Source organism: Aethalodelphis obliquidens, unplaced genomic scaffold (genome assembly GCF_003676395.1).
Source record: "Aethalodelphis obliquidens isolate GAN/ISIS:26980383/991018 unplaced genomic scaffold, ASM367639v1 scaffold39, whole genome shotgun sequence".
Taxonomy (NCBI): Eukaryota; Metazoa; Chordata; class Mammalia; order Artiodactyla; family Delphinidae; genus Aethalodelphis; species Aethalodelphis obliquidens.
The window spans coordinates 15,416,567-15,488,655 of NW_020837983.1; positions in this window are offsets into that span (position 1 = coordinate 15,416,567).

A 72,089-nucleotide genomic window follows, 5' to 3' on the forward strand; every position below is an offset into this window, starting at 1 on the left:
TCTTCCCGGACCGGGGCACGAACCCATGTCCCCTGCATCGGCAGGCGGACTCTCAACCACTGCGCCACCAGGGAAGCCCCTAAATTAAGGATTTTGAGATAAGGAGATCATTCTGGGCCCTAAATGCCATCACAGTGGTTTTTATGAGAGAGAGGCGCGCGCACACACACACACACACACACACACACACACACACACACACACACGCGCACACACACACACACAGGAAAAAGTGGAGAAATAGGAAGAGACTAAAGTGATATGGCCACAAGCCCAGGAGTATAAGAAAGGCCTTCAGCCACCAGAAGCTGTAAGAGGCAAGGAACCGATTCTCCTCATAGAGTGTGGACACTTCGATTTCAGACTCTGCCGTTAAGAAACTGTGAGAGAATAAATTTCTGTTGTTTTACGCCACCAAGTTTGTGGTAATTTGTTACAGCAGCCCTAGAAAACTACTTAAGTTGCTTTATTTAAATTCAAACTCTTTTTAATATGTTCAGGAGAAACCTTTGGAACCTATCATAGTCATATTTTATTACTTAGGGTAAGAACTGAAATTCTTATTCAATTTACAGAGATTTGTTTTAAACCGTCAGTTTCAGCAAGACAAAGGAAGACTGAAGGCAAATCATTAAAAATTATATGACTCAAATCCTAAACCCTAGGGCACTTCATACTCAACTGCATATTGATTATCAACAACAAAGTCAGTTTTCTCTGAAATCCATTAATGGATGAGCAGACATTTATGAGTCTCACTGATTTTAGTTGCATGGAATTCTTTCTAACTTCTTTCATACATCCACAAGTTCAAGTAATGGTTGATTAGAGGGAAGCCACATTAGACCAAAATCCCACTGAAGTAAAATTTTATTAACCTATACCTTTAAATTTTTTATCCACACTGGAAGTTAAAAGTATATATAGGGCTTCCCTGGTGGCGCAGTGGTTGAGAGTCCGCCTGCTGATGCAGGGGACGTGGGTTCGTGCCCTGGTCCGGGAGGATCCCGCATGCTGTGGAGCGCCTGGGCCCGTGAGCCATGGCCGCTGAGGCTGCAAGTCCAGAGCCTGCAAGTCTGGAGCCTGTGCTCCGCAACGGGAGAGTCCACAGTGCTGAGAGGCCCGCTCACCGCAAAAAAAAAAAAAAAAAGTATATATATAATGTAATTAGACAAATGAAATTCTATCACAATAAATACCAAAGAATTATCTTGCTTTAATAATAATAGCTAGTTTGAACAATTATCATTAGATTCTTTATAGACAGTATCTCCAATCTTTACAGTGGTTTTGAAAAGTAGATTTTAGTATGGTTGACCCTTGAACAACACAGGAGTTAGGAGTGCTGATTCTCCATGGAGTCAAAAATCTGCATAGAACTTATAGCTGGCCCTCCACAGCGTATCTGTGGTTGCTCTGTATCTGCACTTCTCAGTCTGAGGATTCGACCGATTGTGGATTGCGTAGTACTGTAGTATTAGCTACTGAAAAAATCTGCCTGTAGGTGGAGCAGTGTAGTTCAAACCCTTGATGTTCAAGAGATGAGAATGAGAATCAGAGAGTTTAATTTCCTTGGTGAAGATTGTGAACAACAACAAAAGAACAAAGAATGTCATTCATCATCCAGTTATACAAAAGGTTAACTGCCCACTGCAGTCTCCCACCTACAGTGCATCCTGAGGGGAATTCAGGATGGAGAAACCAGGATAAGGCATTCTGTGCTTCGGATAAAATGAGGCCTCTAGACAGTTACGATGCATATCTCAAGAAGAATTTCAGTGACCCCAGATTATTGCACTTTCCCATACATAGAAAAGCACTAAAATCATTCATTTGAGATATCTATTCTTTGTGATTAGCAGTAATCTTTTACCAAGATACATGTTTGTCTACATGAATTTCCTGGCACCCGAAATTCATACGTAGAGTGGCTCCTCCCCTACCTCTTGGGAGCAGTTCCTCAGAGCTATCTGAGAGACTGTTTCCTGGGATATAGTTCTCAGTAAGATCCATGAATAAAATTGAAAATCACAACTCTTAGGTAGTGGGTTTTTCTTCTGGTCAACGAGGCTCTAAAGTTGATATAAACTAAAGGTCCTCTGATTTCCTAGCCTGTGTTCCTTTCACTACACTGCACTTCCTCTTAATTCTGATACCTGCTGCCACATATTGCTTGAAGAATAGAACTTAACAGGGCTTCAGCTTCTTCTTCGTCCTTTTATTCCTTTTTCTTCTCCTTCTCCTCCTCCTACGTTCCTTCTTCCTCTCCCTCTTCCTCATCAAAAAGGTCTTTGAGTTGACCTGGAAATATAATCAAAATTATCATTGTGTTTCTATCACAAAACATATTCTGAGTTCCTATATCTGGATTCACATAATTAGTAAGAAAATTGTTATTAGCATTTAATTTTCTCATGCTTCATGTATTGTGCTCTGCCGCATTGCATGTTATTTTGTTCTAAAACTCTCCTAAATATAGTGTTTACTCCCAGAAATAGATGCACATAAATATAGTCAACTGATCTTTGACAAAAAACAAAGAGAATACAATGGAGCAAAGATAGTCTTTTCAACGAGTGGTGCTGGAACAATTGAACATCCACATGCAAGAAAAAAATGAATCTAAAAATAGATCTTACATGAAACAGATCACATACATAAATGTAAAATACAAAACTATAAAACTCCTAGAAGATACCATAGGGGAAAAGCTAGAAGACCTTGGATATGGTGATGGCTTTATAGATTCAACACCAAAGACACAATCCGTGAAAGAAGTAATTGATAAGCTAGACAACATTAAAATTAAAAACTTCTTCTCTGCAAAAAACAATGCCAAGAGAATGAGAAGACAAGCCACAGACTGGGAGAAAATATTGTAAAGATACATCTGATAAAAGACCATTATCCAAAATATCCCAAGAACTCTTAAAACTGAACAAGAAGAAACAACCTGATTTTAAAATGGTCCAAAGACCTTAACAGACGATTCATCAAGGAAGATATACAGATGGTAAATAAGCATGTGAAAAGACATTCCACACCATACGTTATCAGAGAAAATTAAAACAACGAGACACCACTTCACACCTATTAGAATGACTAAAATCTCAAACATTGATGATACCAAATACTGACAAGGTTGTAGAACAACAAGAACTCTCATCCATTGCTGGTGGGAATGCAAAACGTTATAGCCACTTTGGAAACAGTGTGGTGGTTTCTTCCAAAACTAAACATACTGTTACCATAAGATCCAGCAATTGTACTCCTTGGTATTTAGCCAAAGGAACTGAAAACTTATGTCCACACACAAACCTGCTCACAGATGTTTATAGCAGTTTTATCCATATCTGCCAAAACTTGGAAGCAATCAAGATGTTCTTCAGTCAGTGAATGGGTAAATAAACTATAGTGCACTGAGAAAGCAGAATATTCAGCACTAAAAAAAAAAAGAGCTATCAAGACCTGAGACATGGAGGAACACCAAATGCATATCACTAAGCGAAAGAAGCCAATCTGAAAGGCTACATACGGTGTGATTCTAACTATATGACATTCTGGAAAAGGCAAAACGATGGAGATAGTAAAAATATCAGTGGTTGTCAAAGGGAGGGATGAATAGACAGAACATAGAGGATTTTTAGGGCAGTGAAAATATATGATACTATTAATGATGGATACTTGCTATTATACATTTTTCTAAACCCATAGAATGTACAACACCTAGAGTGAACCCTACTGTAAACCATGGATTTTGGATGATTATGATATATCGGTGTAGTTTCACCAATTGTAACAAATGTACCGCTCTGGTGGGGCATGTTGGTAATGGGGGAGGTTATGCATGTGTTGGGGCAGGGGTATATGGGAAATCTCTGCACCTAATTCTTCTTTTGCTGTAAACCTAAAATTGCTCTAAACAATCTTTTTCAAAAAATCACTTTTTCTTAGTAAGGGCGTCTAATCTTCTGAGTTTGCCCGTGTTTGTTTTTCTTTCTCTGTCTCAGAAAATGCTATAAAAATTTTCTAACTGCCCAAGTTATAATTCTCCAAATTATATGCAATCTACTCTCTTTCTTTCATCACCTGATCTTCTTTCGCACACACAACTGCTTGCCAAATTCTGTCTATCCTGTCTAAAAATGACAGTTCTTAAATTTTAAGGGTGGGGCTCATTGACCAATTGAAAATCTAATAAAACTCATGTCCAAACGGCACTTAAACAAAAAAGTGCATACAGTTTCAGGGTGTTCACAGAATTCACCCTTAGACCCCCCCAGTCTCAAAACCTCTACCCTACTAAGTATTTTCTCCTTAATCTGTCTCAGCTCTCCATTCCCACTCCACGTTTCAATTTTCTTCATTTTTCACTTGACTTACAGTTTAGTCTTCCAACCCATTCTCTGACCCCTGTCTCCAATCTGTTCACAAGGCAGATGCCAAGATAACCTTTCAGAAGTAGCTATTTGAGCATGGTGCCGGGAGCCAGCTCACACTGGCTGGCAAGGGCTGATGTGCGTCTCTTCCCAGCTTTGAGTTTAGTGATATCAGGTTGGTAGGTTGAAATCAGTCATATTGGGAGAATTTACACTATGAAAATTGGCAGATTCTACAAATCAGGCTTTTCTTTTGTTTAGAGAATAGGTTTAACGACACAATACTGCCTGTATTTTCAAATGTTATTGTTTTCCATTGCCTAAGATTAAAGCATCTTAGCATTGTTGACCTAAATAGATAAACCAAGACAAGCTCAAAAAGATGACTTTATTTGGGAATAGCAGAGGGATTTCAATATGAGACTAGCAATCTGTAGCCCACCACAGGCATGTCTTTTGAAGGTTTGGGGTAGGTTGAATTTATGGGTAGGGAATGTAATGGGCAATAGTTCAGTTAGAGTCAATTAAAATAAAAAGCAAATGGAGATCAGCCATGAAAACTTCCCAAGCAGTCAGTCCAGGAATAGAAACAAAGCTCAATTCAGCCCACTTTGTGAGACTTATCTTACCTGGGTCATCTTCCATTCATGCCTCTGGCAAAACTTGCCAAGGTCGATATAAGACAACCTCTGATCAGCCTTCCATTATCCAAGAAAATTCTGACACTAGGAGTTTTCTGTGAATCAGGCATTTATGGAAAATCAGTCTCAATGCTTAAGTTTTGTCTTCCTGAGTGCAGATGTAAGATTCTCATTTTACATCCTCCAGCTCTTTTTAGATTGAAATTCTTCCACAGCGTGTTAGGCCTCTATAACCTGGCCTTGACTTCCTTTCTGGCTCCATACCCCACTACTCTGCATGGCCTATATACTACACTCTCCAGCCACACCAACCTGCTCATAGCTCCCTGATTATAAACGGTCTCCTATACCTGTAACCCAGTATGTGCCAATCCCGATACCAAGAGGCTCTCTTCTCAAGAGCTAAATCTACTTTGTTCAAAGTCAATCATAAATATTGTCCTTTCTGTCCAGCCTTCCCTAACAGCCCCACTCAAAATCAATCCTTACTCTGTGATCCATACCCGTCCTTTGCCCCTCCCAGGACATTTACCATTTGTTTAATAAACATTTATTGAGTGCCCTCTAAGTGATGGCAATATATTTCTGTCCGCTCTAAATTTATTGTAAGTTCCTTCTAGGCAAAGATTGTATTATTCATTTATCTTTTTGATTCCGAGATTGATCCTCCATGCCAAGTATCGAAATTTATCCATTAAAGAAGTGATGTGCAATAAAAGTTTGTTAGACTTAATCAAAACCTGTACGGTTCCAGCACAATTCAACATCTCATTTAACTTTTAATAGAAATCCAGGTCATGAGGCTAGAATGAATGCTATTTCTGTGTCTCTCTAACATTCAACAAAAGTTGAAAATGGATATCAACTGTTGACAAAGTGGAAGATAATATCTACAGGATGACACATTTGTCTTCACGGAGCACACAGGAGTATATCTGGGTAATGAATTTCTTGTTCTAAAGGTTAATTTACAACCTGCCTTTATAACATCATTTGACTATGTGCAGTGGACCCCTTTTGAGGACAGTTATTAGTAAAACTACTTCTAGGAGCAGGTTTGAGAGTCTATGCTTCTCCCTAGCTTTGGTGGACATTAACTGAGCTAGTTGTCACATCTTTCCTCTGACTCATTCCTCACAGCAGCCAGGAAGAATGAATATTTCTATTCCTAAATTCCCAAAGAGGAAAGTAAGGCAAAAGAAGGCTGTGTGGTTTGTTCACATTTAGCATGAAATGTGAATAGCATATGCACTGACACACAGCAACCAGACAGCATTTTAATTGCTCATCTAACCTCCAGAAAGTGTCACCATCTGTTGAAATTCCAAAGATTAAAAGATATAAAACCTGACAGAAAACTGAAAGTACATAATAAACCATAGAGCCTGGCCACAAATCTTGGAAAATGTCCACAATAAAATGTAATTTATCTGCAAATATGAAAAGAATAACATCACCAATTAAAAGAGAATGGCAAGAAGGATTCATATGAGGATAGAACACGAAATGAAATATGTGTTAACCTCTCAAAGACAGTCCACAATGGGAGTCTTGTTATCTGTGATCAAGGCCAGGCCCCTCCAGTTCCCCTAAATCAAACTTTGTCCCTGAAAAACCTGTATTTTTATCACTGAGATTAGTTTCCATTCAATTATCAAAGGCTAGATGACATTTGACCATGGCTCCAGAGCCAAGCTATTCACCTCTGAAAATGTTAAGGTTTTACCACAAATCAGTTATTAATTTAATACATGTTTTTAGAATCTCATTTTGCAGGTAAAAATGTATATGCTGAAACTGAACATCAGTCCCCCATGTACTTGTAGGTGCATGACATAGCTCTCAGACGGCTTCAAGTCTGCTAGTAAAATATAGGAGTGTATTGACCTTAGCTCAAATCATCTTTCCTCTCCGTGAAATCTTGATTAGTTGTACAGAAGTCAGAGTTTGGTGAAATTTCAACTGAAACCCTGCCTGAACTATAATCACAACTCATTAAATATTTTTTAATGATAATAGCAGCTAATACTCATTGCAGCAGCCTATAAGTTTTATATTATTAATCCCTTTAATCCTCACCACAGACCTCTGAGATCCGTGCCATCACCAGCCCCATTTTACATTTGAGGAAACTAAAGCATCGAAAGTTTGTTTTTTGGGTTTTTTTTCCCCAAATATGCTCAATAACACAGCTAGTGAGTATTAAAGTTGGAATTCCAACTAGGCAGTCTGATGCCTGCACCCACACACTTAACCACTATCTTATACCTAAGGGAAAAAAAATTCTGATGAATTTTTAAGATATATGATACTTATTAAAAACCTACATGTGGTGAAACTTTGTAGCTGAAGTTTATCGTTTTTTTGTCAGCAATTGACAGTATTCACGATGCTTTCAAATGAACCAGACATTAATTTTTAACTAATAATTATGAAATGTCTACTATGTGCAGATACTGTGTGCTGCTGGGAATCAGAAAATACACTAGGCATGACCCTCCAGGATATTAGAGTCACAGGAAGCAGATTCATACACAGAACACTGCCATGTGGTATAGGGCTATGATAGGACTGCACAGAACCCTAAGGGAAGAGGACACAGAGTACCGGGTCACCCGGGCAGGGGAGACAAGCGAAGGAAGCTGAGAGGAGGTGATGCATGCTTAGAGACTGTGACAGGCAGAATAGTGCCCACCCAAAGGAGCCCATTCCCAACCCCTGGAACCTGTGAATGTGTTACCTTTCATGGCATGTGGACTTTGCAGGAGTTGATTAAAGATCTTGATGTGGAGAGATTATCCTGAATTATCCAGGTGGGCCCAAGGTAATCACAAAGGCATTTGTGGGAAAGAGGAAGCAGGAGAAAGAGAAGGAGATGTGAAGATAGAAGCAGAGGTCAGAGTGATGTGCTTGTTGGCTTTGAAGATGAACGAAGGCCACAAATCAAAGAAAGAAGGCAGCCTGCAGACACTGGAAAAGACAAAGAACAGATTCTGCCCTAGATCTTTCAGAAGGAACACAGGCCTGCCAAATTTTGGCTTTAGCCCTGCAAATCCCCAGGCTTCTGACTTCCAGAACTCTAGTGTAATAAATTTGTGTTGTTTTAAGCTCTAAGTTTGTGGTCATTTGTTACAGCAGCAGTAGGAGACTAATACAGATATGCTTCAGGTTTCAAGTCTCACATTCAATGTCAACTTCAGGTTGTCACTGGTCACTTATACAAATGTTTCCACTCCCACTCTCTTATATCACCTGAGGTTGTTTTTTTTTTTCCTTCATAGACTTTAATACCACTTTAACTGTTTAATTACTCTTTTACTTATTTAATGTCTTTTCTTCATTAAGCTGTAAATTCCGTAAGGGCAGGAAATATGCATTGCCTTGCACAATATACAAGGAGCACGCATGAGTATTTGTTCATGAGAGAAATAATTCATGAATGAGCTGAGTCTTGATATACAACAGCCTTCAGGTCAAGATATAGAGATGGGCCCTTTCAGGAAACAGGAAGTTCTTCGATGTGTCTGGAGTCTAAGAGAAGAAAGGATAGAAGGAAGATGAGAAGGCAAAGGGTGAGAAATTGGGAGAGGGGTTGTGCTAAGTAGCTTGGACTTATGACTTTATTCTACAAGCAAAAGAATACCATTCTGAGATTTTTTTTTTAAGTTGGAGATTAAAGTTATCAAATATGTTTTTTTAAAATCATATAAGTATTGTGGAGAATAACTGGACCAAGACTGGAAGAAGGAAAACAGAAGATGTTTGCATTAGTCCCATAAGGAAATGATGAGAGTCTGGAAAGTGATGAAGAGGTGGAAAGAAGGCAACTAATTTACACAATAAAAAGGAAATCACTTTTTTCTTTTAAAAGACATACTCTTGGCAAAAAAAATAAAGAACACATGTTAATTTAATTAATTTTGTTAATCTTTCACTTATTATTATTTTTTTGGCTCAGTAATTTAGACGTCTAGAGAACTTAGAGCCTTCAGAGTTCTAAGGACATTTTTAGCATAAAACAGTATTTCACAAACTTTACTCAAAACCAGGCTTGTAGTTTTTTGCCATAGATTTGTCATCTGCACTATTTATAGTATTTTTATTTAAAGCAACATTAAATCAACAATTTCACAAAATGAGCCTCATCCTAGGCAACATCAATGAAACCACAATCCAGAGTATCAGTTGTATGTTTCTAAAACATATTAAAATATTTAGCTACTAAAATAAGTCTTAACCTGTTTACCATCTCAAATCATTTTACCATGTCACCACTAATGTGCCACACTGTGGTTGACATGGAGAATAGCTAATCTGTATGACTAGGCCTTTAAAAATGGAACACCATGAGTTTGCCAAAGAGCAGTGAAACCAAGAATAAGAAAATTTTGGTTCAACTGTCACCTCAGTCGTTGATTTGGGGTTCAAACTGAAGTCAGCCAACTCTCTGAGTCGAATGTATTCATGTGGGAAATGATAGCAATAGCCAGTGGACCCAACAGGTCTCTTTTTTTCAACTGGAGTATTCTGACTAGACCAGCTCCCAAACTTGGCTCTGAATTGCTCCAATTTGTTTTCTATTACCAGCAAAAATGATAAAAATCAGAAATGTTGGAATTTTTTTTTTTTTAGTTATTAGATTGACCGTTAGCCAATCCAAAAGAGGATGAATAAAATCTAAGTGTTCTACCATCTTCTGGGTTAGTTATATTTTCCAACAACTTTCTAGGAAGGTTTTTTGCTGTTGTTTTAGTTTGTTTTGTTTCAGTGTTCTATGTGTTTGGCTACAGCATGTCATCCAATTCACTAAGGTATCTTAGGCTGTAAAGGGTAACATATAATATTGCAAAATGAATGTGAACCTTCTTAAATCTGGATAAGCTGAAATTTAAAACATTTCATAGACTGTATTTCTCAAAATATTCCATCAAGTCAACACAGTATAAATTTAATTTCAAATATTTTAACCACTAGTTTTAGATGTGAAATTATAAATTTGAAGTAAAGCAACTGAAAAGCTTGGCTTTCACAATTTCTCCTCTCAGTCGTGCTTTATCCCACTGGCATTTACTGAATATCCACATGATGAATTAATTTAATCAAATATACCTTTACCAAACCATTATAGTGAAACCAAGTAATATATAATTTAGCAAAATCTCATTATTTTCTGACTATTATTTTAGGATATGTCATAGTTTGAACAGTTTGAGCTTCAATATACCTTCATAGATAACATTTTTTAAACTGCTAAGATTGAATAGTATAGATAAGAGAACCATTTAATCTGCTTAAAGGTTAAGGACAGTCAATTGCTTCAGGAATTTGGGGAAAAAATCCTTTAAGTGCAGTATTTGCAGAGAAACAGGGAGTTAGCTAATTAAACTTTTTTCAGCATCTTTGCCTAGTTACTAATTTACTTAATTCTACACATAGATATTTAAATGTATAAGAATTATAAATATGTAAATTCTTATAACAGATTTAAAATACTTATAAAATTTAAATATAGTACATAAAATACTCATAGATATGTGTGTGTGTGTGTGTGTGTGTGTGTGTGTGTGTGTGTGTACCAACTAAAAATCTTTTCCTAGGTAGTAAAAAATATATATTTTGTGTGTTTCTTATAGCTCAGCTTTCACATGAGGATTACTTTCTTCCTTCAAGTAATATAAAATCACATAAAATATGGACACACGTATGAATGTTATTTTGCTGTGTAATACCATAAATATATAGTTCTAAACTAGAAAGAGATGTCTACAGAAACATAATTTAAAATTAGATGCAAAACCCTAATAATATGGAGTACCTACTCTGTCAAAATGAAAGTAAAATGTTGAAATGTTGATTTATACCTTTAAATAAATCTTTATTTTACCTTTATAGGTAAAACAGTACTCTTCTTCTCATTAACTTTAATGGATATATTCCCATAGTCAAAGATATCTTAAAAGTTTTGAACGATGAAGAGTTTGGAAAATTTTTTTAAATATGTAATACTTTAATATGTAGGTATTATATGTGTTATAAACACCTATCTCATAATATATAAATTTTTCTCTTGTTTCACATAATGAAAATATATATACTTCCCAGTTTATTATTCCTTTGATCAAGCCCCAGCTCTATCTAGACTTTGGGAAAGCTTATCTAATAAAACTGACCTTTTCTGGTATTTAAGATAGAAATTCTATCTTATCTGCACACATATCAGCTTAATCTTTTCACATCTACATTAAGAATACAAGTTTATTATTTACATAGACAGATTTCAGAATTATGATTTATTAAACTCCCACTCTCACCAATGTTTCTCTCACTGTTTCTGAACATTTTACAACTGAATTTTTCATGGAAATCTAAACTTAAACATTAATAATATGTTGAATTTACTACTTCCCAGAATTTCAGCCAAGCAAACTAGAAATAAGAACAGCTTTAACTCTGAGGTTAATTAAAATCTGTATATACTTTTGGTAATTTAACTTTTTTACATATTTAAATGTTTAAAGAAAATAGCAATTAAAATAACTCAATCAAATGAAGACATTTTTTAAATAAAGAAAATAAAATTAAGTTAATTTAGCATTTAAATAAACATCAGAAAATATTCTATGACAAAACTTTTATTATCCTATTTTTTTAAATCTCTGATTAACATAGTAATTTGTAGTCAATGGACAAACTTGGAAACTATAAAAAATTATAATGAGGGGAAAAATTAACATGGTCACACCCAACATAAAATAGCTATTCTCATTTTGGTTTATTTTCACCTAAAGATTCACATACATGTTTTGGGTCATACATAAAAATGCTTTTTTTCCCTTTATGTAGCTAAGATCACAATATATACTGTACAAACTTTGCCTTTAAAATGTTATCATCGGGCTTCCCTGGTGGTGCAGTGGTTGAGATTCCGCCTGCCGATGCAGGGCACATGGGTTCGTTCCCCTGTCCGGGAGGATCCCACATGCCGCGGAGCGGCTGGGCCCGTGAGCCATGGCCGCTGAGCCTGCGCGTCTGGAGCCTGTGCTCCGCAACGGGAGAGGCCACAACAGTGAGAGGCCCGGGTACCGTTATCATCATTATTTTTCTTACCACTATATTTTCTTTGCTCACATGATTTTAATGTTTGAAAAATACCAATAGTATGTCAAAGTGATATACCAAAATTTACCTTACCATTTTCCGAATTTAAATTGTTTCCAATGTTACCCATTTTAATAACACTATAACATATCATGCTTGTAAATTATTTTCCCTTAATTATTGACTATGTACAAATCTTTTCTCTTTCCAATTTCTCTGCCACCATCCCAGGCCAATTCACCTTTGAATGGCCTCTTCTTTCAGGCCTCTAAATCAATGATTCTGCATTCATTTTTGCCCTCTACAATCCAAACTCCATATAGTGGCCGGAGTGGTCTTCTTAAATACCAGTATGCAGTGTTTTCTGCCTTACCTAAACTTCAGTGGCTGCTCATTGCTCTTGGGACAAAACCGAGGCTCTTATGCTGAAGTCCTGCCTGCCCGCCTTGCCCTGCAATCTCATCTTGAGCTAGGTTGCTCTTCTCTTATCAAGTTCCCATTGTTCTGAAATCTTTACAGTTCCTCCTAGATGCCAGTTTAAACTCTTTCCCCACATGCAACCTTCTCATGTGCCATTCTGTCCATCTAGAACAGTTTTCTCCTCCTTTTTCACATAGCCAACTGGGACATATCCTTCATATCTTATTCTAAATGCTACTTCTTCTGGGAAAACACATCTTATATGTCTTCTCAGCCCCCTGAAATTCCGTATAGCACTTATCACAATAGTACATTTTTCATATATATATAAAATCATTTTTTACAATATTTAATTTGTTTTATACACCTTTCTGCACCTTGCTGTTCTCGCTCAATAATGCCCTAGGAAAGTCTTCTAAGTCAACTGGTAGCCATTTTTATAATGGCCAGGTAGTATGTCATGGTGCAGATGAATCCTAATCTACCCAATCATCCATCTATTGTTGAACATTAAATTTGTTGCCAGTTTTTAGTTTCTATACCCAAAGCTACAATAAAAGTCCTTATAGATGTTATATATTTTATGTGCTAATGCTTTTATTTCCAGGAATTATTTTCTAAGGGTCTGCATGCTATTTTTAAGAATACATGTATTTTACATTGTAATAGGTGTAGTCTGATTTAAGTTCTTAAAAAGCTGCAAAATCTTATATTTCTATAAACAACCTATAGAATTCCATTTTCCTCATGTACCCACTAGCAACAGATATTACAGACTTTTTCCAGTCTAATGAGAATAAAATGATATATCATGGTTATTTTAATTTGCGTTTTCCTCATTGTTAGTGGAACTGGGACTCTTTCTATGAATTTGTGGGTTATTTGGATTTATTCTCCTGTGTAATTGCCTAATCACATATATTGCCTATTTTCCTTTCATTGTTTTTCTTTTTCTGTCAATGATTTTGGTATGTTATACATTTGAGTTCTTTGTGCATTAAATGCATTATAATTGGTTTTTTCCAAATCATACATTTACATATCAACATTGTTGTATTTTGTCCCTACTACCAAATGTAAAATAGATAGTTAGTGGGAAGCAGCTGCATAGCACAGGGAGATCAGCTCTGTGCTCTGTGACCACCTAGAGGGGTGGGATAGGGAGGGTGGGAGGGAGACGCAAGAGGGAGGGGATATGGGGATATATGTATACATATAGCTGATTCACTTTGTTATACAGCAGAAACTAACACAATATTGTAAAACAATGATACTCCAATAAAGATGTAAAAAAAAAAGTTACAACTTTTAAGTTGTCAAAATGTTTACCTCCTCATATACGTCTTCTTTCTCGTTCTTGGTTAAGAAAGCATCCCCTACATTTGGTTTTACATGTAGTCTTTAGTGCTTCTCCTAAGATGTTTAATGTTTTTACATTTATCTTTTGTATTTAATGTTAATCCACCTGTAATATGTTTGTAATTGGCATAAGATGTGGGTTCACTTTTATTTCTTCCAAGATGAATAGTCAGTTGATTCAACATAACTTATTAAATAACCTATCTTTTTCCCATTGAATTAAACTACTATTTGGCATGTAATAAATTCTTATATTTAATAAATCTATTTCTGAATTTCTATATTCCACTCTATTTCTATGTTAATATCATATTGATATGATTACAAAGGCTTTATTTTCTAGTATTATGATCTCTGATAAGGCGAGAGTCATACTCACATTATTCTTCTAATTAATATGTTCTGGCTATATTTTGACATTTAATCTATATATATTTAAGGTTAGATTATTCAGTCTTCTCTACTTACAAAAAAGAACTTGTTGGGTTTCTAATTCGAACTGCATAATGTTTGTAAATTAATTTCTGGAGAACTTATATTTTATGATATTAAGTCCTACCATTCAAGATTTGTCCTGATGAATAAATAGTAGCTTAGCTGGGCTTGGATTTTGTGTTGTAGTTTTTTTCCCTTAGTAACTTATAGAAGCTATTTCACTGCCTTTCAACTTAGTTGTGAGTGAGAGGTCTAGTAACCATCTGATTTTCTATTCTTCTGTAGACTACTTATTTTTTCTGCATGGATGCTTGTAAGCTTGAGAGTTTTGCCAGAGTTTGCTTAGGTGAGTGCATTTTCTCATTCAGCCTGTTTTGAACTTATTAAGTCCTTTCAATTGGCAATGCAGATCTTTCTTCAGCTCAGAAAAAAAATCTTCTATTCTCTTGATTATCCCCTCTCTTACATCTGTTCCATTCTCCTACAATTCCTGTTTTTCATTTGTTAATCTTCTTGGACCCATCCACTAATTCTCTTATACTTTCCATTTTATACCTTCAATCTATTTAATACTTCCCTCCGTGCTTTGGAATAGTACTTAAACTTGATCTTTAGGCTAATAATTCAGGCTTCAGCAGAACTTATCCTCTCCTTCATTTATATACTGAATTGTACAGTTGTTAAAATCATGTTTCAGCTCCAAAAAAGTGCTCTTATTTTCTCTTCAATTCATTTTTTGTCTCTTCCAGGAACTCTATTTCACTTAGGGTGGATCCTGTTTATTCTGATTGAACTTCCTATTTCTGGCTTTTGGCCCCCTTAGATAGGTGGGTTTTTTTCACTCTGTCTGCTTATGAGGATGCTGCCAACATTAAAGTTTCCGAAGTGACAGCATTCTTACTGGCAGTAGAAGGTAAAATGTCCTGCCCCCATGAGCTGATGGTATACATGCAGGCAGCCTGCCAGTTTGTTGATTGAGGCACTTGCAGGAAGATTCTGGGGAGAATGAGAGCCTTCTGCCCAGGCATCTATACTTCTCTAAGGACCAAGCTCTTACCAGGATTTACTCTAAGATTTTACATTGAGATGCATTCTCTTCTCCAACTGTTCTCCAGACTAGTAGGGAAGAGATCTCAGTACCAGTTTTCTCCACCAGGATGTCAGCAAAGCCTAGAGCATCATTCATGCACATCTGCCTACAGAACCCTGTAGCTATTTGTATCGGTAGAGATAAATAGCTTGGGTTTAGGTTATAGGAACAAGGGATAGAAAGAGAGTTGTGGTTGAGTCACCATGTTCCCAGAGTACTTCTCCCAAATATTTTTCAAAGTTTGTCTCTCCCTTCTAAATGTTATTTGTGCTCCAAGAAGGCACACATCATGTCTATTTTACTCACCACTGTATATCCAGGTCTAGCACGATGCCTACACCAAATAAAATAAGTCACTAATTAAATGTTTATAGAATGATGCATGTTTGTGATCTTCATCCTCAAAGAGTATTTTTCAATTAAATATTCAGGGCTCTAGCCATCTTCTGCATTATTTTTTTACACTGCATTATACTTTAAAAATCTGTCCAAATCAGATACTTGCTGAATTTCACACATAGATTCCTCAGGATTTTCCCCTATTAGCAGACAGTCTAGAGCTTTGCTCATCTTAATGACTCATTGACTTCCCTTGGGCCTATCAGAGATGAGCCAGAGCTTCCTTGCTCAGACAGCATATGTGCCCCTTACAGAAGAATATGTTTGCATTTATCTCAGGAGCAATCTCAGTTCAGTTTCCCCATAAAACTAAAAAACCCTCAGGAAGCCATGTCATTCAGAGTTAGATGAGCAGCATACGACTATGTTTTTTAAAAGATCATGAAAAAGTACACTAGAGAATTTGTTTTCTGTTTCTTTAAACTCAGGGAGCTTCAGAATATTAACTGCTTTGCCAGCCAAGAACAGGTGCAAATCCAGGGATCAGGTGACCCTGTTGCCTTGGCAGAGGATAACTATTCTTGCACATAACAGATATATCCAAAGGTGAAATGACAATATGTTCTAGACTATTTTTACCAGTAAATTTCCACATACATTAAAGAAGAGAATTCGTATGATAAAATTCTCTTCCAACTCTGCTGTGCTCCCCTCAGACTCGTCTTTATCCTTTGCATCAGTGGTTTTCATATCGTGAGTAACTTTAACAACCCCCAATGACCCGACCACACCCCATACTAATTAAATCAAACCTCTGGAAGTGGGACTCAAGCGCGTGTATTTCTTAGAGCTCCCTAAGTTAAAGCGATTCCAAAGTGTGGCCATTTTTGAGGACCAGGGCAGTGGTCCTTGCCCCTCAAAATGTTCTCTGAGGGCCAGCATTATTGTCAATATCAGGGAACTTGTGAGAAATATCAAATCTCAGGCACCGTTCCAAAACTACTGAGTCAGAATCCACAATTTAAAAAGTGATTAATATACCCATTCAAATTTAAGAGGTATTTACACCACCTGGTTTCTCTCACTGGTCCTAACCTCTGCAGACAGGATAGTTCCAACAAATTCATTCAAAAGTTGCTAACTGTTTATTCTGGGCCAAGCACATCATTAATAGTACAAGATACACTGTTCAGGTAGATATAGATTTTTTAGAGTCACTGGAACATTACAGAGTAAAAAACATTCTAAGTTGTCTAAGTTAACTTTAGTTCCCGTTGGTCCAATAAAATTAGTGAGTAGCGTTGACTGCTCTACTCAGAAAAGCAACCTCTAGATGGCCACAAAGACATTATAGACCTTTATGCCTTCTCCTGGGTTTCAAGTTTAAGACATCCTGCTCCTGCAGCAGTTACCCGTAATATGCCACAAAATATTGGCATAACCAAACTACCAACCTATCCTTTAATATTCTGAGTGGTACAGTGGCTGTGGCCTAGTAAAGCAGTCTGGATGTGAGACTTTTGCACATCATCTGGAAGTCTGGTATTGTGTCTGGTATACAGGTCTTTTGGATGATTTGGGGGGGAACTTTTTTTTTTTTTTTCCCTCACTGCCGCGGCCTCTCCCGCCTCAGAACACAGGCTCCGGATGCGCAGGCCCAGCGGCCACGGCTCATGGGCCCAGACGCCTGGCTGCACGTGGGATCCTCCCGGACCGGGGCACGAACCCACGCCCCCTGCATCGGCAGGCGGACCCCCAACCACTGCGCCACCAGGGAAGCCCTGGGGGGCAACTTTTTACTAGTTCTTTCTTTGGCATTTTTATCTTTTTTTTAATTTATTTGTTTAAAAAATGGGTATCTTTTTCTAAATTGCATGATATCCTTATCTCCTTTGTGTATAAAAGATCAACTGCAGGGCTTCCCTGGTGGCGCAGTGGTTGGGAGTCCGCCTGCCGATGCAGGGGACACGGGTTCGTGCCTCGGTCCGGGAAGATCCCACGTGCCGCGGAGCGGCTGGGTCCGTGAGCCATGGCCGCTGAGCCTGCGCGTCCGGAGCCTGTGCTCCGCAACGGGAGAGGCCACAACAGTGAGAGGCCCGCGTATTGCAAAAAAAAAAAAAAAAAAAAGATCAACTGCGTAAGCAAATCATCCTTACCTGCATAGCTAAATGAACATAAGGCCCCGACCCCCAGAACTCTCCACACTATATATTCTTTTCTTCCTGTACTGGCAAGTATCAGGGGATGCCGCCATGGATTGAGCTTAATACCATAGGAAAAAGAAAAGAAAGCGGTGCTGCGGTATACCTGATAGTCAATTGTTTCTTTGATGGAGATAATGCTAGAGTACTCACATAAAAAATGAACTCTTAGTAAAGTCTGCCTCTTCAGTTAATAAACAGATCTATCGATTACTAATTGCAAGGTACCAAAAAGGTATAGAAGAAATGGTCCTGAAATCGAGGGATTTGCAGTGTAAATGAGGAGATAATTTCTACTTTTTATATTAATTCACAATTGCTATATATTGTATCTATGTATCTGCTGTACCATGTGTATATATACATATATATATATATGTGTGGTATATATATACATATATATATATGTGTGGTATATATACATACATATATATATGTGTGTGGTATATATATTCCAAATAATATCTATGTTGTTTATCAAGCATTTATAGCACTCAGCACATAAATGAATCTATGCTCTTCCATCTATTACAAGACTATGTATCCCTAAATCACATGATGCAGGAGAAACAATTCCTATATTTAATACTGAAAAGTTGCTGTTTGAAAAATAAACAATAAAATTCCTTCCTGAATCTTTTCATAAACATTTATTGAATGCTTACAATGTACAAAGCACTACCCTAGTGCTAGAATACAGTTACGAATAAACTATTCAAGGTCTTTGCCATCATGCATATCATATTCTAATTTAAAGAGATTGGATGGTTGGATAGATGTTGAGAGGAGGAGGCAATCAGCAACGAAAATCAAAGAAAAATTTTAAAAGTAGCAAGAAAGATGGTGACTGGGTACAAGAAGAAACTTGTCTTAGGAAACAATTCTAGAGCTGAGACCTGAATAAAGAGAAGGAGTTTCAGCCATGAAAGCAGAACAAGTAGCAGGGCTCTGAAATAGGGATGAACTTACCATGTTCCGGAAGCAGGTCAGCATGCTGGGGGAGTAAGAAGGGTTCTGCCACTTTAACTCCATATCATAATCATCCGTAACTTCAAGGGAAACAGAAAAAACATAGTCTGTGAGTTCAGTAAGACAAGGAAACAGGTTTAGTGATTAGCTAGGTGTTATTAGCTACAAAAATCAAACTCCAGTTCATGACTTCTGCTAAGAGAAGTCCTATGTGCAAGACCTGGGCTCCTTCAGTACTAGCTCTTCAAAACTCCAGTTCCCTCAGGAATTTTCATATAATTTCTACAGATGGAGGGTCTTGGTACTTCAACATTTAGTACTATAACTACTAAAGTAGTTCTACTGGTGTTACCGGTTACTGAATACAAAGGGTGCCGGAAACTCTACTTGTCTCCCGATAACCATTCTCCCCTTCTTCTACAGTAACGTAACACCCGATATGCATCTTGGGGCATGCTTATATAGACTAAAGACATTTCCCAGCCTCCCTTGTGACCAGTTTAGCCACACAACTCACTGGGGACAAATAAAACATAAAAGAAGGTATAGGCAATTTCTGAGAAGTTCCTTTACCCTCCTTCCCGCTGGCTATAATTCAGAGATGACGGCTGGAGCTGGAGTATACATCTTAAAGTGTAAGCTGGAAGATAGCTAGGCATAGCAGAGCAGTGAGTGAAAGGAGCTTGGGTACTTGATGATTTTGGAGTTGCCATACCAACTCTGAGCTTGCCTACATTTAAAGAGAAAAATTAACTTCTACCAGAAAAGTTAAGTAATACTAGCTTACAGCCAGTAAGTGGTATAAATGGCATTCCAAAACAGGTCTGCCATATTGAAGCAAGTATTCTCAACCAACATGCCATATTGTGACTCACAGAATATAACTTATTCTAAGCTTCAGGATAGTCCAAAGGCTCTACTTAACGGCATAACAGCCATCCTTCTCTGCCACAGCTCACCATTGGTGTTTCTCTAAGCTTGTATCCTCTCCCATGACTTGGGCTTGTGACTCATTCTTGCACTGAGCTCCAGTTTCAGTAAATGGGCTTCTGGTTCCTTTGGCAAAACCTATATCCTCACCCTAGATTCGTACCCACATTTCCATCTTTCCTCAATCGATAAAGAATCTAAAGTCCTGGGCTTCCCTGGTGGCACAGTGGTTGAGAGTCCGCCTGCCGATGCAGGGGACCCGGGTTCGTGCCCCAGTCCAGGAAGATCCCACATGCCGCGGAGCGGCTGGGCCCGTGAGCCATGGCCACTGAGCCTGCGCATCTGGAGCCTGTGCTCCGCTGCGGGAGAGGCCCCAGCAGTGAGAGGCCCGCGTACGGCAAAAAAAAAAATAAAAAAAAGAATCTAAAGTCCTGTCCCTCAACCCTAGTTCTTGTGGTTGGGTCTCCACTAACTGCAAATTTCTCTGTTGTGGAGCACTTGTCTGCTATACTATCTTCCTGCTCTCAGCAAATTACAGTCCTGGCTAGTGTCCATAATCAAAGCTATGGAACATGATGAAATAGGTTACAAAGTATAATGATTAAGCTCTCAGAGTCTAATATTGCATTGCCTGCACTCAAATATCAACTTTGGCACTACCTTTCTGTGACATGGGCATATCACCTAACCTATCTGTCTATGCTTCAGTTTTCTCTTTCATAAAGTGGAATAATAATAAACAATAATAATAAACCCATAGACTTTTTGTGGGAATTAAGTGAGATAATTTGAATAATGCACATAGAGCTGGCACATATATTTATTCAAGAAATGTTGTTGTAATCGTCATCACTTATTCTAAGATAAATCTGACCTAACCACATATGTCTTCTTCCTGTTGCTAGGCAATCCTTTCCTTGTTGACTCTCTAGGCTATCAGATTTTTCATGAGGACTGCTTTAAGTCTGGTTATTTGTCTACTTGTCTTTTTCCTCTAATAGATTGAAAGCCCCTTAAGGGAAAGTATCATGTTTTATTCATTGTTATTTCCTCTAAAATGCAGTGGGTACACGAATACATTTTTTGAATTAAGACCAGAAAGCCAAATAACTTATTTCAAAGATTAAAGAATGAAGGGCCAGACAAGTGAATATTCTTGTCAACCAAGTCAGTATAGCTAGTTGGTGGTGAAATTGGAACCAAAACCATGTCATGTATCTCTGTGTTTTTCCCCATATTATTCTTACAACCTGGAATCTTTCAAAAGGATGATCAGATGTTACCTTCCTTACATTATCTTTCTATGAAGTTAATTATTTTTATCTACTTATTTTCAACACTCACGACTACATCATATTCTCCTGTATTTTATTTTCGTGTCCAGTTCCATTATTGCTTGTGAAGTCGTAGATGTCACAATGATAATTATTTTTTACTCCCGTATTATCCAATGCAGTTCTAAAATATAGAAGGCGACAATAAATGTTAGCGAGAGTAAGTCCCATCAATATTTTACTAAATACTGTATATACTGGCTAGTCCTATTGTGCAGAATGTATAGAGAATGTAATAAACTTTCACGTGGAAGTTTCTCTTAACTGCGCTAGAGTTCAACTCTTCCAGATGAGTTGATCACATCCAGAGATTTATGGAGTCTTAACCCACCATCCTGCATCCCAGGAGACAAATGCCACTGCCCACCCTTCCTGTTGCCTTATAATAATTGAAGAACTGCATTCCTGTTAACCAATACTATCTTAAATTACTCAGTTGAGCTCTGGGAATCTGTGGGCAAATTATCAGGCACTCTTAATTGTATAGTCCCAGTAGATTAAAAAACCCAGCCAGTCGAATGAGAATGACTGCTTAAGGGTTGGTATTTGGGAAGTTTAAGTTTCTTCAGAGCTTGTGTACATGTCAAATACATTATCTTCAGATGTCTGAAATGGAGTGGGCAAAAAGAGAGAGGAGGAGTCTAGCTGAAGAGTAGGAAAATAGTAGGAAAAAATACAATCATATTTATTTTGTATTTAACCCTTGAAAATATCTAATTTTTAATATTTGAATGCCAAAATACATCATTACTAAACTTAAAAAATAAACGTATTGGAGAGCTCAAAAATTTTTACTGATAAAATGCACGATCAAAATTTTTTGAAACTACTACCTGACCCATTGTAGTATAAAGCTGACTTTCTCTTTGAAATAAAAGAAAAACTATTTTTATTGTCTTCTCTGTATGTTTTGGTGTCTCTTTTCTTTCTGTCTCTTTTTAAATACCTGACTCTGTTTTCATTGATTGCCTAATTAATCTAATCTTTTAACAGAACCAGAATTTAGAGACTCAGATCTAAAGTTTAATTCATACTTATCTTTATGCTGCAAAGTCTGACTTGCTGCCACGTGAATGCACTTCTTGCTTTAAGTTTGAGTAGCAGGAAAGGAATGGGAAGGGAAGAGGAGGGGAGGGATGGGAGAGAGAGAGAGAAAGGAGGAGAGGGGAAGGAAAGAAGGAAGGAGGCAATGCTATTGTTTTTCTTTTATTGCTGTTCAGCACTAGAAAAGATGAGACGTGCCTGTCAGCATGGTGAGGCAGGCAGCTAAACAGGATTAGAAAAGTAATCAATGGCAGGACGAGTCCTATAGATTTCCTCCCCTTCTACTCTTGCAAAGATGAAACCCAGCGGGCTTCCCTGGTGGCGCAGTGGTTGAGAGTCCGCCTGCCGATGCAGGGGACACGGGTTCGTGCCCCGGTTTGGGAATATCCCACATGCCGCGGAGCGGCTGGACCCGTGAGCCATGGCCGCTGGGCCTGTGCGTCTGGAGCTTGTGCTCCGCAACGGGAGAGGCTGCAGCGGTGAGAGGCCCGTGTACTGCAAAAAAAAAAAAAAATGAAAACCAGCAACTCATCTGTTTCTTACTTGTCAGTATCAAAGTCAATTGTAAGGACTTAGAGCTATAATAATGAAAGAACAAAGTGCTAAATGAAAGGGTTGCAAGATTGATTTATTTATTTAAAATTTTTTTGTTCAATTTTTAAAGGTTACTTTCCATTTACAGTTATTACAAAATATTGGCTATATGCCCTGTGTTGTACAATACAACCTTGAGCCTATTTTATACCCAATAGTTTATGCCTCCCACTCCCCCATCCCTATATTGCCCCCCCTCCTCCCCACTGGTAACCACTAGTTTGTTCTCTATATCTGTGACTCTGCTTCTTTTTTTGTTATATTCACTAGTTTCTTGTAATTTTTAGATTCTAAATATAAGTGATATCATACAGTATTTGTCTTTCTTTGTCTGACTTATTTCACTTAGCATAATGCCCTCCAAGTTCATCCATGCTAGTGCAAATAGCAAAATTTCATTCTTTTTTAATGGCTGAGTAGTATTCCATTGTGTGTGTGTGTGTGTGTGTGTGTGTGTGTGTGTGTGTGTTTATTACATCTTCTTTATCCCTTCATCTGTTCGTGGACACTTAGGTTGCTTCCATATCTTGGAAATTGTAAATAATGCTGCTATGAACATTGGGGTGCATGTATCTTTTTGAATCAGTGTTGTGTTTTTTTTTTCAGATATATAACCAGGAGTGCAATTTCTGGGTCATATTGTAGTTCTATTTTCAGTTTTTTTAGAAACTGCCATACTGTTTTCCACAGTGGCTATACCAATTTATATTCCCACCATCAGTGGACAAGTGTTCCCTTTTCTCCACAGCCTCATCAGCATTTGTTATTTGTGTTCTTTTTGATGCTAGCCATTCTGACAGGTGTGAGGTGATATCTATCTCATTATGGTTTTGATTTGCATTTCCCTGATGATTAGCAATGTTGAGCATATTTCCATTTGCCTGTTGGCCATCTGCATTTCCTCTTCGGAAAAATATCTATTCAGTTTTTCTGCCCATTTTTTAATGGGGTTTTTTGTTTTTTTGATGTTGAGTTGTATGAGCTGTTTATATATTTTGGATATTAACCACTTAGTGGTCATATCACTTGCAAATATTTTCTCCCATTCAGTAGGTTGTCTTTTTTGTTTATGGTTTCCTTTGAATTGCAAACGCTTTTAGGTTTAATTACACCCCATTTGCTTATTTTTGCTTTTATTTCCTTTACTTTAGGAGATGGAGCCAAAAAATATTGCTGCGATTTATGTCAAAGAGTGTTCTGCCTGTGTTTTCCTCTAGGAGTTTTATACTATCCGGTCTTACTTTAGGTCTTTAATCCATTTTGAGTTTATTTTTGTATATGGGGTTAGAGATTGTTCGACTTTTATTCTTCAACATGTAGCCGTTCAGTTTTCCCAGCACCACTTATTGAAGAGACTGTCTTTTCTCCATTGTATATTCTAGCCTCCTGTGTTGTAGATTAACTGACCATAATTGGGTAATTATAATAATAATTTCTGGGTAATAATAATTGGGTAATTATAACCATAATTTCTGGTCTCTCTATGCTGTTCCATTGATCTATGCCTTTTTTTGTGCCACTACCATATTGTGTTGATTACTGTAGCTTTGTAGTATAGTCTGAAGTTGGGGACCATGATTCCTCCAGCTCTGGGCTTCTTTCACAAGATTGTTTTGGCTTTGGGATCTTTTTGTGTCTCCTTTAATTGTAATGTATTTTACAAAAATGGGTGAATATTGACAGACTCATTAGCTTTAGGATGGTTGGGGACTAAATACTAAGGGGTACTTAAATAATATGTTCATGAAATACAGTAAATGCTACAACCTCTTTCCCTACCACGAATTTTTCATGTATAACAGCTATAATCCAATTACTAAATATTGGTTTAATACTTATCATTTAACTCTGAGTCAAAACTTTAACAAATATTTTTAAAAGTAGAAGATACTAGAATACCCCTCCAAAATATTAATCTCTGGGTACTAATATTTTTTTGTTCCTAACCCCAAGTTAACTATGAAGTTTACTGTATTAACTTCTCCAGGCTGTTATTATACTGAATGAATGTATGTAGAACATATGTTTTCCACTTAACAATTACATACACAAAGTTGTCCCTCCATAGCCAGTATTGAACACCTCCCTCAGCAGCTGACTCACTATCCAGCAGGGTGTAGGCAACTCTGGTTGTCCTTTCAAAGCATTGATGATCATACTTATAATCTTGAGACCACACACATCAGAGTAAAAGTGAAGATGGCACTGAAGAAGATGTTAACCAATTTGTGTTTAGAGAGGGATGGTAAAGAACTCCTAACTGTGCTTTGAACATAGAGCTAGTTTTCATTTAGTTCCTAGTGAAAGAAACTTCCTCACTCTATTTCTATCACCTAGTAGGTTGCCTCCTTGCTAATCATGCTTATGAATATTCCCCTCCACAGCACAGAATAGTAGATACCACTGTGGCCAAGACTCCTAGGTGAGCTCAGTAATACAACCTCCAAATTTTAGTTTAGCACTTGAATATCTAGAAAAAGTCAGTATTTCTCAACCACTTTTATAGGTAGGTGTGTCATGTGACTAAATGCTGGCCACATGACTGAATTCTGGCAAAAGTTCTATGAGGCAAACTTTGGGAGTTCTCTCTAATATCTCTTTCTCACTTTCTTTTTTATGCCTTCTTTCATCATACTATTTGGAATGTGATCTCTTCCATATTGGGTCACAAGCATAGGGCCCAACTGACCTGGACAGAGCCTGGGACCCTGAGGACTTTACAGAGCAGAACTGCCATACTAATCATGGTTTGCAGTACTCCAGACTTTTGACTGGGAGATAAACAGACTTCTATCCACTATAAACCACTGTTTTTGTTGTCATTGTTTATTTGTTTGTTTAGTCAATCATACCTGAAACAAAATCTATCTAATTTACCGTATAAGATACAACATGTATGTTAGACCAGAATTCATTCAAAATTTGACCAGTATATTGACGATGCTCGCAGCTGTAATCCAAATGCCAGGATCACCCAGGAATCCAGTTCCTACATGGAGTAAAAAGCATGGACATTTTTAAGGGTGATGGCACAGCCTTACTTTAAAAGATTTCCTTAGCTGAAGTTATTAATTGTAAAAAATAGATGAATACAGTTCACTTAGATATATAACACTCTTAGGGGTACAACGACAATTGTAATCTAGGCTATTTGTCTGGAATAATATCATCGGACTTTGAGCTGATCTACAGAGAAATGTCCTTTTAAAATGATGTATGATGAGACTTGATTACTGGATGCATTGACATTTTAGGAGGGAATAGTTTGCTGGCAGCCTGGCCTGGAGCTGGTGTTGGTCCTGCCTGCACATTCACTCACCCAGAGCTGCTACAGAAAACTCATTGCAAAATGTCATAGGCAGAAAATAAACTGATGAAGCACTAATTATCACTTGGAGAGAACAATCTGATGGCAATGGTTATTGCAAAATACACAGATTCAAGGTGGACAGCTTCCCAGTTTCCAAGGTGAATAAAGGGCTATAAATCCATTTGAGGGCTAAAATAAGTGTAATATTTTATCTTTATAAAATGCCTACTCTCCAAAGAGTTTGAAAGGATTTCCAAGATATACCACCAGCCTCCAAACTGTTCTAGAAACGTACAAAAGGAGACGATCTGAAATTATTTTTATTCACCATGAAACCCTAAACCACTACCAGAATCCTTCAACTGGCAGATAATCAGAATACCTACTTTCCAGGAATGATTGTGATCATGTGATATGAATTCCCTTCATTCTCTTCTTCACCTTCAAATGTTATTTCTTGAGAAGGATCTATGCCCTCAATAGCTCTGTTCCTATGGGACTTTTCAGTCCTTGCTGGCTTCTCCAGGACCTTGCTGCATCAGTACATGCATTACATATTCCAGCTCTCCCTTTCCACTTCCTCCCTTCCCCCAAACTGCAGGGCTCCAAATCTATCTCTTCAATTCCGCTTCCTCTCCAAACTGGCTAGCTTCTTCCTTTTACTGCGAACCTTCTCAAAAGAGCATCCCTATCTATTGCCTCCACTTTCTCTCCCTTTCTCTATGTTGGTTCATGTAATCTGGACACAGTTCCCACCTCTAACCAATCTTCTTTATTAAGCTTCACTAATATTGTGCTAAATTAAATGGACTTTTCCTAGGCCTCAGTCTGCTTGACCACTAAAGTCTCTAGCTGCCATTAATTTTTTGCCTTTTCTCAACTTTTCCTTCTGCTTATACTGACCTCTGCAGGGTCCCTCATTATTGGCCATATCCTCCTTAAGATTCTTTCCTCCTTTGGCATCCCTTCAACCTGCGGTGACCTAGTTCTCATCCTTCTTCTCTAATTTCTTTTGACGCTGTCTTTCTAGCATGCTTTTATCTGCCCAACATCTAAATGTGTGTTCTCCAGAGTTTACACCTTAGCATATCATGCTTCCCGCTATGATCTGTGTGCTATCCCACTAGAAATACTGTTTCCATAGTTTTCATGATTAAGCCCATGGAAATAATTCTCAAATAAAATGTCTCAAGCCTGAAACCTCTTTCAAGCTCCAAACCAGACACCCTTTGTACATCCCACATGGTTGTAGTATAGAGCAAAAAAATCAAAGTTTTTCCATATAAGACATCGTCTTACATCTTAATCCTATTTCTCCTCCTTCTTTCTGTGTTTCTGGTCCCAATAAATGACTACTTCATCATCTTAATTTCTAAGATTCATAATGCAAGTGTTATCATGTATCCGTCTAACTCATGACCTATCCCCAGCCTTGTTAAGTCTTGACTTAACTCTAAATAAGTACAAGGAACTCTCACATGCTATAGAAGATGTAAAGATCAAGTATAAGCTCCTGAAGATGCCTACAAGTTGATGCTTGTTCTAACAACTCTGCCCACACAATAACTTGTTCATGCACTTCTATTCCTACAGATTCCAGTTCAAGCCCACATAAACTCTATTTATTTGTCCATTGTTATAGTCTCACAAGAGGTCTCACTCCTTCCACTCTCTTCTCATATCCAAATGATCCTCTACATTGTTTCCATAGTTACCAGTACTAAAAGAAATCTAATCCAGATATTTTCTGCTTTTTAAAAAAAAAAGGAAAAAACCCTCAGTGCCTCTCTATAGCACCTAAAATAAAATCCATTCCCTGTCTGGAACTTAAACCTAAGCAAAATGTATTTGTATTCCCTGACAAGATTATTGCGTATATATGTGCCTAGGCACAATCTAGATGCTGGGGGCCTATATGAAATCTAACTTGAGCATCACAGAGCCACAGATGATTTTAAACACAACATAACCAAAAAAACGCACACAAAAAAGGCAGGACTCTTATGGAGTAATTTTTTTAAGTCAAGCAGTTGACAGTAATTCAAAAGTAATTTCAGTCTTTACATGTTCTTAGAAAACAGTAACAGAAATTCAATTTATATCCTATAGCAACATTCCACAAAAAGTATTTTTCTCTTCTGTTCACTAAAATTCTTCCTTTCTCTGCAAATGCTTTACAGCCTATTATGTATTAAATACTCAAAAAATTCTTCCCCAGTCTATACCCAGGTAACAAGGTCAAAGAACATGACATTTGAGACAGATGACGGGATAGATATGGAGATCAAACAGTGGTAGGGCCTTAGCCACAAGACTGAGAATATGGAACAAAGCTCCAGCTTTAGAGCTGCAGACTAGCATGAAGGGAGAGCAGCAGAACTCCTGACCTGGGCATGGATCCAATCCTGAAAGGGAACCGAGAAATTAAGAATAGTGGACAAACAATTTAGTAATAGAGACCAATGAAGTACCCCCCCCACCCCCGTGCATGTGTGTGTATGTGTGTGTACACACATGTGTGGGTCTGTAGGCAGGAGGAGTGTTGTAGGGAGTGGTGACGGTTGGTAGCAGAGAAGACAAAAATGGCGAGAGGCACATGGAGGCTATGTATGTGTACTGGGTGACCTCAGAGAGTTAGAGATTTCTGATGTGTCAGCTAGTTAAGGAGACCTGTCATTCTGACTAATCTCCTGGATCCCAGATATGGGTAGCTCATAAGTGGAAGCCCTTCTAAATAGAGGGTTGGGATGACAAGCTCATTGAGTTACTTCCTCTTTAGAAAGGATGGACCCCAAAATTCAAATGAAGATTGAATCTGTTTCTTATTGCTTACAAATGAAGCCAACAGTGAGTTCCAAGGATAGAAAAAGACAGAGAAAACTATGATTTGATATCTTCTACCTTTCCAGCATTATTTCCCATTGCCTATTTCTTAATTTTTTAAATTTTTGGTGTGTCCCTCAAGGGCACAGAATTGCCCAATATGTAATTATAATTCTTTGCTCACAATATATTATACTATTTTCATTGGTATAATGAACCTCCTTTATCTTGCTTTATTTATTTGTTTATTATTTTGTGGATTTATTTATTTTATTTTATAATTTATAAATATCCATAAACCAGTAGCCAAAACAATAATAAAATAAAACTTGTAAATTAGCATTATCTATTTTCTGCTCCTCCAATTTTCCCCAAGTGGCTAAATGTTTCTCATTCTATCTTAAATACTATCCTAAATGTTTCTCATTCTGTTGCTTTTTACTGCCTATATGTATACTTAAACAGTATATTATCTGATGCTACCTGTTTTTCAGTTTTTAAGAAAGGGTACAATATGGTGAAAAGTCCTCAATGGCTTGCTTTTTTCGTTCCATATTATGCTACAAGAATTTATCCATGTTGTTGTGTTTAGCTATAGATTTTTTATTTTCATGGTTGTATACAAATCCATTGTGTACATGGACTACTCAAATCTCCTGCCAAACCACTCTCTGAGCACAAAAGCACCCAGCCTTTGACTGGAGCTATTTCTCTACATTTTCTCCCAGACCATGAAATGACAAAGTTTTGGAGTTACCAGAAAAGGATATCTAGAAAGCTATTCTAAATATGTTTAAAGATTTAAAGTAAAAGATTAACATAAAGAGTGAACATATGGGGTATCAGAGCAGATAAATGGAAAGGTAAAAACCAGATGAAAATTTTAGAGTTAAAAAATATATCTGAGATGAAAAATTCACTAGATGAACTTAAGAGCAGATTGGACACTGGAAAAGAGGGAAATCAGTGGACTTGAAGACAGTTAAATAAAAGCTATTCAAACTGAAGTATAAAGAGAAGAAAAGACTGACAAAAAAGGAGAGACCAAGCCCTAGTGGCCCATAGAATAATAACAAATTCCATAATATATGTATAATTGGAATCCCGGAGCAGGAGGAAAGAGAGATGTAGGCAAGAAAAAAATAAGGAAATAATGACGCAAATTTGGCAAAAAATATAAACTCAGATCCCAGAAGCTTAACAAACTCCAAGCAGGGTAGTCCCAAAATTGGTAGGGGTAAATGGCATATATCTTTAATGGGAATAAATAGCCCACAAATGTGCAGCATAATGTAGTGACTTAGAATATGGTCTTCAGAGATAGGTTTCTCGGTTTTAATTTCAGCTGTTTCATTTACTATTTGTATAAACTTAAGTTACCTAACTCCCCTATGCCTCGTTTTCTTCATATGTAAGGACAATAATAGTAACTATGTATTCAAATTGTTGTGGGGATTACATTAGTTAATACATAAAAAGCAGTTAGAGCATAGCCTTGTACATACTAAGCACTCAAAATTCTAATTTTAAATAAATGGGAAAACTATGATTAAGAGAAGAGAACCATTACAGAAATAAATAGGATGTTAAGAAGATGATATGCAACAATTTTGAATTATATATAAGTGAAGTCATTTTGCCCCTTATAAATGTCTGTATTCTTTATCCATGGCTACCTACACTTCTGTATCTTATATGGGTAGATGTTACGTTCAAATATAATGACAATTCTAAATTTTTAGCTTTCCAATGTTATCAGTATTAAATATGCTAGTGGTAACAATACATTTTTTGAATAGCATATTTCTCCAAAACGTGCAAAGCATTTGTGACATGAAAATTGGATCTTAATACTATGAGTACTCTTCTTCAATCCAGATGTCATAGTAATCTCTAGAGGAAGATTTTTTTTAACATCTTTATTGTAGTATAATTGCTTTACAGTGTTGTGTTAGTTTCTGCTATATAACAAAGTGAATCAGCTATATGCATATGTATATCCTGATATCCCCTCCCCTTGCATCTCCCTCCCACGCTCCCTATCCCACCCCTCTAGGTGGTCACAAAGCACCGAGCTGATCTCCCTGTGCTACGTGGCTGCTTCCCACTAGCTATCTATTTTACATTTGGTAGTGTATATATGTCAATGCTACTCTCTCACTTCGCCCCAGCTTACCCTTCCCCCTCCCCGTGTCCTCAAGTCCATTCTCTACATCTGTGTTTTTATTCCTGTCTTGCCCCTAGGTTCATTAGAACCTCTTTTTTTTTTAGATTCCATATATATGTGTTAACATACAGTATTTGCTTTTCTCTTTCTGATTTACTTCACTCTGTATGACAGACTCTAGGTCCATCCACCTCACTACAAATAATTCCATTTCATTTCTTTTTATGGCTGAGTAATATGCCATTGTATATATGTGCCACATCTTCTTTATCCATTCATCTGTCAATGGACACTTAAGTTGCTTCAATGTCCTGGCTATTGTAAATAGAGCTACAGTGAACATTGTGGTACATGACTCCTTTTGAATTATGGTTTTCTCAGGGTATGCCCAGCATTCAAGTAATAGATTCTCCATAATTTAACAGGCACAAAATATATCATATATATTTATATATATTTATAGCATGTCAATTCTTTAAAACAATCTTATTATTATTTACCAGTGAATTATTTTCTCACTATTCTGGTTTAATTTTGGAATAGTCCCTAACTCAAATTATTGATACAACTGCAGATAATGTAAGCTGACTTTTGAAATTAGTGAGCTACTTGTTATTTTTAAAAATTTATTAAACTAACTAGAAACTAGTTTAATTCTTTACTGAAGACTCCAGTTACCTTTTCTAAAATCATGATTCACTTGAGAGTTATTTATCAAAAAAACTTAGTAACATATTCAAGTACAGAGGGGTAAGGAAGATTTTTATTCATTCTTTCAACAAATATTTATAGAAGGCCAACTATGTGCTTGGGATGTATAAATGAAGAAAATTGACAAAAACTTTCTTTATCCTTTTAAAACTTACATTCTGAATGTAAACTGAACACTCATTATTGACATGCAGTTGCTTTTCCTGCAGTGGCAGTGGCTTCCATCAGAATCTAAGTCCATATTTTTGCCTTCAGTCTCCATCTGTAAGGTGGTTAAGATGTTGGGTAGGATGAGAGGTATTCTTTCTGTGGCATATCCCTCCTTTTAAAGTTCTCAATCAGGTGGTCCATGACCAATAAAACAAGTGAAACGGTACTCTTACCCAAATGCATACAGCATGATCCAGTAAGTGGTGTAAAAAAGAATAAGAATAGCTAACATGTCTTCTATGATTTCTGTATGGCCAACATTGTATATAAATTAATCACTTACTCAAAAACAGTACATCTTTGAATAGAAGTGATGAGAGTGAGTATCTTTGCGTTGTTCCAAATATTAGAGAAATATTAGAAATAGTATTTCACTATTAAGTACTATGTTGGTTGGTATGCTTTTTGTAGATGCTATCAGGTTGAAGAAGTTCCCTTCTATTCTTAGCTCCTGAGAGTTTTTATAATAAATGGATGTTGGATTTTGTCAAATGCTTTATCTACATTTATTGAGATAATCACATTGTTTTTCTTCTTTACTCTGTTAATAATGTGAATTAAATTGATTTTTCTAAAGTTAAATCAAGTTTACAAACCTGTCTTCATTCAGTTATTCTTGATCAGTCTAGTTGGGAATTAATCAATTTCACTGATCTTTTCAAAATATATTCTTAACTTTCTATTTCATTGATTATCTGCTCTTACCTCTTTATTTCCCTCTAGCTATTTACATTTATTCTGCTCTTCTTTGCTAGCCTCTTAATGTAGAACCTCAAGTCATTGATTTTAGATCTTTCATCTTTTCTCATATAAGCATTTAAGTCTATAACTTTCTCTCTTAGCACTGCTTTAGCTGCATCCCTCAAATGGTGATATGCTGTATTTTCATTATCATTCAGTTCAAACTATATTCTAGTGAATATTATGATTTCCTCTTTTACAGTGGATTAGTTAGAAGTATGTTATTTAATTTCCAAGTATGTTGTGATTTCCTAGATATCTTATTGTTATTGATGTATACTTTTCTTACCCCCACCTCCAAAATAGCCAGAATTATTCAATCTTCTAAACTGTATTATGGTTTGTTTTATGGGCCAGTATATGATCTATCTTGAGAGATCAAGACATGATCTATCTGCACTAAAAAAATTTTTTTGTTGTTTAGGAATTGTTGTATGTGTTGTTGTATAAATATTAATTAGGTCAAGGTGGTTGAGAGGATTGTTTGGATCAATGTTGCCATTGCTGATCTTTTGTTCAGTAGCTCTATCAGTTATGGAGAGAGTAGTTTCAAAATCACAAAATTCGGGCTTCCCTGGTGGCGCGGTGGTTGGAAGTCCGCCTGCCGATGCGGGGGACGTGGGTTCGTGACCCGGTCCGGGAGGATCCCACGTGCTGCGGGGCGGCTGGGCCCGTGAGCCATGGCCTCTGGGCCTGCGCGTCCGGAGCCTGTGCTCCGCAGCGGGAGGGGCCGCAGCAGTTAGAGGCCCGCGTACCACAAAAAAAAAAAAAAATCACAAAATTCAATTGTGGAGTTATTTTCTTCCTTCAATTATATCATAAATATTTAAGTCTTTTAAATACCATTTACCCCTCCTTTCTTCTGTATTATCATATGCATCTTGTTGTACATATATTTTCCTTGTTGTACATTTTTTGTTATACATAAACTCTGTAAAACATCTCAGTCAATGTTTTATATAGTCAATATTCATTTACGTTTACACGTAAATATGCCCTTTCTGAAATTCTGTTTTTCTGTTTGTGATTATTTTCCTTCTGATTGAAATTTTTTCTTTAGAATATTGCTTTTTAAAAAAGTTTTGTTTCTGGTAGCAAATTACCTCTTTTAATTTGTCTAAAAACAATTATTTTCCCTTCATTTTCGAGAAATATTTTCACTGGATATAGAACACTAGGTTGGCAGCTATTTTAATTCATTATTCCTGAGGCTCTGGTATATGCTTCATCCTCCCACCTGGAAGTACAGGTACTATTTTAGATAGGTTGGAAAAACTTCCCAAAGAAATGGAATTTAAGTAGTTTCCTGAATTAATACTAGAATATCTAGGAAAAGGGCACTCCAGAAAGAGGGAAAAGTAAATTCAGAAACTCTAAGGTAGAAACACATTTTCCATGTTCAAGGAGATGTCAGGAAAAAAAAAAAAAGGCCAGCATGGTGGTCATGTAAGACACGTAAGCAAACACTGCAGAAGAAAAATTGGAAAACTGTCTTTGGTCTAAATCATACAAGACCTTACACGCCAAGATAAAGTAACTGAATTTTAATCTAATTATAATTGGAAACCTTTAGAATGTTTTGAGAAGTGATATAACTTGATCTAAATTATTTTTTAATCACTTATCTCATTTGTCTTCATAACCCATGTCATTTAATCCTCACAAGCCCTAGAAAACTTAATGAAGCAAGTGCTATAATTATCTCCGTCCAGTGGATGAGGGAACTGTGGCTGAAGGTAGTTAAATGCCTTCTCCAAAGTTACACAGTCAATGTGACAGAACTTGAATATTAACCTATAACTCCCTACCTCTAAAACTATGTATAATCATATTTAGAATTGAATTTTACTGGAAACCTTTTCACAAACCCATAGTACTCACCATTGTGTACAGTGTGTGAGATTCTTTTTTTTCAAATGGTGATTTTTGGAGAACATTTCTAAGAGTAATGAGCTTGAATGAGGCTTCTTTTCTATTTGAGTTTTGGCACCTTGCTGTTATGCATATTAAAATATTTTTTCAATAGAAATGGAATCCAGCCCTACTTTCTGTAGGAGAAAACCTAAGATAGCTTTTTCTACGTCTTTGTTGTATCTCAATAACTCTGCCACCTGTTCTGTCATTTAAGCAGCTTTTCTACAGATTGATCCAAATAGTCAGGGAGCAACTTGGAGGTACTGAACTCAATTTTAAAATTTCCCCAAGATCCTGATTTCCACACCACCTTATTCCTTTTATGTACCTATTAAATTTGGAAATAGAAAAAAGATACAAAATCTGAAAGTGTTTCATCTAACACCAAAATTATAGTAATGTTCCACTTACCTGGAATATGACATAAATAAAGAACATAAAAAGGAAACACTATCACAGCCATAATTGTCAAGTTGGGTACCTGGTAGTTGCTTTTCAGAGGGACGGGATAAAAAGAGTTAGGACCACACGCTTCCCCTTCCCATTCCATCCCAAGTGAGGGGAAGGCCTCCTTCCTTGACTCCAGGAATGGAGACTGAAATATATATATTTTAAACGATCCAGTTTGTTTGGAAAAAAAGAAAAACAAGAAGTAGTGACAACCCAGATAAAAATATCTCTTATCTTAAATATATGGAGTAAGAAAACATAAATTCAGAGAGGTTTAAATGCCGAAAAAATGAAAAGGGAAACAAAAAGCCTCTCTATTCTCTAGTCTAGACCCAACCTGAGAATTCATTTTTGTAAATTATCCCCTTTGATTCTTTATAACATATCCAGTTTAGTTAACTTTTATCCACTCCCCAACAAACAGATCTAATTAACTGTAAGCAGTATCTTTTAGAAGTATGTGGCTTTCTATGAATGCCTCTGTTTATTCTCTTGATCTCGGAAAATGTACACATTGATGCTATAGCATATCAAGCCATTAACAATAGGAATGACAGGAGGCGTGGAGATAGAGATAGTGTCATTGACTGTATAAGAAGAAAATAACTACCAGTCTGAGATATTTGTAGTGTCCCGGAGAATGTAAGCAAGACCTCCCTTTAGCAATTAATCTGAACTAATTCATAGACATGCACAGCAGCATTAGGAAAAGCACCCTCAGAAGAAATCTCCAGGGCAAGAGGGAACCATCTAGACCTTAGATTTCACATTGAAAACTCATGAGCTATATAATGGGTAGAAACTATAGGGCAAGAACTTTTGGCTCCTTAGAAAAATCTTTCATTCAGTGAAAGAATATTGAAAGGTGGGACAGGTTGCTTCATGAGATCATGAGTCTTCCATCGTTGGAAGTGTTCAAGGACAAGCTGATCAAACACGTCTTGGTGACATTAACCAAGCACCCGATGGGTAGGAGGGATAGAGTTCTACCAAGGCCCCTTCCCATTGTGAATTGCTGTGATTCTATAATATCAATAATACATCCAAAGGGAATTCAGGGAGTATTAAAAACATGTGGGTATAAAATAATTCTTGAGAACTGACCAAGAGAAAAGACAAGTGAATAAAGCGAAAAGAATAGCACTGATGTTTCTTTCGTGGCAATTTAAAACAGTAATTATATACCATTTACCATCTATTAATTTATCACAGATTAATAACAGATTATTCAGGGTAGGCAAGAATGTGAGGAAGCAGGCCCTCTCGTACACTGGGAGGAGAATGCAAGTCAGCATAATCTTTGGGGGGACGATTATTAAAGTTTAAAATACTCAATTCTTTTATCCAGTAATTTCACATCAGGAATCTATCCTTCAGAAATATTTACAGTACGATTTATGGACATATGTACAAAATGTTTATTTCTGGAAAAAAAGAAAAATTAAAAAATTAGAGAATTGTTCATCGATAGAGAAAGGATTAAGTGAGTTACGGCGTATTTATATTGCAGGATATTTGGCACTTATTAAAAAGAATGAGATGTTTCTCCACGTTCTAAAAAGGAACAGTTTCAAAGTTATCATTGTTCAGGGAAGAAACATATACATAATCTGATTCTATTTAACAACAACAGCACAGGTACTGTATGTGGTCGGATTAACAGCAAGAAAACTTCCTTAAGAGTGCGAGAGAGAACAGGAGATTAAGGACAAATTTTCACTGCCTACTGTGGATGCTTCAGAATTGTTTAAATTATTTGTAAGAAGCATTTACAACTTTTGTGACTTTTTTGGAACTCCATCACAATTTTAAAACCTTATAGTTTTGTAGCCAGCACTTCCTGACTAATAATCCCCAAGGATCCTGCAAATTGTCAGAATGAGGAACTTTATGCAGTCTTGAAAAAAACTGACTTTCCCCCGGGGCCAGAAAGCGTTAGTGTGAAGATGAAAAAAACAGACCAAAAAAAAAAAAAAAACTTGTTACAAGAAGACACCTTAAATAGTATGATTCATTACCTTCTATTTCTTTCTTTGTATCTTTCCCACATCATTGCTTTGTACTCAATAAAACGCACTCCCAAACATCAAAATGAAGAAACAGAGAAAAATGAGATTCAAGTCTAATCTTAATTAATAGTAATTTACGTGATCCACATTGTGTAAAGTGAGTCTTGCAAAGGAGACCCAGGAGAGAATCCTCCCAAGGTAGTAAACATTACTGTGGGCCCCCAGACATATTTTCATTACTTTCCTTGCCTCTTTTGTTATATATCAAAAGCAATGAGGTCAATCATGGCAGCTTCCCTTGGTGACTCACAAGAGATTATATAAATTGTTGGTCATGCTGCAGAACTGTGTAAATGCCTGCTTAAAATAAAATGTATTTCAGGGAATAGGATTTTTTTTCCAACTTCTTCATAATTTGAATTCAGCATTAAAATATATCATGAAAGGAAAAGGAAGCCTTACATGGTTTTATTAAAGATTTAATAGCAGATCAGACTTCCCTAATTCTCTGTAGTTACATCTTAAAACGTCAAGTATAATGTAGTTTAAGTGAGGTTTGTTCTCCACAACAGTGTAATGGCACATTGCAATGATGTCAATTGACATTCAGTCTCTTATTGTTTTCTATTCTATCTGAAGGACTCTTTCACAATCAACATTCCCCTGCTAAACAATTTTTGGCCTAGTAGAGCTATAGTAATTTCACATTACAAATGTCAACAATTCAAGCCTGAGATGAGTTGTGTTAGCTCAACAGGACAAATAAAATTAGATGCTTTCATTACCAAATCTCAGAAGAAGGAGGTTTTGCTGAATGATTAGAATATGGGTTATTTGAATTAATTATTTCTGACTCTGCTCCAGCTCTGGAATCTGACCATGCTTCTAGACCAGTTTTCTGCAGACTCTTTACACCCTTTCAACACAATATAGTTAGTAAAACCTCAACATAAAAGCTCCTGACTCCAGGCCGTTTCCTTGTAATGAGACCTCTAACAGCGGGGAACGTGCAGACCAGAAGCTCCCCACAGGTTTTCAGTGGAGACAGTGGAGCCCTTTAGGTCTGTTCTGTTCTTGTACTACTGTGTGTTCTGACATTATTGTCTGAGGATATTGCCTTTTGAATCCCCCCTTTGGGGCCTACTCTGCCTTATTCTCAATTCCATTTCTGTGGCCCAATTTTTATCCATTTCTTTCCCGTGTACAAAAAAGCACCTCTTTTCCTAGACTCTTTGTGAGTTTCATTCATTTTTCTTTTCTCTCTTTCTTATTTGAGAATGTGATTAAATTGCTCAGTGCTTTGGCCTTATTTCCTGGGATGCATTGTTCAGACAATCTTTTCCACATTAAGATAAGTTCTTAGCATGGATATTTTCCCCATGTCCACACTGTGGGACTCTGGACTGGTGAATTAATCTGCTTTGATGCACGTCAGTCTTGTCTTAAAACCAAAATTCCTCTTCCATTAATAACCACTTAACATAAATGAGGCCGATAGTGTTATTTCTCTTCATTGAAGCTTCTTATTGGAAGTTTATAAATACCATTTCACGTTTAGTGGGTACCTACCAATGCCAGGTCCATTCACACAGGCAATCTCACTTAAGCCTCCTATGAACTCTCTAAGTTAATTACACTCTCTGAGCATCCAGATAGTGAAATCTGAACCCAGAGAGGTCACATAATTTAGCAAGTTAACACAGCTCGTGACTGACAGATCTGGTATGCAAGCTCAGACTTAAATCTAAGCCCATTACTCATGTTATTACCGTGCTTTTCATATTCTGTCGAACGTAAAACATCAAAAGCAGAACAAGGATATAGAAGTTCAGTTCCTACCTGTCTATTCAAGCTTTGTGGTTTTATACTAACCTTAACTCCTCATGGCCCAGCTTTTCCATCCATAAAATTATCTGCCACTTAATGGAGATATTTTTTAAATTAATAAAATTATGTTTAGAGATTAGCATGGAAATAAACTGTGGAGCATGTGCCTTTGGTCCTAAAATAAGTGAGAATAAATCTAATGAGAATTAATCAATAAATCTTGGTGAGAATCTAATATATGACATTTTCCCCTGCCGGCCTGTGTGGAGTACTGAGAATGAATTTATAGCAGGCAGCAAATTATATACAGCCTCTATAAAAGATAACGTGATTTGTAGATGTGAGTAGGTCTGGTTGATACGGATCCATTTGAAATATTTCAAAACAAATTGTATATTTATGATCTCATGACTAGTATAGGTATGTTGTCATTGGCAGAAGGAGATCTTTTTTTAGGAAGAAAAGCATCTCCTCATTTATATAAATCTTGGTGACAACAGTGAGGAGAAGAGGAAATGCAAGTGGTAAAATCTTTGGTCAGAATGGAAAGAAATAAGGTCACCATCTGCCTTACCTCTCTCATGGGGAGCCCTGACCAACTCTGAAAGGGATGTGTGGAAAAGAAGGAAACCACACAGGTAGTTGTCTTGGAAATAGACCAAAGTACATCTCTGGCATCTAGCCATGTGACATAGGTCAGCTGTGGTCATCTCAGTATGCTTTTATCAACATATCATTTCTGAATGGTCACAACTAGGTTCTTAGGTGCCTTAACCTGTGCTTGAGAGGTAGGCATGATCCTTTTAAAGGAGGATAGAAACATCTGGAGACCAGATGTGTTAACAAAATGGTTTACTTATCCAGGTGAATGGCACATTTACATACCTGGGAATTTTCTGGCATTTGCTCTAGAGGTATGTGTCAGGTTATCCCCGTGCTTTCTGGAATGCTGGATGACCCAGCATGTAACATTGATATACTGCAAAATTATTCAGCAGACTCTGTGAATAGACTAGATGAATAGCTTCTCTATCATCTCCTATGAAATGTACCCTCTGCCTTTCCTCTAGTGCATTGAAATGGGAAAAAGAGTCAGAAAAGCAAGAGGAATAGGGCGGAAAGAATTTTAAATAATCATAATCTAAAAGATTTACCATCAACTTAATTGAAATGTGACTGCCAATCATATAATTGGATGCTTTGCTCACAAATTTTTAGAGGAAGACTCAAAGTACTAAGTATATAATCATTGTATACATTAAATATATACATTGAATGCTAAAGCTATTTAAACAGTACAGATGGTAGCACTTGGACTTTTGAATTTGGTGTTGTAAGAAGTGAATCCATATCTTAGCTCTAAGATGTACTGATAGTTGGCTACAACTGAGTTATTTACATCTTCTCTTTATCCCTGAAAGGGGATTAATTATTCGTACCTCACAGAGTTTTGGGTTTTGAGACCACTGTACCTTTTACTATATAAAGATCTATTAAATCTTAATTACTATTGTCATGAACAAAAAAATAAAATAAGTAGATTTTCAAAACAATCAAATCAAGATTAGAAGGTAACATAATAATTATTAATGTGAAGAGTTTTATTATGAATTCTATAAAAATTTCCCATAATTTTCACACACTTCTGCATTACACTAGTTTATAAAGGCACGTCCTTCCTGGCCATGAAGACTGGTTAACATTAATTTATAGCTCATATCATACTTTAATCTCCCTGCTGTTATGTATTGTACTTATTACTTCATGTACTTTTAGTACCTAAAGTAAACATGTCAAACATTCAATAATCTTACCTTGCCTAGCGTTGTTTTTTATAAAAATGTCTCCAGTAGATTTTAGCATGTAGCTGTCATGTCTACGATAACAAATAGTATCTAAAAATGATCCTTTCATAGCCATGATTGTACTTCACTGATTACAACAACCCATTCTATTTTAGGAAAGGAAAATTCATGCCTCCAAGGAAAGGAACCAGGGCCAGACACAGGGACAGGGATGCAAAGTTAAAACTCCAAGGTCTGCTTTTTGCTCATCGCAAGGAATCTAGTTTACAGGGACTGTTTCCTCATGATTTTTCAGAGCGGCAAAGGAGGAACAAACTTGACACAACTCGACAGGATAAAAAAGTCCTATTTAAGCTTTTTCCGTTGGGTTCCACAGGAGCTTTTCTCAAAATATGCTCTAATGCAAAATAGTTCCCAGAGCTCCTCATGGATGAGAAAAAATAGGAAGGGTTCTGTTTTCAAATAAAGATCCAACACTTTAATTCTTCTCAGAGATTAGCAACTATCGGCATTTTTAGCTCTGCAAAATCCCACAATAAAGAAAACCATTTAACTTTATTTGCCCGGCAGTTCCTATGTGCATTTGACCAGAGAATGGCTTTATTGCTTAATATTTACTATAAACACATTTTGGGAATCTCTATATTACTGAGAAGTCATACATGAAATATGAAAAAGAATGACCTCAGAAGTCATCATGCCCAGAAATGCAGTGTGCAGAATTTGATGGGCAGAGATGCAGGGATTTAGGACCAAGAAGACTCAGATTTAAGATGTTCCAATTTTCAGAGTTTTTCTAAACAAAATCTCCCTCTTCAGATATAAAAATTCCATCAAGGGAAACATATGCTCATGCACACGTGTACAGAAGCAGTCTAGACCAGAATCTCAGCCAAAATGACCTCTATTAACTGTATCCTCAGTTACTGGCAGAGAAGGTTACGCCAATTTTCTAATGCAGCCTTTTAAACAGATGACATGCTGGGTCCACTTCCTGTTCAATCATTTACTTATGTTTTGCTGACTTATGTAGCTGAGGTGCAGGATAGCAATATTTCTTTCAATCTTTTTGCCTCTTTCCAGCTCAACAAGTAATTGAAAATACACAGTGTCTGAAGTGTACTAGTGCGTGTTTGGCTACCTACCCAAATACTTTCCTCATTACTGAGACAGCCTGATCTTGTCTTATAACCCAAGTCTGTATTCCCCACACAGAAGGGATTAAAGTAGATCCTTTTGAACACTCCAGGTACTCAGTAATAAGTAAGATATGCTGGGGATTCTGCCCAGACAGGACTGATGTCCAGCTCTACCGGCTGGGATGGCATTTTATTCCTTAAAATCTTGAAGTGAATCCCGCCTCAGGTCCCAGACCTTGTTACTGGATCTTTACTCTGTTCCTTGAGCCTGACTCTTATTCCTCTGAGCAGATAGATGCCAGTATCTCAAGAACTGCAGCATAAGTGGAGGCTTATTCACAAGGACTGAGTGAAGGCTTAGGTTCTAGAACTGGGAATAGTGTCAGAGCAGGCCTAGCTACAAGGCTGACTTGATTCTTCTCCACTGAAATACTGAACTAGAGTTTCTTAAATCACAACACGTAGAGAAACAATCTCAGAATCTTGTTGGGGGCTAAGCCCACAGAAGGGGACAACGGGGTGTCTGTGAAGACAGAGGGACAAAAGGCCGGGGCAGATAAATCTCTACCTTTCTACTTCTCCAGATGCTGCTCCCCTGAAAACTTTCACCCCCGCCTACAACTGTGAATCCAGGCCTCTAGCAGCAAAGTGGAGTGGAAAAAAAAAGGAGGTGAATCAGATCATTCAAGTCACTTAAACTGTCAGATAATAATGGCCAGACAATCGGGGAACGAGGATGTTGGGATTTTGTCTTGAGTTACCTTGGATTTCTGTTACAGTTTTCTCCCTTTCCTTGGCATTTTATCAGATCAGTAATCCCCCCCAACCCCCTACAGCCACCTACTTCATCAACAATCAGCATTAATTAGTAAATTGCTGTGTTAGTAGCTTGTTGTATTCGCTCCGCAGGAAGCCGTTTCAAAGGTATAATCCATGTCCAAGAGAGTTACAGTAAGATCCCAAACTTCCGACAAAATGCAATGGGAAGTCTGTTTGGCTCTTTGATCTGCTGCCCTTCAGTCGAGGCCTTGGGTTATGTGCCACAGTTGTCATCTGCTCCCTCTTACTGAATGTTGTGTTATCCTGAGGGGAACACCTCGGTGCCTTCCTGTGAACATGTTCTCTTGAAAGTGTTACCAAAAAAGGGTAGTGTTCCAACAGAGCCCAACCAGTTTATGTGAAAACTTCAACCTGCTTATAATTTTCATTGTTCACATTTAGTTTGTTCAGGAGCCATAACTTCATTATTTTTTCAGTGTTTCAGTCCCCATTTGGGTTATACAATGCTTAGCCCTGGTTTGGTAAACTAGAATTTCAACTTCCTTTCTTCTCTGATAATCACAGGGACGTCCATTGTTCTTTAGGGATAGGAATCCTAAATTCATATCATTGTATCATATGAATGATACATTGTATCATATGAATCGTTCATATCATCATAGCACTCATTGTATGAGTGCTTTTTCATCCATATGGATAGGCCTGCACAACACTGGGCCCTCCAAAGGTACATTTTTAAAAGCTATTTTCACAGAGACACTAAGTAGCTGTCCATACTTGATACATAATGGCTAAAGATTTCTTCTGTGATCTGGCCTACGAGAAGCTACTGCTAAATTTCCACTCAGTGTTAGAAATAGAAACTTCACAATCTGTAATTACTAACCCTATAGAAACAGATAAACTAGGGAATGTCTCTGGATGCTGGAAAGATAAATTGAGGATAACTGCAAATGGCAAAGTTTGGAGAAATTGAAGACAGGGGAGAAGATGATAAGTGCAAAAGGAGCCTTGAGATGAATAATCCTCTGGAAAAACCACTCATGCTTTTTTTTCCGAAAAGCATAGATATCAGCACTCTCCTAATCTGCACAAGGCCCTGGAAGATCAGTGAGGTTTATCTCAGAACGCAGAGAAGGAGATTGACAAGGAATGAGCTGGTTATAATAGGATCTGATTAGAGTCTAGGACACTCCATAGACTACAGTAGATGCTCAAGGAATATTTGGTAAATGTGGACATGAATCTCGGCTGGAAGTGTCATAGAGAAGTCAGCTATGCTTTTAAAATAGTGAGTTTGTGGTAGACAAGTGGAAAAGTGAAAGAGGCAGCTAGATTTATAGTAGAGTACAGGGGAGATCTGAGCTGGACATAAATATTCAGAGCAATTAAAGACACTCCTAACATGTATCTCATATTAACTGCACTGAAAGCCTTGGGGTTCGACCATGAGATAGATGGATGGTTAAGAAGAAGCGGACGGGGCTTCCCTGGTGGCGCAGTGGTTGAGAGTCCGGCTGCCGACGCAGGGGACACGGGTTCGTGCCCCGGTCCGGGAGGGTCCCACATGCCGCGGAGCGGCTGGGCCCGTGAGCCATGGCCGCTGAGCCTGCGCGTCCGGAGCCTGTGCTCCGCAATGGGAGAGGCCACGACAGTGAGAGGTCGCGTACCGCAAAAAAAAAAAAAAAAAAAAAAAAAAGCAAAACGTTGGGCAGTAGATGTCTCTGTCCTCTTTGCATAAAAGGAGAGTTGTCCTAAAACAAATCTACACCAATTTGTGAAGAACAAATTGTTTGACTTGATGGTCACAGACTTGGGGGTAAAAAAAAGAGGGATCAGTGACAAACAGGTTTGGGAAAAAGTTATGGGTAGACCCAGTGTATGAAGATAAGTGTTTGTCATATGAATTCTTACCAAAGCCTCCCACTCTGGAAAAGGTATTTCATAATTAGGAAAAAAGATGATTCACCCTAGTGCTTGTTCAGTGGGCTCATGCACAGAGTGATCAGAAGTAGCTGTATCAGTTATCTATTGCTGTGTAACAAGCCACCCCCAAACTTAATAGCTTAAAACAAAGGACTGGGGAAAACCTGGGAGAATCATAACATGGACACTTGCTGTGGTATTTCAGGGTCTTTCCTTCTGGCAATCAGGCCTCTCTTTCAGTAAGTAGTTTCGAGGTCCAACAATTGCCTCAGGTCTAGGCAAGGTATTGTAACTTTTTGGAGGGCAACTGTCCTCAGCTTCCCAATAATTCGTTCTTAATGTCTTTTAAGTGCACACTTTGAGTACTGTTACTAGCTGCCCATTTATGTTGCACGCCTAGGGACACCATGTTATATTAACAACTTCTATAATTCTCTGAAAGTCCCACCCCATCTGGAAGCCCTTCCAAATTTGCCACTCATTAAAATGTGTCTACCTGACTGTCAACAGTTAAATGGTGCCACTGAACTCTGTTGTTTCAAGGATCTTTGCCTCCCCACTACAAACCTTGCTATTAACCCTAGCTTACAGGAGACGGCCACCTCTGACCTTTTAACTGATGCTGGTACCACTCTTACCAGGACATTCTGTATCGTTTTGGTGAACAGTATATCCTCTGGGCTCTTCTATGGAACATAGTCCCCTGGGAGAATTCTGGCCTTACATAACAAATTTATAGTGTATTCTCTCTGCCACACCCACATCGCTGAGCCTTTTAACCCCTTCTTACCCTATATGTCCTGGAAATTCTGGCATCCATACTTCATATGTGGTCCATGGCTAGTAATTTGTCCTCACTATTTTCCCAAGTCTTTACCAAGGTGTCCAGTTGTCTATCCCAGGACAGTGATCCCAGATAATTAAATAAACTCTCCCTTATCTAGCCCTTATGTTTTCCCAACCTGATCAAATGCTCCCAGAATCCAGGGTCCTATGTACTCCCCCAGTCCTTAGGGTACATGTTAGCAGGTCCTGTGGCAATTTGGAGCTGTAGTCCCTTCCTTCCTTAACAAGCTCAGCACATCCCTAGCTGCAGTTATGTTGTAACTCAATCTTAGTTATTGCCTAGTAGACAGAAGGGAGTTGAGGGCAGATCTTAGGGGACTGGAGAGACACACGTTGTCTTTGAGGGGAGAGGCTTCTGCATTATTTCCAATTGGAGGAACGTTCCTAGTCTTTAACAGGGAGATATAAGCCTTTTTTGTAGGTCCAAAGGACTCAATGAGATCTGGGAATTCAAGATTTTTAGCACATCAATTCCATACCAAGTTTCATGGTTTCTTTTTTTTTTTTTCCTTCAACCAGGGTCCTGATCTTGGTTCAGTAGACCTGCCCTTAAAGGATTTGAACGTTTTTAAAGCCCAGCTCCTCTTTAGTCCTCAATTTCTCTGTTCTTCTTCTGCTTTGATGCTCTCTGGCTTTCAAACTCAGCTTTTAAGTGAATATTATTTATTCTCAGCTTTTTGCTGCATTTTCCCAAAGCATCAGTCAAGCTTAGCCAAACCCAGTCCCATCTTCCTGGCACTTCCTGTGTTCCTCTTATGCCTCAGACACTTCACACATCACACCCGTCAGCGCATTCCCTTCTGCCGGTCTGTCATCCCTGTTTTCCACCACAGTCACACTCTCTTGTGCCAGAGGCTCTCTGTGCTCTGCCTACCGCCACTAATGGGGTCCTCATTGGCTGCTGGGCAGCCGTGTGATCCTGCCACAAATTCTATCCCTGTGTGGGCTCTCTTGGGTCCCTCCTACCACCAGCTCTTACAGATTGAGTTCCCTGACGCTGAGACAGAGATTTGCATCCAGGAGCTCTATTAGGAAGACCTCGTTGGCTCCATAGCTGTGTAAGGGAAGGGGAGGGAAGCCAGCAGAGCGAGAGTAAAAGAGGAACACAGCCCCAGCCAAAGCCTCAGTCAACCCGCCGGGGAGTCCTGAAGGTGCAACAGACCCTTCAGAGCTGTCCCAAGTTAGAGGAGGCTGGGTCACCACAGAAGGCCAGCGTCGTCAGGTGGCGCTCTTCAGCTGAGGCCATCTCCAAAGAAGAGGGTAGACAGGTGTGGGCTGCCCCCCCAGCAGTGCTACCAAAAGCTGAGTGAATAAGGCCTATAGTTTATGTCCTGTAAACGACATCGAAGCATCCAAAAGGGGATATCTGCTTCATAGTGGGAACGGGGAAGAATATAAACGGAGGCAGATATTCTCGACGGTACCTCTAGCACTACCGTGACTACTGGGAAAAAAATAACGGAAGACGAGAGGAACCCTATGTGACTGGACTATTTCAAAATAATATGTGACTTTGCCTGATGATACTATTTATTGCCAAAATCTACCGTGCAAAAGTATTTTCATAGTGGAAGCACATAGGAGGGTAATTACCCTGGCCTTAGTGTAACCATGGAAGGCTTCACATTCAGGATTTAGATAGATAAAAAGGAGAGGAGAGCATCAGGCAGGGGTACAGCCATGGCAGAAGCCTGACGTAATGAAGTATGCCACGTTCAGTGCACTGCAAGGCATTTGATACTAGAGATTTTTTGATATCAGAGATAAGGCTTGGAGCGTAGACTATTCCCTTTGCACTGTGATCAGTCAGTCAGGAAATATTAAGCTCCTATACTGTTTAAATCACTGTATATCTTTTTAATGACAGCAGTCACTATAAAAGAATGTGATCTCAGTGAAGGAATTCTCAGTAGACCTTGAATTTGTTTGCTGATATGTTTTCAACCATGACTTCTAATTGTTCAGAATCACCTTTTTTTTTTTTTGCTTCATTCGTTATTTTGGCATGTTTCACTGGAAAAGATCTCAGGAAGAAAAAACTCCTACATCATTTTTTTGTGCACTTGACCCTGACCGTGGTTCAACTTGAGATGTGGCTCTCATTGACCTATGCTGGCGTCCTCAGGCCATTATTTCTTTTACTTCTCTCTACTGTCTTTTCGAAATGAGCAGGACGTTGAACTTTTCCCCACTAATCATCCCACTGCTGGCTAATGTGTCTGCTCAGATTCACAGGAGTGCTCAAGCTGGTCACAGCGGTGACGCAATGGCGTTCTGTGAATAACTTCAGGCTTCCTGGGAAGGCATCACATGACCTTACATACCATCTGCCAAGCCATCTGTGTCTTACTCAGGAACCTAAATAAAAGCAATAGTCCCTGCTAACTCATAGGCACCATTCACTCAACAAACATTTATTGAGCGCCTACTATGTTAAGGGTAACTCTGCTGTGGGTAAAAATGTCTGTGGGTAAAAATGTCTCACAGAGAAGAGTAACAAGCAAGCAACTAACTACAAAACAGTTTCATAAGTGATACATAGAAGTCTGTGCAAATTCTAGGGAAGAATGTGCACCTTGGAAAGAAGGTACGTAAAGATTTTCTTTCTGTTAAGGTGTGTACATGCTAATAAGCATTTAATTTGGCCCTGTATAGAAACAGAATCAATGGCGGTGATGCAGTGTTTTAAATTGGTTTCAGTCAGGTAATTAGACTGGTCATAAAATGAATGAAGGTGCTCTGCTTTCAGCTTGTGAAGTGTTACCTATTACTCATCCTTGAATGAACAGGCCCTCAGGGAGAGAAAGATCAATGGGCTTGGTAGTGGAGAGTGAGGGTCTTAAGAGAAACGTTGCTCCTTGTGACATTCACATACTACAGTTTGACAGTGTCCTTCTTAAATTAATAAAACTAAAAAGTCCTGACCCCAGGGAGAAGAGCACACTATAGATGTGATAAGAATAAAAACGGATTCATTTTCTTTTTATACTATTTTTATAGCCAAGATTACATCAGTTCTTCATGTGAACTATTGTTCAGCCGGCATAAGGTCAATTGCAGAGCCCTGTGGCCTGACTCCAGAGACCTTCCTTAAGGGTTACTCAATCCCTTAATTATTTCATGCCTGTTACGTTCAAAGGCACTGAAGGACATTTTTTCCCATCCTCAGACTCTTCAACTTATAAGATTTATATAATCATCAATCCCAGCATTTGCCCGTATTTATTCCATCAAACATTTTGTCATATGTCTTGTTGAAATTCATTACACTTTAATATACACATTTCCCCTATAAATAGGTATTTTTGATAAATGAGGGAACAAATATAGAAAATTTCAATGAAACAACATAAAAATCCATTAATCTGTAAGAATTCTAGAAATTCTTCAAGACTGCTGATTAAAAGCTTGAGATTAAATATGCTATCAAAATGACTATATACTTAAAAACACACGCAAAAACCCTTGCCAGCCTTAGCTGGAATTTTTGAAGGAATTATCCTAGGAATATTCCCTTTAAAAAATAAATCTAGACAAAGTAAAAAGAACTTTAGCATATTACAATGTACCAGGTGTGGTATAAATGAGAAATGAAGATTTAAAAGGACTGTTCAGGGGCTCTAATGTGAAAGCTATGTCTTTAGAAACAGAAGATAATCACAGCATGCAGGGCATATTGAAGGAAAAGAACAGATAGCAGGCGGTTAAACAAATTATTGGTCAATATTTTTAGGGAAGAAGTTAAGAGTTTTCTCACTCCCAAATTGCTTTTTGAAGTGTACAGGTAAGAGGTGTTTAATCCAACACTGGCAAATGCCCAGGCAATTCTGGTAATTACGAACAAACCAAATGTTAAATCCATGAGATCAGATGGTAGCTACGTGAATTTTTTTAATTAACCCAAGGAGGAAATTGTTGAATTGTTAGCCAAAATGCAAAACAAAAACAAAACCACACAAAAAACCCAAACCAAAACAATACAAACAAACCAAAAGAAAACCTGTCTTTATAAGTACAATGATGCTAGAGGAGGAGAGTTTGCCATGAGACCTTCAACAAGAGAAGAACCCCTTCAGGAGACTGTGGAAACTATAGTTAGGGAACCATTGCCAAAAGCTGGGCCCCTGCACACGTTAAACGTTCTTACCTAAGACAACCCAGTTTCTGAAGAGGAAGTCATGCTGATGCAATGACTACATGGGGAGAGAATGGAAACAAATTCATTCATTCAGCAAATATTTACTGAGTCCCTGCTAGGTACCAGGCTCTCAGGGATCTAATATCTGGGGGGAAAATAATATCGGGGGGGGGGAAAAAGCAAACTGACATAATCATACTTAAATATTCATGAGTTTTAGGAGTCATGTTTGTATTTGGGGAGGCATCACTCTGTGTAACTGTCTTTCACTTAATTGTGGCCAAGTTCAGGCCTGCTGAAATTGAACAGGAAGGCAAGCATATTCAAGGACTAAAAATATAAACATTAAGAAAAGTTGTAAGCAGAAGACTTAGGGGGGAGAAAAGACTCATGGGCGAGTAGAAGGTTATCACAAAATGGTAGCAATTAGCTTCAAGGTGTTATGTGATAGGGTGGGCAAGAGAATGAGTTGCCATGATGCAGGAGAGGGGCAGCCTCTACGTTTCTATTCTCTCTGTCCACATAGGCTAGAGATGTTTCTGAGGCAGTAAGATTATTTAGTTCCACACAGTGCTAGCCAGAAAGTCACAGGGCATATTTCTAAAGAGAACACTGATGTTAGTAAACAAGCCAAGAATGTGATAAACTATAACTCCATTAGCTGGGTATAAGGAGAAAGAAATATATGGGAAAATTTGAAAATGCATTTGTCTCTGAGGACAAAGGGCTCACTGCATGCATGAAGAGGAGTGCTATTCAAGCTGGCCTGCCTTACCTGGGCACGGAGAGCTGATAGGCAAGCAGAGCTTAGAGATGGAGCAACCCATGAAATGCACATGTGGTTTCATGCATTATCTCCCCTTACAGGTTTACAAAAAAATGTTGGCTGAGGGGATCAATCAGGCAGTGATATAATTGCCTCCTTCTGATTTCATTTGGTATAAATCTATGAGGATTTTTAAGTGGCCAGATGTTTTAATCTTGCGTCTTTCTTGAAATAAAGAGAAAAAATTGTGGAGATCTGAGAGTCGCTTAAAATTGTGATTTGGGGATCTGCTGTGGGATGTGTTTGTTTGTGTGTGTGAGAGAGAGACAGACAGACAGAGAGACAGAAGGGGGGCAGGAGAGAGAGGGAGAGAGAGAGGGAGAAGATACAGAAGGGCATTTGACACAGTGATCTGGATAGCATGGAAATTAAGATGCTGTTGTTTTGATGCTGCAATTCTGAAAGATAAAAATCCAAACATTTTAACACCCTCAGTAAAAATAGTATAAGGGTTTAGAACAATATCATTCATTGTATAACATGAAACTGTTTGTACTTCTTGTACAAACTCTCGTACTCATCCTAGCTGTCACTGGTCATTAGTATGACCATGACCATCTTTAGTTTAATAAAAAGGGAAAGAATGAATAAACTACCACCAGAATTAGATTAGGTCTCCGTATTATTCACTCTTATGGCATGCTGTACTTTTTCCCTTTTAGTATTTAGTATAATTGAATGTAATAGTTATTCATGAAATGTCTATGTCTCTTGTATTAACCTTGAAGGTTCAGGATGGTCTAGACTGGTTCACTGCTGTATCCTAGCACCTAGCACAGTGTCTGGCACATTATGGGTCCTCAAATATTTGTGAATGAATGAAAGACAGGGTAATGCCTGGAGTGGACATGTCAGTGACAAAGTGAGGGGAGGTCAGGAGTAATATGCAGCTCAGGAATGAGTTGAGAATGAAGGATCAAGAGTAGAATTCAGGGATAGGATGAGGGGTAGCTGTTATAACCATGACTTGATAACAAAATGAAACTGAACACTTAACACAAATGTGTAAGTCATTTTAGAGTCATTTATTCTTAGAATCAAAGTAAATATTAAACCATGTTTCTTTTAATATTTTCAGCCCCAAATTCTGAAGTGCCTCTTGCATAGTCTTCGTGTTGAAATGTTGATAGCATTTTCCGGTTGCGATTACTTGCGGATGTTCTCTTTGTGATAATTCACTGAGCTGTTCACTTTTGATATGTGCCCTTTGCCACATGTGTGTTATACTTTAATACAAAGTCTACTTTAAAAGATGCTGATATTTAATTAGCGTGTACCCATTCACAGCTGGGCCTTTGCAAAGCTCTGACGTTTCATTCAAATGTAAGATCTCTAAAGAAAGACCATCCATCCTTGAACTGCACAAATTAGAAATGTTCCAATAGTTTACTTTTCATTTCAACGTGATGTTATTTGGCCCAGTACAAGAAAACATTGAACTTCCATTTTAAAGATGCTTCCAGCTCCAGCACTGAGTCATTTCGTGCCAACCATCCATAGGGCAAGGAAAGCATTGTGCCTAGGGCCACAACGCCTTTAGGGACTCACAAATCAAAATGTTTGATCTTTTCTTTAATCAGAAGAAAAAAAAATGTATAGGTTAGAGAAAACTCTTTAATAATATTAACATATTTGTCATTATATCAGCTGAAAATATAATTGTTAGTATTTTTATAGAGAAAGGGACACACAAAGGCAAAAATGCCTAGCACCTAAAAAAGTCATAATGCTGGCCCTGGGGAGGAAACAGAGTGGATAGACAAAGCCTATTATCTTCAAGCAAGTTATGGTCTTGGAGAGATGAAATCCACTGGGTCTTCTCCAGATTAGGTCACACACCAACTTAGCCTGTGCTAGCTATTTTTTCTTTTATATAACTGTACATCAGGCTGTCTTTTTAAATGAAAAATTTCAGTAAAGACCATCACTTCTACTTTGTTCAAATCTCTAAAGGCTTTTCAGAGCCAACGGCAGAACTTGCCATGATGCTGCAAGAGTGAAGAATACTTAGAAAACACATTAACCATAATTCTCTTTTTGATTTATTTCTTCTACATTCTATTATTTTTCCTTTTTCTCTATGTCTCAACTACATTTTTCCCTATTAGTAAAATATAGTACATTTGAGTTTATACAAATGTGAGCTTCACATACGTGGCAATTTTGTAAATCCATTTTAAGTTGTGGCTGTAATGACTGCCTCTCTCTCTTCCTATCTCCACTGGATGAAAGGTATGGTAACTATGTTGTATGGCCTACAGAAGAGAAGCAAATAAAAACAAAGGCTAGGTACAAGGTCCAGCAGGATGTCAAATGGAAACCATAAATCACAAGCATAATTGAAAGATATTTCTGATCAGATATTCACTCAACCTTCATTCAAAATATATGAATATTTTAATGCTTTCTGTATGCCAGGAGTAGCAGTTAAGTCCGCAGGAATGGGAAGTTTTCAACATCTGGTTCATTTCCTTTCCTAGTAACCAGCTAAAAGTAAGGCCCAATCAAAAGTCCTAGGAGACTCCACTCAATTGGAGGTAGAACCAGCTATTTTGAGAAGATGCAGTGTTAGTCAGCAACTTGCAGTTAACAAGGCATACCATAGCTGAGAAAGATTTACTCACTGTGGACAATTTTGAATAACCTAAAATAATCATAAACTGCTTTAAGCTAGTACACAGTGTCTGAGAGCATTAGAGAATTGGGTGTCTGACTGGTTAACATTGCCATGAGGATTTGGAATGAAATAGATGGAAAATCTAGGACATGATCCTATTGTGAAAGGGGCTCCAATAACAGACTGATGCTATTTAATATACAATTACTACAGAGATGGTTTTTTAAAATTAAATTATAATTATAGAACACGGGATTCCTTCTCCATATAATGCAGGCATTCCATTCCTGCTCTTGAATGCAGGATACCCATTTTTACCTTAACGTTAATCTGGACCCCCAAACTTACAATTGTGCACATGCATTTAAAATATTTACACATAGATGATTTTTCCAGACTTGTTCAACTTAGAAGCCCAGAGGAGTCTACAGTCCCACTGGACCAAACATTGAAATATACATCAATATCTATATCTATTTCATATTTGCTCTTTGCTTTCCCTAAGGTCATTTTAATGATCTTAAATTGGTATTAATCCTTGGAAATGCTGACTGACCTTCTCCAGGCTCCCAAAGCATCGTCTGCATTTCACTGGATATTTTTGTCTAGTGGGACCAGTTTGAACTCTGTGAATCAAATTTGCATTAAAATAAATTAGCTTGACTGTAGGCTTTCTGGTGTTCTTAGTTGCATGGTTTTAATCATTCATATTAAGTAAAGAGCTGAGTCAGAGGACAAGCTGGTAAAGAAGGTAGATACTTTTCCTGAACAAAGGAGAAACATAAGGAGCGGGGAGAATTCAGAGGCAGCCAAAGCTAAGGCTGTCTAGTTAAGTTGACTCTGGATTCAACAGGCTTCATGCTTTCAGGCTAGGGCTAAATGTGGGATGCCTCTTTCTCCTAAAAACAGTGTAGAGCAGCATGAAGCTTTTCCCCTTCCTCCAGCCCTAGCACCTACCGAAAACAGGGGAAGAAAGTAGCGCTTAGGAACGGAATCCAAGGCAGAGGAAGAAAACGTCTGTTTCAGCGTCATAGGAGATAATCTTGGGGCCCACTGTTGAAGGTTTGACTATTTCTAGAGTCCATTGGCAGGATTCCAGGATCCCTGCCCCCATCCTACCTTTTTCACCCAGAGTGGAACTGAATGGAATGAAATGACGGAAACCGTTCCAGAGGCTGAGGAGAAAATCAGGGGAAGTGAAACAAAGCATTCATGGAAGAAAGAGGGAAGGGGATAAAGCGTCCAAGGAGGTGGATTTGCTCCCTAGGAATCGTGAGAGACACGGCCTTGTCTAGTGTCTCTTCCAAAAGACCCTGGTCTTCTGGTGAACTGGGAATAATTTGAAAAGAACAAAGGAGCCACTTCCAGACTCCACCGCGTCAATACCCCACAACTCTTGCGTATGCAATATGGGTTAGAAGTGGGATTTTTGAGTCTGAATTAAAGGTTTGCATACTCTTCTAGACTTTATGTGTGTCCATAACCAGCAAACAGGAAAAGTGGTTTAATAATTGACCCTACCGGCACTTCCTTCCGATTTTAAGGGGTAATGCTAAGTAAGGGAAACATTTCAATTTATCTTGTTTAGACTAATCAGTCTAAGGGGAAACATGAACAGCCTGATTTTCTTCTCTCCATATGGAATATCGAGTCTTCCCAGAAAGATGTTAATCCTCTGCCAGAGTCCAGCTATTTCAGAGAAAATATATCAATATAATCATTTCAGGGGTTTTAAGATACAGGTTCAGAGGAAGCACTAATTCCAGAATAATGAGAGGCAGCCCTTGGAACAACGAAGGATTTGGAGAAGCAAGGATTCAGAGTTTATGAGTTGTGATACATTCTTTGCTGGCTACAGAGAATTAAAGATATTCCCTGGGGTAAATTTCCCTCTCCCTGAGTGTGTGCTGATAGTAACACTGCAGGAAGGAGGAATTTTGGCTGGGATGTGTAACAAGATAATGTGCAGGATTATAACAGGATAGAAACAGAAACCTCTGGAGCTCCTCCATGAACCACAATTCTAAATAAGAAACTGTACTGGGACCCAAAAGGAACGATTGCAATCGCAGCTGAGACTTGAGAGTGAGACGAACTGGGTAATCCATTCAACTGATTCTCCCTTTAAATAGGCAGTTTGGTCTAATATGAAGACTGACAGGTCCTGCAGATTAATTGTAGATGTGGGAAGCTAAATGAGCTTGTGCCAACTGCAGGTGTCCTGGGCCTGGTATTACTTCTAATATTAGGATGGTATTTTAAATCTTGATTGGATGAGATTGCTGATCAGGAAAATGCATGCTTTTATTTTTTTCTAACTGCATTTATTTTTTGAGTAGGTAATTTAGTCACAAATTTCAAAATTCAAAAACACACAAAAGGACATAGAATGAAAACTGTCCCTCTGACCCCCGTCCCTCAGCCACCCTTTTTCTATGACCACTCGTGTTATCAGTTTCTCACATATCTCATCACAGATGTTTTTTCCTCATATGAACAAATATTTGTTAGTCTCAGCCCTTTTTTGCATAAATGGTCGTATACTACACACACTGCTTGGCATCTTGCTTTAATAATATATGTATCCTAAAAATCATTTCATTTCAACACATAAAAAAGTTCTCCATGAATGTACCATTCTATAGTTCATTGCTTTCAGACTGACTGATGTTTAAGTTGCTTCCAGTCTTTTGCCTTTACAGTTATCATGCTTTAATGCATATTCTTCTATATACGTCATTTTGCACAGTGCAAGTACATCTGTAAAATAAATTCCTAGAAAGGGAAATGCTAGGTCATAGCATAAGCGCATTTGTAATTTTGATAGCTACTGTCAAATTACATTTCATAGAAGTTGTGACAATTTATAGTCCCTCCCTCATTAACATAATGTTATTAAATGTTTTGATATTGCTGGTCTTGTATATGAAAAACAGCATCTCAGTTTGGTTGTAATTTGCATTTCTCTTATTATAAATGAGGTTTGTATCTTTTCATATGTATACTTATACCTGTATGTCTATTGCTGGGACATATTATGCCACCCAGATAAAAAATAAATTTGTATATTATTCTCATTCAGGTTACAGGATCACTTTTCTGGTTAATGTAGCCACCATTAGTATTTTTATGCAGAATGTTGTTCAAATATACAGGATCCCTGGTCCCAAAATATCTGCTTCGGGAGCAAATTTTACAACAAAAATTGTCTATAAGTGGGTGTATTATAAGAATATAAAATTCAACTTTTACCTTGTTTTCACCTTCAAGCAATGGATAGAATAGAACTATGGAAGAGATTACAAAAATTCCACATCAAAATCCCCACCACTCTGAAATGTTAGTAGGTTTGGGTCTATTATTGGAAAATTCCCTCTTGGGGCTGGTCTTAATGGACTAGCCATTATGGTGCTATCTCCTGGGTTATCTGCATCCTAGCAGATAAGACCAAGGGACAGGGAAAAATAAAGTGAAGGAAATAAACTTGATTAATAAGTCATACCACTGTCCCATTCCAGGTATGTTTTGTCATAATCACCATGAAGGTCCTACAAATAAAAGACTTGAACATTTCTTTGTTGAAGCCAAGTGAAGAAAAAGTAAATCTTGCTTGTTAACTGAATTTTTACAAAAAAAAATATATGATTCATGAAAATAGAAGCTAAAAATTTGAAAAATTAATGTAATAATATAAATATATAAAAAATAATATAAAATAATGAGATTTCCCACTTATTAAACCAGATCAAGGACTTATGACTTTATGATCCACCAAAAATATTATGTAAAAATGACAATTTCCTTTGACCAAATAGGAGGCAAGTTATGGGTTAATTAGGAAAGAATTAATGCTTGAGAGCCCAAGAAAAGCTTATGTGGAACTGAACAAGTATAAGAAAAATATAATTTTAACCCCCCCCAATTTATTTAATATTAAGAAGTTTTATGTGATAAAAGTTTTACCTCTCCAATCTGGGTCCCCAGTCCTATTCATTCTGATGATAAGCTACTCTTGATCATGGCTGTCATTTTGATTTAATTTACCCAAATTTCTCTGATCACAAGTATACATGGGGTCTGGAAAGCAGCCATCTTTATTTAGAGCTTATCTGGAAAGCACTCATGAGGCTCTCTAAAAAAAAAAACAACCCTCAGTTTCCACATCAGAGACCAGCTACAGACACCCTTAAATATTAATTACATCTAATCACACATCTGGATGGCATCTGTAGGTGGAGACAGCTTTGCGGGAGGGGAAAGACTGTTCCACCATGGTTACTGGGAAATCGAATCTATGAAGAAAAACAAATGTTAATGATAATTGACGTGCATAAAGCTTAAGTCGGTCTCGAGGTGCCTGGTATCAGGACTGAGTTTTAAAGTACACTGGTTTTATCTAACAAAGCCTAACGATAAATGTTTCTATTAACACGCAAAATATTCAGTAAGCATTTGCTGGTACTATGAGTGGTGGAGATCTCAAAATAAATTTCATTTTTAAAAACCTCAAGTGAAATAAAGAATCAGTCTAATATAATTAAAATAACAAATGGAGAAGTACATAGAAATATTAAGAATCAAACCCTGCTGGGTATGCACAGGAGATTAGGCTGTTTTAAGACTTTACATGGAACGGAATCATATTTGAATATAAAATTTGCCTGGATTTCACTGGGGTCATCCAAACTTTAAAAATTCCATGGAATAAAGAACTCGGTCAAATTGAATAAGAATCAGCTTGGCTTCAGGGGCAGGGAGACTACGTAAATGAATGAGCAATGCTATAATGTGGTTTGAAACGGGTAAGTCTGTCAACATTTCATTGTGGGTCAGACTTTGCCCACATTCAAAAGGCTGAGGTTGTTGATTGGTTAGAGTAGCAAAGGAGTGAAACTCGATTTAACGGACAAACGGAAGTAGGAAATTTCTCAAAATAAATTATTAAGACCCCACCACCTAAAAAAAAAAAAAAAGAGACCCCACCACCCAAGACTGTGTGTTTAGTTCTGGAGTATGATTTTTTTCCTTTTTTATTAAAGTATAGCTTATTTACAGAAAAGTGCACAAATTAGAAATATACACTTAGATGAGTTATCATGAAAGGAACATATCTATGTAACTACCACTTAGGTCAAGGAATAAAATATGACTACCATCTCTGGAGGCCACCTCATGATCCTTCCAATTTTAGCCTTTGCCTCCTGTGGAAAGACAAACTTCTAACACTGTAGATTAATGTCACCTGGATTTGTACTTTATAAGTGAAATTATACGCATGTATTCTTTTGTATCTGGCTTCGTTTGTTCAATATTATGTTTGTTGAGTTTCCTCCATCTTTCCTCCATGAAACTACAAGAGTTTCATGTTCCTGTAGTTTGTTGATTTCATTTTAGGGTGTAATCTTATCGATAGCACCTCAAATGTGTATGAAGTGAGATTTGCTGAGAATGGTACAATAGCCACTTGTGAGCCTCAGGAGTGCCAGTTCATTTTTGATCTTCCAATCAATAAACTGTCCCACCTGCCGGCACTATGCTTATATACACACTAGTGCTCAGTGGGTTGTTTTACTCCTCTGGGTCGGGAGTCTAAAATCATGGTCACTGCAGCAGAAATAGGAAAATCTGGCTCTGTTCTAAGAGGCTGTTATTACATATTCAACTATTCCTCTATCTACGGGAAAAGACTTAGCAATTCTAACAATTGCTCAAGAAATCACTGGCAACTTAATTAGAGCATCCAATGTTTATATCAGTAACCCTCACAGGACCCTAATTAATAGTGTAACTTTTATAACTACAGGAAATGTTAATTTTCAGAATAAAGTTAGAGCGTTTGGATAGAAACCACTGAGTGCCAGTAGTATCATTCTTGAACTCAATGGACTGAGCAAAAAGGGCCTGTTTCAGTGTGTAAATCATCTTAATCTATATCTTAGATTAATATAAAATAAAGAGGTTTTGATTTGCATTTCCCTGATAATTAGCAATGTTGAACATCAATGAGATTATCACCTCACACCAGTCAGAATGGCTACCATCAAAAAATCCACAAACAATAAATGCTGGAGAGGGTGTGGAGAGAAGGGAACCCTCCTACACTGTTGGTGGGAATGTAAATTGGTGCAGCCACTGTGGAGAACAGTATGGAGGTTCCTTAAGAAACTAAAAATAGAGTTACCATATGATCCTGCAATCCCACTCCTGGGCATATACCCAGAGAAAAATATGTTCCAAAAGGATACATGCACCCCAATGTTCACTGCAGCATTATTTTTCAATAGCCAGGACATGGAAGCAACCTAAATGTCCATTAACAGAGGAATAGATAGAGAAGATGTGGTATATATATATATATATATATATACAATGGAATATTACTCAGCCATTAAAAAGAATGAAATAATGCCATTTGAAACAACATGGATGGACCTAGAGATTGTCATACTGAGTGAAGTTAGACAGAGGAAGGCAAATATCGTATGACATTGCTTATATGCGGAATCTAAAAAAAAAGATAAAAATGAACTTATTTACAAAACAGAAACAGACTCACAGATTTAGAGAACAAATTTATGGTTACCGGGGGAAGGGTGGGGGAGGGATAGTGAGGGAGTTTGGGATTGACATGTACACACTGCTATATTTGAAATGGATAACCAACAAAGACCTGCTGTATATCACAGGGAACTCTGCTCAATATTATGTAACAAACTAAATGGGAAAAGAATTTGAAAAAGAATAGATACATGTATATGTAAATATATATATATATACATATATATATATATATGAGGCCATAGAGGTGGATGTTAAATGAGCGCAATGATGAAACAAATAAATCTGACAAATTAGTAGGCAATTTAAAACTTGTGAATGGAGGACCCTAAGCTGCTGAGGAAAATGCCTTCTTGCCTAGCAACTCGCAGCCTTGCTATGTTTGGGCTGGGTACCTATTTTTAGTTGTCTTCTGTTACTGAGCCATGTGAATGCCGCCCCCTTCTTTCATTTAGCTTTGGATAATGGCCAAACACCAGGATTTACTATGCCTTAAATAGTATAGCTCCCATCTGTTCACAATCAATAGGAAAAAAAATTGAGGTGTGGAATACGCCATCGTCTCTTGGCCATTCTTGCCACATCAGACCGACAGAGGTTTAAGCTATTGGTCATGTGACTTTGCTTTCTTCTTTTTTGAACTTATGGCATTGGTAAACCACCGTGAAGGGGGTATGGTATGGCAGTGCTTAATCCAGGTTTTCTCCAGGAACTAAGTTATCTAAGTCATAACAAGGGAAATAAAAGCATAGGATATTTTTAAGTATTTGTCTTGCACAATATCCTGAGAATGTTTGCATGTAGCTCTTTCGGGCTCTCTCTATTAGAGAATAGAAGAAGACTGCCTCTGTGCCCCAAGTGAGAGAGGAAAAATAGTCATTGGCTATAGTGTAGTCAGCTTCCACTGTATTATGCTAGGGCAAACAATCCAAAAATATATGTGGCTCACAATAAAAGTCTATTTCTTGTCCATATTGCATGTTGCCTGGAGGTCAGCTGTGGCTCTGCTCTATGTGTCTTCCCTGTTCGAAGTTCTAGAATAAAGGAGCAGCCCCTACCTGGAATATGCCATTATCATGGCAGAGGGAAATGAACAATGACAGAACCTTGAAATGGTTCTTAAATTTTCTGCTCACACTGGCATATATCCCCTGTGCTCACATTCTCTTGGCTAAAGGAAGTAATGGCAAGTTGGACAGCCACTGGGCAGGAAGGCTACTGCTCTTCCAAGGAGGAATATCAGGGAGAAGCCTGGTGAACAAGGGTCTGATAGAAAGAGTCACCAATATTTTGGAAAAAAATAATACAATTCACTAGAGCCAACATCACTGTCAATTAATCATCTTGGGTATAAAAGAAAAAGACTTTATCTCAAGAGGGAGATGCCATGGTGGGAACTATTTGTGGAATTTAACTGGAAAAGATCCTTTCTGATCTAACCTCTCCTTCTGAAACAGGTGATTGACGAGACAGTGAGGATATTTTAACTGATTGAATCTTTAAAACAAGGAGAATGAGCTCACAAGTAGAATCCTGAGAAGCCAGTGAAAGAACAATCAAATTATTAACGTATTTTTACTTGAGAAGAAAATAAAGGAGCTTGGCTGGAAAACGCTTCAGACTGATAACTATCTTTTAGTATGCTCAACCTTTCACTCGTTTCCTTGTTGGAATAACTTAGAAATTAATTTGGACTCTCATAAGAAACAAACACCTGCTCCTCCATTTTTAACAATCCCTTTATATAATACTCCCGTTGACAGAATATTTGCACAACCACAACTTCCGGACTTTACTCTTAGAACTACAAATTCCAGGGAAGAAATTGATCTTATGCTCTCTTTCATCCCAAGTCCCTTGGAAAGGATTCATTCATCCAACCTGATGCCTGTGTCTGCTCATAAACCAATCACCAATGCCTAGGGATGGGGAAGGGGTCAGAGTAGTGATAGATAGATAGATAGATAGATAGACAGACAGACAGACAGACAGATAGATAATTTCCATGGACTTATGTGAGTAGCTAGGGAGTGGTAACCCCAAATAAAGCTGAGAAGATAATCCCACAGATGATGAACACAACCACTCCTGCCTGTGGACTCGTGCTTGCCCCTGGCCTTCCAGCTTCCCTCTTGGCTCTTTTTAAAGAACTTTATAAAAATAAATAAAAGATAAAAATGAGGGAACGGTTAAGAAAATAGTGATATATCAATTAAATGGAATATTATGTACTTGTTAAAATGATATACATGAATATGGGTAATATTTCTGTTAAGTGGAAAAACCAGTATACAAAATGATCAAATCACTGTGATGAATATTATTTAAAATTTGATATATAACCCAAATTGAAAGGCAAAAAATCACAAAAAGGGTTGTTTATCATTAATATGTTCAATCATAATATATTTAATTATATTGTCCCCTTAAGTGACATTTTGTGAAACATCAAGTCATTAATATGTAGGTTTCAGGTATATTTATATTTGTATATAACATTTATGTCCACACAAAAACCTGGACACACATGTTTATAGCAGCTTTATTCCTAATTGCTAAAACTTGGACATAATTAAGGTGTCCTTTCAGCAGGTAAATGGATGAACAAAATGTGTTACATTCATAAAATGAAATATTATTTAGCAATATAAAGAACTAAGCTATCTAACCATGAAAAAAAATAGAGGAAACTTAAATGCCTCTTGCTAAGTGAAAGAAACCAATCTGAAAAGGCTACCTACTGTACAATGCCAACTGCATGACATTCTGGAAAAGTCAAAAAGACAAAAGATTAGTGGTAGCCAGGGTTTGAAGTAAGGAGGGAAGGATGAATACGTGGGGCTGAACACAGGGGATGGTGTATAGGGCAGTGAAACTCTTCTGTATGATACTGTAATAGTAGATACATGTCACAATATACACGTGCCAAAATCCATAGACTACACGACACAAACTATGGACTTTAGTTAATAATAATGTAACGATATTGGTTTCTCAGGGAATTCCCTGGCTGTCCAGTGGTTAGGACTCTGAACTTTCACTGCTGAGGGCACAGGTTCAATTCCTGGTTGAGGAACTAACCCGCAAGCCAAGTGGTACATCCAAAAGCAAAAAGCAAACAAAAACAAATAAACAGCAAAAAACCCACAATACTGGTTCATCAGTTGTAACAAATGTACCACTAAAGCAAGAACTTAATAGGGGAAACTGTGTGAGAAGGAGGGAAAGGATGTGAGGATATATAGGAATTCTCTGTATTTTCTGCTCAATTTTATGTAAACCTAAACAGCTCTTAAAAATTGAGTTTATTAATTTTTAAAAATGGAATGAAGATAGTTTGACTCATAAGCTCTGAGTCTGTTTCTTAAAAGGTCAGTGAAATGTTTCCCATAGTCCATTTTATACTTTCTTTAATAGACAATATAGTAGTCCCCCCTTATCTGTGGTGTTTAGGGTCCAACCCCTACCAGTGGATGTCTGAAACGAAATATAGTACCAAACATATATGTGTATATATACATATATTATATATATATATACACACACACACTATTTGTTTGCCCATGATGAAGTTTAATTTATAAATTAGGCACAATAAGAGATTAACAACAATAACTGATAATAAAATAGGACAATTATAACAATATACTATAATAAAAGTAATGTGACTGTGGTCTCTCGCTCTCAGATTATCTTATGGTACAAATCTAATGCCTTTTCCATCTTAACTAAGCACTTATCATACACTGTGGACTTAACTTTTGCAACTTGAGGTACAACAGCAAAACTAGCATGAATTTTTTTTTCCTTGTTCACAATTTCAAGGATAGCAGATTCATTCCTCCCATGGATCTTAGCTACCTCAGCATACGATTTCTTTTCTTTCCTTATTAAGCAGAGAACTTTCACCTTTTCACTTAAAGGAAGCACTTTATGGCTTCTGTTTGGCATATCCAAATTGCCAGCATCACTACTCTTGTGCTGTAGGGCCAATATTAAGTAAAATAAGGGTGACTTGAACACAATCACTGTGCTACTGCAACTGTAGATCTGATAACTGATAAAGCTACTAAGTGACTAACAGGCAGGATACCCTGGACAAAGGGATGATTCACCTCCCAGGCAGGACAGAGCGGGATGGCACGAGATTTCATCATACTACTCAGAAAGGTGCAAATTTAAAAATTCTGAATTGTTTATGTCTGGAATTTTCCATTTAATATTTTTGGACCACAGTTTACCATGGGTAACTGAAACCATGGAAAGTGAAACCGTAGATAAGGTACTACTACTATATTTTTCCCCCAGATTTGTCTGAGCAAATTCTGTAGGGAATGAATAAAGGAGATGTCACTTTGGTCACCAGAGCCTGGATAAGGAGACTCCCCTTGAAAACATCTTGGAAAAAATTAAAAGGAAAGTATACTTTTTGATATGAAGTAATATCAAAATATAAGGTAAAAATTATAATTAAAATTACTATGTAGGAAATTAAAAGAAAACCTCTTTTGAATTTAACATTAGTTGTACAGAGCTAAGCAAAATCAAACCTGTTAAATGAGTCTGTGGCTATAAACAGTAGGATTTAATGAAGTATTATCACTGCTGTTCCCTTAAAAAAAAAAAGTCTTATTTTGGAAGACTCTGTCTTTATTAATGCTGAAATTTGGTCCAAAATCGATATTCTCATGTTTGCTGCTGCTTCTAATTAAAGTGTGGAATTTCTGTTAATCAAATCTGAGTGAATTTCCTCAATTGTAGATTTTCTCACTAACAAGGAGTATAGGAAGGAGACTTCTATTTCTCTGATTAATGCATTTGGCACCAATAATTTAATATCTTACAGGGACAATCTGAGTGTATTGTTTGCAGAGTTTGCCCTCTCCTCAATTCTAATCTGAAATTCAACTGCTGGAGTAGAAAGGAAAGTTCAGACTGCTTGCATTCTTGGTGATAACTCCCTGAGTGCCTGCAATATGCCTATTCCTATCTTTTCATGTGTATTTGACTTGATCCTTCAGATTCTAAACTCTTCCAGGGCTGTTTCTTATATGCTTTTGTACCTAAGCTTAAGTACCTAAGAACAGTATGTGCTTAATAAATATATGCTATTAATAATGATATTATTCAAACTTTTGAATTCTAAGAAATATACTCCCAAAGTATTTTAAGTGTTGATATTACTATTTAAAGAAATGAATTCTTTGATTCACTGAGGAATCCTGGTATCTTTAGGGCATTGAGTCTTCAGGACACTAGAATCTCTAAGAACTAGTTCCTAAAAATTAAATATTAACTAGGTCATAATCTGTTACATTAACATGTAAAATCAAGAGGCTCAGGAACAGCAATTAAAATTCCAAGAAATTCATCTAGAATTGAATTCTTAGATTTAATTCATTTTTGTGTTGATAATGGTATAGTAGTGTCACCATTTATTTGTACTTGCTAAGAATCAGACAATGTGCTACTATGTTTGTTACGTGCTATATATTATATAACGATCACTATGAAAAGTTACCTTTAACTTTTAATAGATTCTTCTTTTACTTACAATAAAATCCATGATCTCCTAGACCTTCCTCAATCTCATCTCATGTCACCCTTCCCTTGCTCTTTATTTGTTAGCTAAGTGGCCTTTTTAAGGCTCTTTCTAACTCCTGAGCCTTTGCTCATGCTGTTCCCTGTGCTTTTCTGTTCTTCACTAGCAAACTCCATTCTTTACCTTTCAGTTTACCAGTCATTTCTCTGGAGAGACCTTCACTGACACCTTCCCAAATCTAGATTTGGTCCCCCTTTTTATTCTTTCTCATGCTGTACCCATTCTTGTCCTCTATTATCATTCATTAAAATTTGTGATTATCTATTTAGTTACATATTTGTATTTAAATACCTATCTCCCTCACTAAGTAAGAGGCTCCAGGAGGGCAGGGAACACCTCTAATTTGTGAAAGACACTTATTATATTTATTGAGTGAATGAATGAATTCACCAGAAAGGAATTAGAGTTATAGTGTTGAAGCATGGTAATTTCTAAACTGTAATATTAAATTACTTTATTTTATTTGGTGGCTTTTTTCCAGTTTGATCCTGCTGGGTTTTTTTTTTTATTATTGAGACATAATTGACTTATAAGTTTCAGATGTACAACATATAGATTTGATCAATTTATATTGCAATATGATTGCCATTGTAGTGACAGTTACCACCTCTATCATGTCACATAATTATCATTTCCTAGTGATGGGAACAATTAAGATCTAGTCTCTTAGAAAGTTGAATGTATACAGTACAGTTTTGTTGTCTGTAATTACTATTTTGTGCATTAGATCTCTAGGACCTATTTATATACTAGCTTCAAGTATGTACCTTTAAACATCTCTCCCATTCCCCCACCAGCCAGCATCTAGTAACTACCATCCACTCTGTTTTTTCAAATTTGTTTTTTTTGTTTGTTTGTTTTTGTTAGTTTGTTTTGAGCTCCACATATAAGGGATATCAAACACTATTAGTCTTTCTCTGACTTATCTCACTTAACATAATGTCCTTTAGGTCCATCTGTTTTGTCACAAATGGCAGGATTTCCTATTTTCTCATTGCTGAATAGTCTTCCATTGTGAGTGTGTGTGTGTGTGTGTGTGTATCATATCTTCATTATACATTCATCCACTGATGGACACTTAGGTTGTTTCATTACTTGGCTATTGTGAATAATGCTACAATAAACACAGGAGTGATATAGCTCTTCGACAAATTGTTTTCTTTCCTTTGGATATACACCCAGAAGTGGGATGGCTAGAACTTATAATAGTGGAAATAGCTTAATTTTAAAATAGTTATCCCCAAAATATTACTAAAAAGTTATTATGTGTCTAAATACAATATCCTCTTGCTTTTTTTGTAACTTCGATAAACATTTAAAAAAATAATCCCTTATTTTATGGTTAAAGTGATGATTATTTTCCCACAGGATTAAAAGCCATCTTAACTCTGAAACAACCCTTTGATTTTGTCATAAGGGAGATTGAATAAAATATTCAGAATATCAAACATGGAATACTTCAAAACATCAAGCTTAAAACAGAAAACAGAAATAGCCTTATGGGATCATTTTACCAAAAGCATCCTTTCGTGGATGGTTAGATTTCAGTTAGTTCCAAAAAGCCTTCTCCAAATATCCCTACACTAAGATCTCCAGTTTTCCACACCATTTATAGCACTCATTTTTTTTCAATTAATTATATATACATAACTTTGAATTGATATTTTGCTGTTTTATTTCTTATCTACCCAAATAGATGTAATGCTTCTTCTAGAAAGTAGAGGCTGTTTCTTAAATTTCTTTATACTATCCCCATCACAGTCCAATGTACATGGATTGCATTTGCTAAATAATTCCTAATTATTTTATTGCAATGACGAATCCAATGCAATGACCAGCAAATAGTTTTGACTCTGCTGCTTTCACTATGAGTAGGAGCCATTGCAAAAAAGTTCATGGAGATTGCACAGAAAGGGAGCATTTTCCATCTGAGCTTAATATTTATGGAATGTCCATTATGTCCCAGGGTTTTAATAGATACTTTTCTCATTTGATTCTTCCAAAAACGTGTAAGATTGTTATTTGATATTATTCTGCCATTGGAGAAACAAAGTCTAAGTTAATTTTTAAGACCAGCTAGCTAATAGGAGTTCAAATCTAGATCTATTTGATTCCAAGATAACTCTTTCCACTAACCCATCATACCTTTGGAGAACAGAAGGAACTACACAATGGTGGGTGTGAATTGAAAGAGAGAAAGGAAATAAAAAGGGAAAAAGTAAAGAAGCCTAAGTTTAGAAGTTGAAATGGTGATCTGGAGAGAAAGAAGCTGAGACTTTTCCTCTCACTTCTGCTGAAACTAAAATTACGTGTTCAGCAGATATTACAGTAATTCAAGGAACCAAACAATTGCTGAGACCATGCACCAATTGATGGGGCTGCCTGTGTGCATCTATTTTACTAGAGACCAGGAAGAAATTCCCACAGTGAGATCCCCGAGATGACAAGGCAGAGTGACATATCAGTGGCACACAAAGATGATGGCTGACCGGCTGGACAGGACACAGGATGGCAATGTTCTCTCCCTCTTGGGCTGTTGTGAACCAAGGGAGGGACTCCCTGAATATTAGGATATCAAAGATAAGAACAGTTTGGAGTTTTCTTTTGTCTTTCATATACCATTCATTGTCTTGAAGCTTTTTAAAAATATTATTTTATATTTCTTTAAAACTTTTTAAACATAGTAGTAAGGCCACAAGAAGATTGTAAGTACCTGTACTATAGTTCAGATATCTTCAGCTCAGGGGAAGAAGAGGAAATTATGCTAGAACAAATGCATAGAAATGATTATTTTTGAATTCACAAGAAGTATGCTAATAAAAATTTCTCTCATATATATGTCATTCCATATGAATAGTGAATATATGAATAAATGAAGCGTGAAGTAAAATTCTGAGAAAGTACAACTATCTGGCAGGAAGGTCTATATTTGCAAAGATGCTAAAATAATCCTAACTTAAAAAAAAATCTAACTCTTAAAAATTATTTGGTAAATATTCTTTCTGAGTTTCAGTGTGAAAATGCAGGATATTTATCTGACTTATTCCAAAAATCATTAGAAGTTTAAAGTGGCAGTTCTCTCTACACACACTGGTTGTGAAATTCTTCAGAACGTACTTTAGAGACCATGATGTCACCACAGATCACCTTCATGATTTCCAATAAGTTGCAAATAATTAAAGTACATTGTTCCTAAAATTCATAAGTCTTTTTGAAATTTTCATTTCTTTCTCTTTAAAAAATTCTTGGTGACTTCAAACTTCTAAAAGTATGTATTGTCTTACAAGACTTTTTCTAAATTGCTATGAGCTATTAGAGTGTGACATTTTGATAATGACTTTTTTATATGGAACTTTGAGCTGGCAGGAAACAAGAAAATGGAGTGGTTGGAGCTGGAGGTACAGAATTTACCTACTTGCTAGAGACTCCAAAGGTCAGGGCCAAAAGGAAACAAGCGTGTCGCCATCCGTAATTCTTCTCACTTCCTGAAGGCCTTGCAATAATCTGTTGCCACAAAGTGTTCTAAGGAACAATACTTCCGTAAGAGGTTCATTACCAAAATTTGGTGATAAAATAAGTTAGGGAAATGGTTCACATTAGATCCACCCTCATGTAGACCCATGGGGGTCTTTATGCATGTTAGCTTAGTGGAGTCTTCAAAGAGTGCTGAAGTAAAGAAGCTTCTTTGTCTTGTAATGCCTGATGTTTCCTAAACTTATTAGACATTGGAAAACTTTCCTCTTCCAGAGAGAATGTAGTAGTTTCCTTCAGACCTCAGAGTCCAGGGAATAGACTGTGGAAAATTGTTATATAGGGTTTGTATTAGTGGGGTCTCCAGAGAACATGTATGTATGTATGTATACCCACACCCACACCCACACCCACACACACACACACACACACACATGATGGGGGGGTTAGGGTTAGAGAGAGAGAGGGGGGCACTGAGATTTATTATGAGGAAGTGGCTTATGCAATGATGAAGGCTGAGAAGTCTCATGATCTGCAAGTGGGAGACCCCAAAAAGCCAGTGGTGTAATTCACTCAAAGTCCAAAGGCCTGAGAACCAGAGGAGCTGATGATGTAAATCCCAGTCTAAGGGCAGGAGACGATGAGATGTTCCAGTTCAGTCAGTGAGACAGGAAGAAGGGCTGAATTCTTCCTTCCTCCACCTTTATGTTCTGTTTAGGCCTCCCTGGATTGAATGATGCTCAACCACTTTGGGGAGGGCAGACTACTTTACAGAGTCCAAGGATTCAAATGTTAATCTCATCCAGAAACACCTCACAGATACACCCAGAACAATGTTTATCTAGGCACTCTTGTTGCTTGCCCAAATTGACGCAACATTAACCATCACAGGGTTTAATGTGAAGACTACAACATGAACAACCAAAACAAAAATCAGGGCAATAAAGGGTTAAAACCACAATAACACAAACTCCATTTAAAACCCATGTATGGTTCAAATATTTGCATGATGTCATGTACAAAAACTATTTATACTGTTTGGAAAGAAAACAAGTCCCCAAAATATGAAGAACTACAAGTTATTCTAAGTGAGCTTATCTTGATTCATTATTAAAAACTGCACTGTCAGCATGAAGCTATGCTGTAGCTTTAATGGGTGCCCCAGCTATGTTTTCATATAGGCATAATTGGGTTTCATAGTATGTGATTTTCATAGGTGCAAAGAGAGACTCATGGTGTAGAGGAGTGTTTTCTTTCCAGGTATCAATTTTGCTCGATTCTATTTATTCTCATCAAGCTTTTGACAAATTTTCACACTAGTGGAAAAACACATAGCACAGTCAGTATTATCTGAGAGGAGTGAGCAAACAATCACTTCAGCTGTCCTACCCCTTCATCATTACAAAGCAAAACGAATTTTGACCTCACCTTTCACACTCTGTTCCACTCTCCACTTCCATGATGTCAGTCGGGCTCTGAACATCCAAACAGATACAATAATTGACATGTGGCTATCCACAGTGACTCTAACAAAGGAGAAAGCCAAGGGAAGTAAGGTATTCTACCTTTAAGACTATGGCCCTAAAGAACCTCTATCATGAAACTATTTATAAAAAGGTAGAGAATTGTTTTTACTTAAATGTGGGTAATTGGGTAATTAATCTAGCTGAAGGGAGAAAAACCTGCAGAAATGGATGTGTCCATGATAAATGTTTTAACCAATGGAATTTGAAGATCTTTGTGAATGGATAGCCCAAATCTAATCTGTCATGAGACAATCAGATCACACTGATTGAGCTCTAAACATAAAACCAAGTGACCTGGCAGCGTGGGGAATAAGCACCATGGTTTTTGTCTTGCTGCACACTTTGAGGTTGTTCCTTTTTCAGGTAGCACTCAGACTAGATAAGCCAGTATATAAAAGCTAGTATATTTTAGACATAACTCTCCATTGGTTTTTTTTTTTTTAATGTTGAGCCTTCTTTTAACTTATTTATTTTTATTTTTGGCTGTGTTGGGTCTTCGTTTCTGTGTGAGGGCTTTCTCTAGTTGTGGCAAGCGGGGGGCCACTCTTCATTGCTGTGCGCGGGCCTCTCACTATCGCAGCCTCTCTTGTTGCGGAGCACAGGCTCCAGACGCTCAGGCTCAGTAGTTGTGGCTCAGGGGCTCTAGAGCACAAGCTAGTAGTTGTGGCTCACGGGCCTAGTTGCTCCGCGGCATGTGGGATCTTCCTAGACCAGGACTCGAACCTGTGTCCCCTTCATTGGCAGGCAGATTCTTAACCACTGCGCCACCAGGGAAGCCCTCTCCATTGGTTTTGACCTTGTTGCTGTTGTTCAATGAAGAGAAAGAGGAGTAAAAAAGGAAGGGAAGAAGTAAAAAGAGGAAGAGAAGGAGGAAAGGAGGAGGCGGGGACGGAGAGAGAGGAGGGTTCCCTTCTGGGAACAAAGTAATAGTAACAAAACCAAGTTTTAATGTCTCCACACCATGTTCTAAAAAGAAAGAGTGTTTCTTCTGGAGGCTTATGCTTAAAAAGGGGGAAACATCTTTTCAGAAAACCCAGGAAATCCTTCCTCACATCTCAGTGAAGTCTCATGCCTTTCGGTGAGGACATTTATGTCAGTTCCTCTGTTGCCAAGGAAGCAGTCAGCTTCCTTTGAGGTACCGGGACACTATTGGAGAGATGAGCATATGGGAACAAAATTCTGGGTATTATCATGAAAGAAGGAATCAGGAAAGGGATGCTGGCAACCAGTATTTTCCCCTACTCGATGATTTTCTTAAAAGAGAAATTTTTATTTTGTAATACAGTACTAATTTTATATTCCTTTGTATTGTTAAATTAATTAAACAAGGAGGGCTCTTAGACTGAGGTGTCTCTCATGCTGTGGTGATCCACGAAAACAAACCTCGGTCTAAGCTTGTAAATGCCTCAAGGTCAGAAAGTGAAACCCAAGGACAACCAATTCGAGCTTTGCTCAAATAAACAAAAATTTTAATATGCTTCAGTTTATCTTTTAACAGTTTCATTTCCTTTCATTTTCTTATTTTTTTTTTTAAAGACTCAGTTGGCTTCAGCTGTGCTAAAGACACACAGTCGAGTTTTGCTTGTTTTTTAAAAAATATACTCTAACCAGAGTGTCAAAGAAGGAAGTGTGCAGAGCCAGAAAGATGACTGCAGTGACTGGGGGACAGTCACGGCTGCTTAGTCAGATGCTCTCCCCCCCGGACCTGGAGTTTCCCCTTGGTAATGGCAGAGAGTGTGTTCCTGCTGCCCCACCATTCAGTCATCCTTCTGCTAGTCACAGCACCCTGGTTTTCCTGCTGAACAACCTCTCTCAGTTCTCAGACTGAGGGGTACTTTGGGGCTGACCCCATTCTCAGGC